The sequence below is a fragment of the Jaculus jaculus genome, chromosome 5 (assembly GCF_020740685.1).
Source record: "Jaculus jaculus isolate mJacJac1 chromosome 5, mJacJac1.mat.Y.cur, whole genome shotgun sequence".
NCBI classification, from domain to species: domain Eukaryota; kingdom Metazoa; phylum Chordata; class Mammalia; order Rodentia; family Dipodidae; genus Jaculus; species Jaculus jaculus.
This window is the reverse complement of record NC_059106.1, coordinates 124,191,351-124,263,439: the sequence shown is the minus strand read 5'-3', so window position 1 is coordinate 124,263,439 and position 72,089 is coordinate 124,191,351.

Sequence of the window (72,089 nt, the reverse complement as noted above, 5' to 3'; positions counted from 1 at the left end):
GTCCGCTCTTGGTAGTGCGTAATTAGAGATGGATTTCCCCATGTGGTAGTTACCTGGTTAGTGGCAGGACGGAAGCACTGTCAGGGGACACTTCCCAAGATGATAAAGCCATGATTATAAAATTAGTAGGTCTGTTTATTTCAAGTATTTTTCTATTTAGTTCTTTGTATAGTCCTTATACAACCTTTCAGGCTGTTTTCTGTGCATCTTGGGCTGGATCAATGCCCTTATCTGATTTATCTCCCTGCTACACTGTTTGCCTTGAAAATAAGGAGCTGGATGGGGGTCTTGGGGCTATCTGTCAGCCTGGGCCATATAAGCCCATACTCCTGTTGGAGGGGTCATTTCTTGTTCCTAGAGAACTTGTGGATCCTGAGCCTCTCAGGGGCATCCACAGGAGCAGGTGGTTCAGGCCAGTCAGTCTCCCCTCTTTTTACTGCCTGGACCTCTCTCAAGCTTCTAGGGCACCTAGATTTCATCAAGGATGTTGGGTCACCAAAGACAACTGATATAGACATGGGAAAGATGGAAAGCTCTGTGTGACATACAAATTTTTTACCTTTAGTGCTCTGTGTGTGTGTGTGTGTGTGTGTGTGTGTGTGTAGAGAGAGAGAGAGAGAGAGAGTGAGCGAGCGAGGGAGGGAGGGAGGGAGAGATATATTTGGGAAAGGCCAAGGGACTTAATTTGTTCAAGACTAACACATTCTAATTATTCTCAGAAAATCCTTAAGAGGAAAATGGTACTGCCAGTGTTTCAGGGAAGGGATGAGCTCAGAGTGGACAGTGATTCCTTTAGAGGCTCAGCTCTGGTAAACAAATTGCTGAGCTGGTTTCTCAAACAGGATCTGTGTGACTCTTCACTGTACAAGACCTCAGCAGGGCCAAACAGCCCTGTTCCTTCAGGCTTTGGTTTCCTGCCACAGAGGGAGCCTGCTTTGATCTTGAATATCCTTCCCAGGATTGCTGTGCTGGGAGAGTGATTTCAGCAGGTGGTGATGGGCTTTCTCAGGTTGCCTACATGCTCAGCATTTAGAGTGGTTTTGTGAGCTTTAACAAGAGCCCATCGTAAAAATTTCAGCAACACCTTCTCTCATAACATATGCTATTGGGATGTCAGAATAATCACACATCTCACACTTGTTACATTTTAAAGAGTCTTTTAAAAAATAAATATTAATCCATTTTTCATAAATAAAGCTAACATCCCTGGCTCTCTGTCATCCTGTATCTTCTATTTTGGCTCAGCATGGTCATTTCTCATCTGTGTTTGTGGCCACTGTCTCCTCCATGGTCTCTCTATCTTTATTGCTGCCCTCTCTGCTGCCCCCTTAGCCGCTAAAATTATCTTTCTTAAATATAGGTCCTGCCACGCTGGCTGTTGTTGCAGTTACCTTCATGTTGCTGGGATAAAACACCTGACCAAAAGCATCTTGTGGGAGAAAAGTTGTTTATTTTGGCTTACAGTTTTGAGTGGAAGCTCCCTGATGGCAGAGAAGATGGCATGAGCAGAAACTGGACATCATCTCCTTGCCATAGCAGGTGAAACATTGTGGCAACAGACTGAACCCATCTGTAGCAAAGGGAAATTGGGTATAACACCTCTAACCCTGACCCCAACAACAAACCTCCTCCAGCAAGGCTCCACAACCAAAATTGTCACCAGGTTGGAACCAAGTATACAAAACATGAGTTTATGGGGGATGCTCAATATAAACCACTACAGCTATAGGGATTAATATTGTCAACAAGATCTCATGAAGGAAATAAACCTCTGGGCTAGTCTGTTGGAGGCAGCATTCTGTGGGGTTGGGGTCTTGGACTGAATAAAAAGGAGAAAATGAGCCGAGCATAAAGCATTCATTACCTTGTTTTCTGACTGGATTGAAAGTGACCACTTGTTTTATGCTTCTGCAAATATAGCTTCCCCACCATGACAAAGTGTATGTGTCCCCTGGAAATGTAAGCCAATACAAACCCTTCCTTCCTTAAGCTGCTTCTTGTTGGTTATTTGGTCATAGCAACTAGAAAAGTGATTAATACATTGCCTTTCTATTCAAAACTCAACATAGCTCCCTGATGTTCTGAAGTACAGAGCTAACCTCCCCAGCATGTGCATAGGCCTTTGTGCTTGCCTTCTTGGTCCACGCTGCGTGCTCAGCCTCCACAGGGTATGTGCCACCCACAAGACCTCATGATTCCCTGGTTCTTCTCTTGGCCTGCCTCCTCCCATCACTTGTTCAAATTTTTCTTTTCTATGTGAATTGGCTCAATGCTACTTATATTGCAAGTTTTATATATACATATATAGATGTTTCTTTTTTCTCTCTTTTTTTGAGATAGGTTCTCCCTATATAGCTCAGCAAGGCCTGGTACTGTTTGACAGCTGGCCTTGAATTTATAATCCTTCTGACAGTGTCTCCTGAATGTTGGGAATATAGGTGTATGCCACCACATTTGGTCTCTTGAAGTAATTATTTTCTCTTTAAAAATATTTTAATATATTTATTTCCAAGGAGAGAGAGGGAGGGAGGGAGGGAGGGAGAGAGAGAGAGAGAGAGAGAGAGAGAGAGAGAGAGAGAGAGAGAGAGAGAGAAAGAGAGTGTTTGAGAGTATGGTCTGGGCACACCAGGGCTGCTAGCCACTGCAAATGAACTCCAGATGCATGTGCCACTTTGGGCACCTGGTTTATGTGGGTATTGAGAATCAAACCTGGCTCCTTAGGCTTTGCAGTCAAGTACCTTAACTGCTAAGCCATCTCTCTCCAGCCCCCCCCCCCCATTTTTTGAGGTAGGGTTTCACTCTAGCTCAGGCTGACCTGGACTTCACTATGTAGTCACAGGGTGGCCTTGAACTCATGGCAATCATCTCATCTCTGCCTCCCAAGTGCTGGGATTAAAGGTGTGCACCACCACACCTGGCTCCAGCCCCCACTTTTTTAAAAAATATTTTTATTGGGCTGGAGAGATGGCTTAGCAGTTAAGCACTTGCCTGTGAAGCCTAAGGACCCCAGTTCGAGGCTCGATTCCCCAGGACCCACGTTATCCAGATGCACAAGGGGGCGCACACATCTGGAGTTCGTTTGCAGTGGCTGGAAGCCCTGGCGCGCTCATTCTCTCTCTATCTGTGTCTCTCTCTCCCTCTCTCTTTCTGTCACTCTCAAATAAATAAATAAAAGTGAACAAAAAATATTAAAAAATATTTTTATTTATTTATTTTCAAGCATGGAGAGAGATAGAGGGGGAGTATTTCTTACCATGAGGGAAATTTTATTCATACTTTGCATTAGTTACTTTTCTTGTCGCTGTGGCCAAATACCTGACAAAAAGCAAGTGATGTGACAAAGGATTTGTTGTGGCTCGCAGTTTGAGAGGGTAGTGTCCCCCATGGCAGGAAAGGCATGTGGAGTTCATGGTGGTGGGTGTGTGGCTGGGAAACCTCACACCCAGTGAGCTGTGAAGCAAAGGAGAGGGAATAATGGCATTCATCCACTGTTTCCTTCCCCCTTTTTATTCAGCCCAAGACTCAAGTTCAAGGGGTGATGCCACCACTTTCATGGCAGGTATTCCTTCCTCAGTTCAACCTCTCTGGAAATTTCCTCAAAGAAATACCCATAGATATGTGTCCTGGTGATTGCAAATGCAGTCATGTGGACAATGAAAATTAATTCTAACCTGTAGTAAGAAAGATCCTCTCTCTTAACCATTCCTCTCTCTCTCTCTTTCTTTAAAAACAGGAATGATCTTCATCTTTATCTATGTATCAATGTCTGAGCTTATGTTTCACGAAATTACACAATGATTACTGTCAATTTCACTCATAGCTACGGAATTTTGGCCATCTGAAGTGGAAGACAACACTACACTACACATAGTAGCTTTTTGATGCAATAACAGAAATATTCTACATCAACATTGTCTAATGTGTTTGATAGTACCTACAGTTAAAGGTGGAATTTATTTTACTTTTGACAATTTCATTCATATATAGAATGTATTTTGGTCATGTTCATCTCCCATTACCTCTTATCTCCTTCCTACCCCTGTTTAGTTCAGTATCCTTCTCTACTAGCCCCCTCCTACTTTCATGTCTCTTTTTCTTTGTGTGTGTGTCACAAGGGGATGCATGCATCTGGAGTTCACTTGTGTGGCTGAAGGCCCTGGCATACCCTCTCTCTCTCAAAATAAAAAATAAAAATCGTGATTGCTTGTAAAGCCTGATGGTACTGGTTTGATTCCCCAATACTCAAACAAAGCCAGATGAACAAAGTGGCACATGTATCTGTAGTTCACTTATAGTGGCAAGAGGTCCTGGTATGCCTCTCTCTCTCTCTCAAATAAAATAAATAAATATATTATTTTAATAAAAGAAACAAACCATTAACTGTCAAAGGGAGAGTGGCACATCAGGAGCCCTCCCTCATCCTAGATGGAGAAGTGATGTCAAGCTTGTGCAGTAATAGCTTCCTTGATTTCATAACTGCAACAGCCACGTGTATCCAAAAGACAGAATTTCACAGCACTCCTCCCCATCCCCTGGCTCTTACCTTCCTTTTGTTCCTTCTTCCATGATGTTCCTTGAGTACTGGAGGTGGTAATCTAGATGTCCCAATCAGGTGAACACACAACATACACATTCCTCACACTTTTCATTTATGAGACTCTGAAGTAATCGTTGCTGCCCGCTGCAAAAAGAAGCTTGTCTAACCAAGGCTGGGAGTGGTGTTATATATGGGGATGAACACAAATATCTGGAGGCAGCGTAACAGGTTTGTGTCAATTTAGCAGAACAACAGTAGGAGCTTTCCCCTTAGGACCTACGACCTCCCTGGCCATGGGCTTTTCATCAGGTTTACAGTACCAAAATCTAATTTTAATTAATTGAAATGCAATGGAATGCAAAGTTTAGCTACTTAGTTGTGTTAGCCATTTTTAAAGTGGTCAGGGGACATATGCCGTGGGCAGCTGTCAGAGTGCAGAGACTCAAAACAAGAATGTTTTCAAAGTCTCATGATCTTCCTGTGATAGCATTACCCCTATTCATCTGATTGCCAAATGTTTTATCTCCAGACACTGTATGTTGCAGTCAGCTTTGTGTTGCTGGACAAACACGCAGCTAAAATGCAGCTTATAGGAGGCATATAGATTTCAGGGGAACGCCATCAATGGTGGAAGAAGCTGGCTCATTTCCATAGACCAAAGCAACCACACCAGCAGACACCCAGCAAATACCAACACCAACACGAACAAACGGGAACCAACAGAGCTCTAACTGCTCTCCACATACTGTAGGGCTAGACTCAAGATCTTCCCCCAAACATACCTTAGGCTGAACTCCAAAATCCCCTCCCCTGTAACATACTTTCTCTCTAGTAGGGGTCTGCTCACTGGAGACTCAAGAGTCAGGCCTGAGTCTATGGGGTGAGACACGTTTAAACTACTGTACTGTATAAATGGGAAAGGCTTTCATGGTTCTTTTAGAAGGAAAGTCCTTATCAGTAGTGTGCAAGAATGATTGTGAGGACACAGCCCCCTGGCTGAGGAGGGTCAGCAGAACACCACGAAAGACTTCCTGTCTCACTGAGTTTGGCTTAGCTATGTGAAGAAAGGCTAAAATCTCGACTTCTCTCCTAACAAGATCCCAATTCCCTGTCTCAAACAGTATCATTTAATTTTAGTATTATTCATGGTAACTATGGCTAGGAACAGAGAGCCCTGTGGGTCGTCCCTCTGACCTCTTCTCCCCCCCATCTCTGACCCATATTCACCTCTCTTCTTCCTTTCTCCAAACAGACAGGTGCAGTCGTGTATCTTTCCCAAGTTTAACCTGCATAAAACCATTCTGTCAGATTCTCTTTGTGAATGCACCACTCCCTCCAACTCTGCCCTTTGTAATTTCTTTTATCATTCTTATTATAGATTAAGGTCATAAAGCAGGGTACTTATACATCCTTCATTCTCAAGTGTGGTTGGGTTGATGTGCTATTTCAGGAAGCCCCGGGTACTTCAGCGATGAGCAGAGCAGAGGACACTTAAGAGCAACTGTGGAGTAGTTAAAATGACGGATGGTGAAATATGGGGTAGTGCTCAGCCTCTGGTCAGGTCGCTGAGGATAAAAGAAGGAGTAATTACGAGGCTGGATAATGCATCTCCCAGAGAGGAAGCCTCTGCAGCCTGTAAGCAGGAATGGGGTCAGGAAAAGGAATGGGGTGATCTGGGAGATGGCTCATTAACATGGAAATGAAGGAAAGGGTGAGACACTGAACATGAACAGAAGAAGGAGCGGGTCAGATGTTGCCAGTGAGTAGGTTACAGCGTTGAGGAAGTAATTTGCACTTCTTGTGCTCAAATTTCAAGGTAGAAAGAGAACCCTATTTCCTCTATTTCGACTCTTCACGTTGAGTAATGACAGTTTCTTTACCACAAGTCTGCTCCTTGAGAATGGAAAACAAATGTCAGCTAAATACTAACTCCATGTCAGATTAACCTTTGACTATTGTTTTCCATTAGAATTAAGTTGTCATTCTCCAAAGTCCTAAACTAAGCCACCATTTCCCCAAGGAGCGACAAAACCTTTTTCTTCTGTCTCTGTCCCCATAGACTTCTTCCAAAGAGAGAGATGGGAATGCCACCACTGTCAGAGGTCCCCACTGCTCATGGCCTGCCTGGGTCTCTGGCTTCTCTGCATGCCTCCAGTGGGCTATGGACTGCAGCATGGAAAAGATGGAGGGATAATACCTCTTTCCCACAGGTTCAAGAACTCGTTATTGGCCTTGTCAACAAAGTGGCCTCCTTTTGTGGGTCACATGATGTTCCTATCAGGACCACTCCAGGTGTGCTGTGCAAGGTTGGCTTCTGGGCCTGGTACTATGCTTTCTGATTCAGTATTCTTGCTGAGGCCTTGGAATCTGTATTCTTAGAAAACTCCAGAAGGGATGATTTTATATACTTCATGCTTGAAATTATTTCTCTATCTCTTATTTTTCTCTCTCAATCTGGTTCCTTCCCCTTACTACACCCATCACAGGTTCCCTGAGTAGCTTTTCAGTTCCATAGGGACAACAACATCAGCTCTTCCCCTGGCCCATGTGTCCTGTCCAGTGACTCTTCTACTGGGATGGAGTCCATGTCTCTCATCCTGTCCTTGCTTTTGGGGATCCTCGCTACATAGGAAGGAGGTAGGGAGTAGGCTGCAAGCATTTTAGCACTGTGGGTCAAACCTTAGACCTACCTGGGATGTATACAAGAGCTGCGAGTCCTAGAAATAGACCCTCTTTCAGGACTATCTATTCTTCTCTGTGCTTTAGAACCTTCATTTGTTGGCAAATCCTTTGTACCTACAGAGTTAAGGAGAAAGATGGCATTTATGATGAATTAGGTTTCTATAGGTAGGTAGAACTGATAAAATCTATCTTCTGACCATCATTACCAGTTATCTATTATCTACCATCTACCTACCTGTGTATCAACCTAACTATGAGAATGTTTGGATTTAGCTTGCCAGCTTGTGGGAGCAGTTAAGTGAAGAATCTATACAGTGACAGCAGACTGGAGATTGAGACAAACAAAGGCTGATGTTGTAATCTTGGAATCCAGGTAGAATTTTCCTGTTGCTGCCTGGAGGCAGAAATTTTTCTGTGAACACCCTATCTTTCTTTACAATGACTTCAATTGAGGGGTTGAGTTCCGTTATCCATTACAGGAGGGGATCTGCTTTACTTAACTCTATTGATTAAATGTTACTGTTACCTAAAAAAAAAATACCTCTATAGCATCATCTGGGGTGTTGATTGCCCAAACACTTGACCACCACAGTATAGTCAAATTGACATGGAAAATTAACTGTTACTGCTGGGTTTTTAATTTTTTATTTTAATTAAGTTATTTATTTGTGTGTGTGTGTGTGTGTGTGAGAGAGAGAGAGAGAGAGAGAGAGAGAGAGAGAGAGAGAGAGAGAGAGAGAGAATGGGTGTGCCTTGGCCTTCAGCCACTGCAAACAAGTTCTAGATGCGTGTGCCCCCTTGTGTGCACACTTGTGTCACTGTGCATCTGGCTTATGTGGGACCTAGAGATTCAAACATGCATTCTTAGGCTTTGCAGGCAAGTGCCTTAACCACTAAGTGATCTCTCCAGCCCTGCTTTGGTTTTAATTATTTTAAAATATGGGGATGGAGATTAGTTGGTAGAGTGCTTGCCTGGCATGTATGACATCTTTGGTTGGATCCCCAGCACTGCATAAACTGGGCAAGGTGCTGCATGCCTCTAATTTCAGCACTTTGGAGGTAGAGGCAGAGGCAGGAGAATCATGATTTTTAGGTCATCCTTGGCTACATATTGAGTTCCAGGCCACCCTGAGCTGTGTGAGACCCTGTCTCAAATGTTAAAAAATTACTTGGGGAGGTTGGAATCTGAAAGTATAGTTCAAATGGTAGTGACCAACATGCACAAAGGCCTGGCTTTGAGCCCCAGCCATGCATAAACTGGGCATGGTGGAACACAACTGTAATCCTAGCACTGAAGAGGTAGGTAGAAGCAGTTAGGATCAGAAGTTCGAGGTTATCCTCTACAGTGAAACCCTATCTCAAACCAACCAACCACTCAACCAACAAAAAAGCCTTCAGCCAAATAAACAAGTGAAAACTCAGGGAATTCTGATTCTTGGATAGTAAAATAATAATGTAGTATACAAAGATTTAAAAAGCAGCTTAAGGGCTGGACAGATGGCTTAGCAGTTAAGGCACTTGCCTGCAAAGCCAAAGGACACACATTCAAATCCCTAGATAAAATAAAAAATAAAGCCAGATGCATAAGGTGACACACGTGTCTGGAGTTCATCTGCAGTGGCTAGAGGCCATGGCGTGCCCCCTCTCTCTCCTTATCTCTCTGTCTCTTTGGCTTTCTTAAATAAATAAATATTTAAAAAGCAATTTAAATATAAGCTTAATCTGCTAGTTGATGTCGGCACAGTTACCCAGAGGGAACAGCCAAGGTAGGTGTCTTGGCTCCAGGAGGGCTCTTTAGGGCAACCTGTGGTATCCACAAACCAATGAGTGTCGGGCTTCCTTCGGCTCCAGAGCCAGGAGCTCCTGGGCTTTCTCTTCTTTGGCGCCAGAAGTGCTGTGAGCAGAGCCATCCCAGGTGAGAAGCTGGCTGCCTGACAAGCTGTAGCTTTTGTTCCTGATACCTATTTGTACTTTGTGCTTTGGGAAATTAGCACTCATGTTTTCTGAAAGTGGAGCATCAACTAAGATCCAATCAAGGTATGTGTTTTGTGTGTGTGCTGCAGCAGTCACACTTCGCCATTTGCCATCTCTTCCAATTAGACTCTTTATCTCTTGGTGGGAAGGTGTGAACTGGAAGCAGCTCTCCTAATTACAGGTAGAAACACTCCTCTCTGAAATCATGGCCTGTTGTCTGAACTCCAGGTCTGATTGTGGAATAAATCTGACTTTCTAAAATGCCTTACTTGTTTCTGGCTACATGATAGATAGGTACTGAAGGCAAAGCGGTTTGGGATCTTTACAGAGATATAAATGTGTGGCTTCCTGCCATAGCAGATAGAAAACATATGTGTTAGTGTTCTTTGGAAGGCTTGAGAGCTGTGGTGAGACCATGGGCGTCTGCACTATTAAGTGCTCTCCTGGAGTTGGACATTTCTTCGGGCTGTTCCTTTTTCTCCTAAGGCAGTGGCTAGGCTACAGGGAACACATAAGAACCAAAATTTACTAAATGCTATCTTCCACTCTTTTGTTTTCATTCAGCATCTGTCAACTCTCACAACTGTGAAATTATTACCCGTATCTATTCATGTTCCAGTTCTGTAGGTGAGAAAACTGAGGGTTGGAGAGAATAAGTAACTTGCTTAAGGTCCTATTTATATGAAATTATATTTATTAAAGGCTAATGCTGCTTTACCAGTTTCATTATGTAAATAAGTTCAGAACTGGGGAGCTGGCTCAGCGTTTCTACGGCACAAACATGAGAAGCTGGGTTCAGTCTCCAGCACCTACATAAGACACCATGAGCGGTTGTGCCTGCCTGGAGCCCCAGTATGGAGAAGGGCACACACAGAAGGGTCACTGTGGCTCACCGCCAGAGAGTCTAGCTGGAAAATGGCAGCTCCAGGCTCAGTGAAAGGAAATAGGGCGGGAAAGCAGCAGAGGGGGTTACCCAGTGTCCCAGTTACCTTTTCAATGCTGGGATAAGACACCCGAGCAGAGGCAGCTTATGGGAATATGGGGTTTATGTCAGGCTTACAGTTTTGAGGGACAGCCTCATCCTGCTGGAGAAGCATGGCAGTCAGGTCACATCTTCATAGATCAGTGGCAGGGAGGCGCAGCAAGAGTGAGCCAGCTCTTAGCACCCAGTAGGGCTGGATTGGTAATCCTCAAGGTCTACCTCTGGTGACACATTTCCTCCAGCAGGGCTTCACCTTCCAAAGGCTCCACTAGGTGGGGCCAAATAGAAAGCTTAATAACAAACATTGAGGCAAACAAATATGGAGGACATTTTACATTCAAACCACCATAGCCAGCGTCGTCCTCTTCTGGCCTCCACATGACCATAGGATAATGCATCAACACACACATGTGCATACATTACTCTCCCACCGCACTAACTACACATACACATAAAAAACCCAAAGGAAATAACTTTGTCCCTGTTGTGCAGGTCTACCTCTTGGTTATGGTTCTAGTTGGCTATAGGATAATTTCATGGTGTCTGCTGGCTTCCTGCTTAGACAGGGTCATCCTGGCTTGAATCATTCCAAGGTTGCTGATTGGCTACATCAGATGATGAATGAACAGAAATAAAATTCCTCATTCAATAGACATACCATAAGTTATTTGTTTTACATCATTAAGCATCTATCATTCTCCCTATTATTAAGAATTTTGTGAGCATGGGATTACAGAAATAGATGTATCCAGAGACTCTAGATGAAACCATTTTACAGATCATGAAACGGTTCACTGGGTCCTCAGGGATGTGCCTCATGCTGCACACAAACAGAAAGCTTGGTATTGAGTTTCAGTCATTGCTACTTATGTCTTCTCTTCTCCATGAGCTCATGGGTTCTTTTATACCAGTGGCTGGCATTTCCTTCATATTCTTAGTATTGGGTGCAGTGTTTAGACTATGGAACATGCTAAATAAAAGTTAATCTAGCAATGTCTCATTTATGTCTAAAAGAGGAATACAATGTTCAGTCCTGCATACATTTTTTCCTACTCCCTAGCAGACAGTGAGAAAATCAATAAAGTTAGTAAAAAGTGACCTATTTTAAGGTAGTGAAAACATCTATCTTGTTACCATGTTAGTTGGTAAAGTAGAAGTCTTATAAGTGAAAAGTACAAAAACATTTTAAACTACTGCCCTCTTACATGCTTTTAGGAGGCACCACCCACCTCATTGGTCCAGAGTTCACCAAGCAGGCTAGACAGCCTGTCTAGCAAACCCCAGGGATCTTCCTGTCTCTGCTCCCCAGTGCTGGGATTACAAGTGCCTGTCATAATGCCCAGCACTTTCACATGGGTCCTTGGGGGTCAAACTCAGGTCCCCATGCTTACAATGTAAGCACTTTACACACTCCCCAGCCTGGAAACATTTCTTGTGTGCTACTTTATATCATAGCGTTATTAAAGTCTGTAAACAATTTTCAGTCATTTCCTCACAGTGGCAAGGATCTGCCTGCCTCCACCTCCCCATGTGTCCTCACATGATAAGGAACAAGGGTCTCTAAGGCCTCTTTTAAGAGGGCAATAATCCCATGCCCAAGGTCCCCAATCCCATTACTTAACCACCTCCCAAAGGCCAACTTCTAATACCATCCCCTAGAGAGGGGAAAACACACACCTTTAAGCAAAATTGTTCACTTATATACTTAAAATATCTAAAAATAGGATGCCTTCACTAGGTGTGCATTATTTCATGAAGTATGTGTACAATAAATTATTTAAGCAGCATCTTGTTGTTGGACAAAGAGCCTGGATGGAATTTCAGTCTATTTGAAGGAGAGAAATTAAGCAAGTAGCCGCATAAATAAATAAATGCACCATCCCACCCAAGAGCCTCCCTAGTAAGGATTGTTGCACAGGGCACTTGTGAGCGTGTAAGGGAGATTTTTGCTTGGTTAGAGAGAATAATTACAAAGGAACTATGAGGTGATGACAATTATTATGACTTTCTGGGAACAGGATGTGGCAAAGGGACGAGGACCACTGGTAGCCCTCTGGGAGCTTGACAGTTAGAGCTGTTATCGACGAGGAAACTATAAGAGAGTCTAAGAAGCACAGGGAGAGACAGGAAGTGGTCTCAAAGAGACAGAGATACCTCAGATGTCAAAGCAAAGGGATATTTTCAAAAGAAGAGAGGGGGGCAAGGTCTGATGCTTCAGGAGTAGCAAGTGAGATACGTGCAATGAGAGCCATGCACCAGGGAGCCGGCTCCTGAGCACCCTCAAAGCAGCAGTACTAGAGAGTCTGACTCAGAAGCCACATGAAATGGAAGTGAGACAGTGGAACTGTTCCCATTTTCTGCAACATGACTGCGAGTCAAGAGGTAGGAGATGCTGGCTCAGCCAGAACATGGGTCTTGTTTCATTCCTCTGACTTATATCTCCTAAAGTCAAAGAAGTGTGTTTTGACTGAGGGATACACCATATCCACGCTATGTTGAAGGGTGTCTCTGATGGTAGTCCCTAAGTCTGGCCTGGGTGAGAGAGGAGGGCCCTAGAACTGATAAGCACTCAGGACAGAGGTGGGCTACCCTACAAGGGTGAAAGTAAGCTACAGCAGATCTGTTTCTTCTGCAAATTCCTGTGGGCCAAGGGCCAGGGTGGAGAAATAAAAGTGCTCACTTTGTGCTTGTGTCATTCCTTGGCTGGTCCCTGTCAAATGAATGCTGGCCAAGTGGTGAATCCACTCAAGATCTTAATGGTGGGTGACAAACCCCTATGAGGGCTTCTCTGGTCCCTTCTGCATGTTCCTGTTGTGCCTCTAACCATGGGGCTTCCATCCAGGCAACTTTTCAAAGCTTTCAGGGAGCCTGAGAAGAATTGCACAGAAGATGATGAGCCCTCTGTTGAAGCCAGAGGGACCAAGCACATTGTTTGGAGGGTCTGGGAGCCATGTCCCGCAGCTTGTGAACATTCAGAGAGGCCAGTGACGTCAGAGCAGAGGGCGTGAGTGGGAGAGGTGGGGCGGTGCCCTGTCAGCAGCTCTTGGCCTGATGCTTCCAGGTTGCTGACAGCGCAGAAGTGGCCACTGGCTGGATGCTGCCCTCGCAAGGCGTTATGCACATGCTCCTCACATGACCTCTTCATTTGGCTCAGCTTTCTGAGATACGTGGACAGTGTCTGCAGTCCTGTTAGGAGAGGAGGTGTGAGGAAGCACTCGTTGGTCACCAGTCACAGAAAGAAAAGGAGATGAATTCATAGTGGATGAAAATTCTGTTTTGTAAGGATCTTCTCTGGAGATTTTTACAAGAAATGGGACAATTTTTTTTAAAACAGGCTCATTTTCTATGATGGATTTTTTAAAAATTTTTTATTAGCAGTTTCCATGATTATAAAAAAAATCCCATGGTAATTACCTCCCTCCCCACCCCCACACTTTCCCCTTTGAAATTCCATTCTTATGATGGATTTTTGAATAGTTTCCAGAAGATATAATTCATACCTAGATGTTTTAAAGATATACTTTTATTTATTTGAGAGAGAAAGAGAGAGAGAGGGAGAGAATGGGTGCTCAGGGCCTCCAGTCACTGTAAACGAACTACAGACGCATGCACCATTCTGTGCATGTGGATCCTGGGGAATTGAACCTGTGTCTTTTGGTTTTGCAGGCAAGTGCCTTAACTGTTAAGCCATCTTTTCAGCTCTCATATCTAATTTTTGATGTGGGGAGAATGGAGCCATGACAGAAACCCTACATCTTGGCAAGTCTCAGAAAAATGGGATGCCAGGAATCCATTTGTTCCTGAACTTCTGGAAGCTTCTAAGTGCTCTCCTTATGTGCTATGCCATAACTTGGTGATCTTTATTATATGTCTACCCCACTTAGTATTCAACCCCCTTTTCAGAGTTAATAAGACTTAGTGTTGAATTCTCACTCAGTGCTCTGGTATGGCTCTGATTCTTTTATAAGCCCCAACTGGCTACAGCAGACTGAATTTCCAGTCTCCTGACTGAGTAAACCCTCTTCTCATGAGGAAATAACTCTCTTTTTTTCTTTTCACCCAGGGATTCAGGTTGTTTTGAAGCCAATATCACTTTTTTTTTTTTTTTTTTTTTTTTTTTTACAGTAGCACAGGTCTTTCTTCTTTTAGATAGTGTTTCATGCAACATTAAAAAAGTCATTTAACTTATGGCCTTTCTGTATCTTGAATTTTAAGATTGAAAAAAGAGTATGGAGTTGTATTTTTGATGACCTTTATTCCAAAGATGTTGGCTTTCTATGTTTCTAACATAAAGCCTGGGCAGTAGCAGATCTTTCTCTGCGGGGCTATCACAGTTTGTGCTGTGATCTCAGTGACTCATTGTGGGCCCTATGGTCAGTGACTACAAGGTGCCCAGCGTTGGTTTCTCAGGAATTTTCTCTTTAAGCTTTCAGCCTGAGTCCTGGCTCTGTGATTGCCATCCCATACTTGAAAATAGATTTAAAAGGTTTTGTACCTCTTCTAGCTGCCTTGGAGGAAGGTCTGTTCTTAAATAAGTGAATGTATGCTGCCAGAAATGGAATTCTGGAAAAATTCATCCAGGAAAACAAAACTGTTTCTTTAAGAAAGCCTGATTCCCTCTGCTTAATTCCTCAGTACCCACATAAAGCCAGATGCACAAAATGATGCAAGCCTCTGGAGCCCATTTGCAGTGGCTATACGCCCTGGCACACTTATCCACTCCTTCCTCTCTGTTTGTCAATAAATAAATAAAAATATTAAAAAGAAACACATAGATCTAAACATCTGCAGGAAATAAGGTGGAGCAGGAAACATCAGCAAATGCACATGAGCACCTCAGCTGGGAGTGCGTCATTGGAAACAGGGCGGCAGTGCCGCCTCAAAGCTGGAAACAAACGAAATAGACTCACTATGAGAAACGTATGGTAGCAGGACGTCTTTGCCACTGGGGAATAACTGTGTGTGGGAGGTCCTTGCTAATAGAAAAATATGGATTAAATATGGTCAACACTTAATTTTTTTAAATTAATTAATTAATTAATTTTTAAATTTTTGTACTTAGTGAATACAGTCAAGTTGGTACCATTGTTAGCCTCCTCCTTGTCCTACCCCTTCCACAGGGACCCTCCTTGTTGGGGTAAATGCGTCATGCATTATAGGGTTAGCCATCAGTTATGGTAGGAGGAAATGTCTCTGTCTATCAATACCCAACGTGTGGCTCTGACATTCTTTCCGTCCCCTCTTCTGCAAATTTCCCTGAACCATGTTGGGTTCATTTTAGGTCTGCTTCAGTGTTGAGATCTTGAGCGCCTCTGTGTCTCTGGATATCTGGTTTGGGAGGGGTTGATTGTTCTCTGTGTCGATCTCCTTCACCGTTATGCTGGTTCCCAGTTCACCAAGAAAATAGCACTCTTGCATGTTTCCCCAATTATTCTTAGTTTCAGCTGGGATCCTTTTGAGGTATGATGGGGTGGTTCTCTCCTTAGGATCTGTATCTATCTGAAAAAGAGAAGCAGATTCTCTGATGGAGAGTAAGGTAAGCACCAAATAAATGTCAACACTTACATTTTTATAACTAGATAGGCACTTGAATCCTGGTGGTTGCATTTTTTTCTTTCTTTTTTTTTTTCCATTTGTCTGTGGGGTGCACACATGTGTGTAAGCATGTTTATGAATGGGGTGGTTTAATGTAAATGTTCTCCATAGTCTCAAGTATTTGTGTTTAAGCTTCCTACTTATTTCCCAGATGGTGGAGGCCTGCTGGAGAAGGGGTGTCACTGAGGGTGGACCTTGATGTTGATTTGTCCAGCACACTCCCTGCGCGTTCAGAGCCAGCCTGCTGTTGCTGTCGACTCTCTGTGCTGTGGATGTGAGATGAAGTGAGCCAGCTCCCTCTGCCACAATGAAGCTTCCCCTTGCAACTGTAATCCTGAAATAAATCCTTTCCTCCTGTAAGCTGCCTTTGGTCAGGTGATTTGTCCTAGAAATCTATCCACCTCTTCTTGAGACAGGATTTCTCACTGGTCTGGATCTCACCAGTTAGGTAGACTGGATGGCAAGTAAGCCCCAGAGAGCCTGCTGCCTCCACCTCGCCAGTACTAGGATTGCAGACACATGCCACCACACCCAGAATTTTTATATGGGGACTGGGAATCAATCTCAGGTCCTCATTGCTTACAAGGCAAGCACTTTACACATTGAGCCACCTCTTCTGCCCAATTACATTCATTTTTTAAAATTTGTTTATTTTTATTTATTTGAGAGTGACAGACAGACAGAGAGAGAAGGAGGCAGATAAATAGAGACAATGGGCATGTCAGGGCCTCCAGCCACTGCAAATGAGCTCCAGATGCATTTGCTGTCTTGTGCATCTGGCTTTTGTGGTTCCTGGAAAATCTAGCCTCCAACCGGGGTCCTTAGGCTTCACAGGCAAGCAGTTAAGTGCTAAGCCATCTCTCCACCCCCAGTTAAATTTCTTTTAAAAATATTTATTTATTTGCAAGGAGATAGTGGGGGGAGAGAGAGTGAATAAATAGGCATGCAGGGGCCTCCAGCCACTGCAAATGAATTCCAGATGCATGCGCCACTTTCTGCATCTGGCCTTACTTGGGTACTGGGGAACTGAACCCAGGTTGTTAGGCTTTGCAGGAGTCATAGCCACTGAGACGTCTCTGCAGCCCATAGCTGCATTTCTTTAATGCTACTTTGCTTCACATGATTAAAATTTATAAAGTCATGTCTTTAATTCCATCACTTTGGAGGCAGAGGAAGGAGGATTGCTGTGAGTTCAAGGCCACCCTGAGAATACATAATGAATTTTAGGTCAGCTAAAATTCTGGGCTAGAGTGAGGTCCTACCTCAAAAGACCAAAAATCAATTGTAAGCAATTTTTAGTTATTTCCTCATAATATCTGGTGCAGAGGAAACCCTAGCATCCACTTGTGAAGGAACTATTTCTACAGCTCAGCAGTCAAAGCCTGCGGACACTCAGAAGGCTTGAGTGCCCCTCCCCCTAATAAGTGGAAATCCTAAGTGGGCCTGGTCTTGTCAGATGGCAAGCTAGGTGATGGTGGAGCTCAGGGGTGATGGAGAGAGGCTGGCTTTGGGGTCAGACGACCTGGGCTAGAATCACACTTCACCAAAGAGTGGTCCAATCCTCCAGCTTCAGTTTCTCACTTGCTATACGCCCATTGTGAGGAACGAATGAGACAACATGCACAGGCTTTCTTGCCCTGTGATTACTCCATGTACAAAGTGACCTTCAAAGAGAAAGTTCTTAACAGACCCTGCTTCTGTCCCTTTGAACAACCTTGGGGACACAGTCCTTCACTTGGTCCAGGTGTGAGTTCAGGAGCACACTGTTACCAATAGTTCCAAGGTTGACTGCTTCACATTGCTAATCTCAAAGTTAGTTCCCTACACATCGCCCTCCTCCCTTACCACCTGGCCAAACCTCCACAGGGGATGCAGACAACTAGGCTCCTTCCTTGAGCCCTAGCCCTCACTCCACAAGCACCTCCCCTCCACTGGGCATGTCACCATGGTCCCCTTTCCTGAATCAAGGTGCGTATTTCTCCATATGGTATCACTCTGTGTCTCGACCTTCCCATCTACTTCTCTTTTTATAGCTGTGCCTTTCTCATTTTCTCCTTCTCCCTACCCACCCTGCTTCCAGACTCATATCAAGCTTCCCTTCCACTGATAACCCACTGCCCACTGCTACTTCTGGGTTGGCAGCGCTGCATTCCACCGCCAAATTCTGCTGACTCATTGTCCCTTGTTCTTTTCCTAAACCTCCCCGCTTGGAGCGATCTGCACCATGTGCAACCACCCCATGATAGATCACAGCACACCAGTTGCAACAAGCTTCCTCTCCTGCTTTCCTGGCCTTCGCCCCTTCTCTTAAACTGCACTGCTCTGAGCTAATAGCAATAATAATAATAAACAAGAAATAAAAATACAGAGCCTCTGTATTCCGACCATCTAAAGGCCAAGGCTATTTAGGACCCTGAAAGAAGTCAAATCCAAATTAAAGTATGGGACAAATACCCAGCTGAGAATATCAGAGAATAGGAATGAGGCCCGAGGGTGTGGTCCATATAGGGTCTGAAGGGGAGTGGGCCAGGCCCTTGGAACCAGTGGGAGGACCTTTGCAGTGCCTGTTGCATAGCTCCTCTTGGCATCTGTGTTATTCTTTTTTTTTAAATATATTTTTTATTATTTATTTATTTATTTGAATGAGAGAGAGAGAGAGTAAGAGGCAGATAGAGATAGATATAGAGAGAGAAAGAGAGAGAATGGATACGCCAGGGCTTTCAACTGCTGCAAACGAACTCCAGAAGCATGTGCCACCCTGTGCATCTGGCTTACATGGGTCCTGGGGAATTCAACCATGGTCCTTTGGCTTTCCAGGCAAGTGTCTTAACCACGAAGCCATTTCTCCTGCCCCATCTGTATGGTTCTTAAGAAGTCTCACAACAGCATCTGAATGATGTAGCACAGTGGGGGGAGGATATGTGTGGGAGGTGGTGGCCATCTGCAGGTAGGATCTGCTCATGACAATTTCTCTTGGTGATCGTGAACACATTTCTACTTCCTTCTAACTGACAGGCACTGCATCATGTATTTTACTTGCTGACCTTCGACTACAGAGCCACCAAGTGTCAGAAGTGAGACTCATTATCACAGGGCAGTCTGACTTCTGAGCCTGCTACCCATCTCCCAAGCCTCTTTGGATGCAAATATGGGGAGTCCATGCAACCTTCAACGAACAGGCTTGAAGGAGACTACCCTCCATTTCATCTGTCATCTGCTCCCTCACCCTGCCTCAGCTGCACTTTGGATTGTGAGCCTTACTCTTCTATCAACATGATTATCCAAGCTGGAAGCCTGACAGACATCCCTGTCCGCCTCTGCTTATGAATCACACTTAAACAACTGCCAGGTTCTACCAGTGTGATGTCTTAAATTGGAATGGAGGCTTAAGCTCTCTGCCCTCTGTCCATGGGCCCAGTGCACATTCCTTACCTTCTTTGCCCTCTGTCTGTTGTATGAGCCAACCAACTCCCCAGGGGAATACCTGTAGATAAAATACTGATCTTTCCATGTCAGCGTCCTGTTTAAAAAGCCTCCGGTGGACTCTCTGACCCACACAACACATTGAAACCTGGAAAGCCCTGGTCCTGGAGTTGGGCAGCCAGAGGTTGGGAAGCTTAACTTCCCCAAAAGGGAGAATGTCTCAGAAATGGAGTATTGCACTTCTCCATGCAAAGGTACCACATAACCAGGAAACTGATCTGAAGTGCATGCCATGAGGTAATGTATGCAAGACGCTTGGCATCGTTCGCAGCAGGAAGAGCCCTGCAGTTGTTGCTTCCTTCTCTTATTGCCCTTACTTTGCTTCATAAGTTTCATAAAATACTTTTCAGTGTAATATCGTGAACGTTTCCCGTATCTTTTCCATGCTTCAGCCATTCTAAATTTCATTGTTGTAGGTTTCATCGGGATGTGGACTCAACATCAGTTTGATTTTAGATTGCCATTTGCCCCTCTCCATGCTGAAGTGAAGCACATTGAAGGAAGGAAGTGTGACAGAAAAAGAGGCCAGGAGTTAAGAAGTATTCTAGTGACCATGGCTCTCCATAGTTATGTTAACACTTTTATTCTAAGGTAGTCTAAGGTTGGCGTAAAAATATATGGTCTTTCTTTCATTCCTGCATCTTTCCTTCTCCACAGAGTCTGAGCCATATGGGGATCGGTGTGTGGGGACCAAAGGTCAGGCTGCCTTTCCCATAAGTAGTGCTATTCACAGCTAAGCTGGTATCTGCAATGTCTCCCAAAGGCTTGGTCGCCAGCGTGGCACTATTTAGGGAGGCTGACAACACTTTAAGAAGTGAGGCCGGTGGCTGGCTCAGTGGGTAAAGTGCTTGCTGCAGTGTGAGTACCTTAGCTCAGATCCCCAGCACCCACTTAAGTCTAGATGCCTTAGTGCGAGCATCCGTAACCCCAGCATGCCTACAGCTAGACAGAAAGTGAAGACAGAAGAATTCCTGGAAGCTCCCTGGCCAGCCTCGTGAGTGCAGTGGTGAACAACAAGTGACCCTGGCCCAGACAAGGTAGAAAGCAGGAGCTGACATTCAGCTTGTCTTCTTTTTAAAAAATTATTTTATTTATCTATTAGAGAGAAAGAGAAAGAATGAGAATGGGTATGCCAGGGCCCCTACCCACTGCAAATAAACTCCAGACTCAAGCCCTACCTTGTGCATCTGGCTTTATATGGGCACTGGAAATTGAATCTTGTTTCTTTTGCTTAACTGCACGCACCTTAACCTTTAAGCCATCTCTGTAGCTTTAAAAAATATTTTTATTTATTTATTTGAGAGAGAAAAAGAGAAAGAGGCAGATAGATAGATAGATAGAGAGAGAGAGAGTGAGAGAGAGAATGGGCACGCCGGGCCCTTCTGCCACTCCACACTTCTGACCTCCACACTTATGCCATGGCAAACGTGTACCTGCACTCATAGACTCACAAATGCACACATGCTCGTATACACACAATCATACCCCCAGAAGGTGAGGCCTAGTAGTACGTCTTTGGGTCACTGTGGAAATTGTGGGACCTTGGCCTCTCGCTGTGTCTTTTACTTCTTTGGCATTGAGGTGAGTGGTTTTGTTCCAGCATGTGCTCCCTCGAAGTTGTACACACCCAAAGCAACATGAAAAATAGGACGTGGACTGACCTTTCCGAGACTGTGAGACAAAATATTTTTCTCTTTATTAGTTTATTATCTCAGGCTTCTGGTCTAGTGACAGAAAGCTGACTAATAGTCACTGAATTCTGTTTCTAGTCTTTGGCCAATTTGGAGAGTGGCTGAAGGTTGCTCCAAAGATTAAAACTTGTGCTGTTTGTGCTGGGGAGATGGCTCTGTGGGAAAGGTGGTGGCTGGGGAAGTGTGAGGACCTGCGTTGGAATCCCCAGTGCCTACCTAAAAGCTGAGTGTGGTGGTGTGCCAGTGCTGGGGAGGCAGAGACAGGACGATCCTTAAGCCCTGTTGGCTAGCTTGTCTAGAGAATCAGTGAGCTTTCAGCTCAGTGAGAGATTGTACCTATAAAATAAAGTGGAGAGTGACTGAGAAAATTACCTGACATTGACCTCTGGCCTCCCCATGCATGCATACATGTGTACCTACATGAAATCGAATATGCATATAAAATGCCCCCCACACACCCTTAAGTGCCGAAAAGGATGAAAACAGTAAGGCAGATACTAACATGACCTGAAAGACATGGATACACCTTGAGGCAGGTAAATTTTAATCAGGGACAAAGAAGCTCTGAGACAGCTGGGGAAAATGATAGCCATCATTTACTGCTTTCTATATGTAAGGCTCTGTGTGAATCATTTATGTTGTTTCTATAAATCCTCAAAACTTGTCATTTTTTACTATTATTATCTCCTTTTCTCAAATGGGACAATGAGATTGGAGGTGATTGAGCTACTTGCCAAGATATTAAGCCAGTTCTTTTTTTTTTTTTTCCACCAAGGAAGAACTGTTTTTAGTTTTTTTCTTGTATGAACTTTTTCCTTGTACACACAATTAAAACAGAACATTCTTTTTCCTTTTCACTTTTTTATTATATTTTGTCAATAATAATAATATATAAAAATTAAGCCCATCATTTTGTGTTCAAATTTTTCTTTGTTATTATGATTTTCAAAGTCTGTCAACTCATTCCTTCAGAACTCTGGATAAACAATCAATTGTACATGTAGTTCTCAAAGTTTTTGACCTTGACTCAGAGTAAGAAGTACATTTTATATCATGAGCATGACCCATGACTCAGGACATGCATGCACAACAACCCCCTCCAACCTACACATACTCCTATGAGATCTCAATCCTATTTGCCTATTGCATTTACATAGCTAAGTATAAAAATGTAAAACTGAAAGTTAGGCCTGGTGGCACATTAATGCCACCCAGGAGGCAGTGACAGCACTATCACCACGAGTTTGAGGCCAGCCTGGTCTACTTAGGGAGTTCTAGGCTAGCCAGGACTACATGGTGAGATCCTGTCTCAAAAAATTAAGTGTAAAACTGAAAAAAAAAAAAAAAACAAACCACAGACCAATAGTTACTTTCCTTATATGTTTTCTATTAAACTTGTATATTATTGTGAAGTGAAGCAGCACAGCAGGCTGATTGTACTCCCAAGTATCAGTGTAGACCTGCGCTCTGGTCAGAGGCCCTCCATGGAGGTGGGGACCTACACTCTCAAAAACAGGAATCGGAAGGTTTGCATGCCCTCTGTAAATCCCTGGATCTTATGTCTTTTTATTTCTTAGAAATCCCTTTGGGATTGTCCTGCTCATTAAGTATTCCAGGAAATACCTTCTCATCACACAGTGTAAGCATTTACTGGCATGTGATTCTAGCATCTCTGACTATTGTGTTATAGAAATTGTTAAAAAGATATTTCATAAAGTGTTTTTTTGAGTGTGTTTTGTAATGGGAGAATTTGCTTTTATCTTATTTACCAAAAGAAATTGTGTTACACTGATCACTTCCATATGTACTTTTAAAGCTACTTAGCTGGTTTAAACTTTTATTCTTTAAGTTGCAAGGGCATTGTATTCAAATAAAAGGAACAACCATAATAGTAATAATTAGGAGAGCAACCAGGCTTTGGTTTCTATGCAAATGAGCATAATTACAAAAAGGACTGAAATTTTGCAAATGGACTTTGTAACTTTGGTGGAAAAACCTAGAAAATAAATATTCTGAAAGCTAAAGCAAATGCAATCTGTATATGTAAATGAGATCAATTAATTTCAGCAGGCAAATGAGAAAATCAATGATTTTCAAAATTTAGTAATTTGGTTAACCATTAGTTTCATTAGCCCTTCTGTTCTAAACTTAATTATTCAAATATAGATCCAGATTGAAGTATAATTTATGGAGAACTCATCCTTAAGTTAATTATACACAAGCCTTCCCTGAAAAATGGAAGGACTAAGGGTGAAGTTATAAATGCCTGGTACAGAGCGTGGAATCCTTTGGTCATGGCTGGATTGGGTCAATCTGGGTGACTGTGTGGGGCAAGACTTGGGCTTTGACTGAATAGAGTTTGAGCCTCAACTTTGACGCTTTTTAACCGGAGTTCTTAGGCAACTTTCTTCTTTAACTTTCTTATCTATTAAATTAGAGGCTGGGGAAGGAGTTCAGTCAGTAAAGTGCTTGCTTGCCTTGCAATCATGCGGACTTGAATTTGATCCTTAGTACTCATGTAAAAACACCTGTAATTCCTGCACTGGGCAGATGGAGACAAGAGGATCACTGAGACCCACTAGCCAGCCAGCCAGTCTAGCCAATCAGTCAGCTCTGGCCCAGTGCAAGAACCTGTCTAACAATGGTGGATTGTGTCCCTGAAAATAACACCAAAGTTGTCGTCTGACCTCCACAAGCATGTACATGTACATGGACAAGCTCCTGCGCACTCATGTGTACCCCTACCACATGAACACACACACACACCTGCTTACTAGATGAGGAAGTGGTACACAGACTCAGTGAGGCGATGGGTATATGATCCTGTAGCACAGCTCCTGGCACAAGGAGAAACTAGCCTTGCTACAAAGGCCAGCACCTTCTTCCCCCTCTCTTACCTTTCTGGATAGATGGAACAGGGCTTTGGCTGAGGAGATGCCCTGTTTCTGAAATTGCTTGAGGTGGTGGCATTTTCTGGCTTGTATTTCCCTTTAGCTGTCAGGGATTCTATCTGGTGGTGCCCTGTGGCTCTCTTGCAATATGAGTTCCATCAAAAAACCCAAACCAAACAAAACAAAAATTAGAAGATGGGCTATAAAGTCTAAATCACCAGGAGTGCAGAAAAGGCCAGAACTGCTGATGGCATAGGGAAGAACTCACACAGCCCACTGTGCTTTTATTTCCTTACAGCAGTGATTGGTTTTTCTGATACTGGGCACTTCCTTCTCGAATTGAGTTATCTCACTGTGACCATCATGACAACTAACATCTGTGGGATCTCTTCTCACTGACATTGTGAGATAATCACAAAAGCATTAAGGTTGACATGGTTTTGATTATGAGATAAGGTTTCTGAAGATGGTTTTGTTTGCATTTTGATTATTGAGATAGGCTCTCACTCTGTAGCCCAAGAAGGCCTGGAACTATGTATTTCAGGCTGGCCTCAAATTGGTAGCAGTCTGCCTGCCTCAACCTCTTAGTTGCTGGGATTATAGTGTGAGCCACTTGAGTTTTTATGGACTGCCCCAGGCCACCTGGCTAGAAAGGGAAGGATTGGATGTGAGGCCTGCTCAGTGAGAGATTTGAGAGAACTCAAATCTGGTACTGGAAACCAAGTCAGAATCCCATAGTCAGAAACTCAGACATCAGAGAGAAACCCCTCTGCTCTCTGGAGTGGGGTTTGCACACCAAAAACTCTCAAACAAATTTGCATAGGTCTGTTAATCTGCTCTCACTCTTGGTTGGAGAATCGGTTTTACTTATTTTATAGATGATTGAGAGGATGGATTTACTTATTTATTTATTTTGCAACAGAATCTCACTTTGTTGCCCAGATTATCTTGGCCCTCACTCTGTGGCCCTGGCTGGCCTCGGCCTACAGTGATACTTCAGTTGCAGCTCACAGAGTGCTGGAATTATGCACATTTGCCACCATGCCTGACTTCATGTACTTCATGTGTCATTCTTGAATGAGCAGAATTAACCCCGTGTGTGTGTTTGTGTGTGTGTGTGTAGGTACACGTGTACATATGTGACTGCATGAATGTGGAGGTTGGAGGACAGCCTGGGGTGCTAACCTCAGGAATGGTGTTCACTTCTTTTTGAGACAGGGTCTCTTATTGTCTTGACTCTCACCAGTTGGACTACACTGGCTAGCCAGCAAGCTTCAGGCATCCTTCTATTTCGGCTTCCTCAGGGTTGTGATTATAGGTGTGTGTTGTCCTGTCTGGTATTTTTATGTGGGTTCTGGGGTTGAACTCAGGTCCTCATGCTTGTAAGTCAAGCCATTTATCCATTGTGTTATTTCCTCAGCCTGCTCCCTCCAACATTAATCATTTCTGATAGCCTGAGGTGGGGTGCAATGATTGGCTGAAATCTGATTAAAGGAAACTTCTGGTGTTATAGAGCAGATGTTGCATTGACTGCGCTGTTGCCTACCTGCGTAGGTATTTGCCAAAACTCTTTTGAATGACATGTTAAAAACATGAAATTTATTATATATACATTATAATCATAAATAAAATGGAAGGGGGGTGGCAGCTGAGAAGATGGCTCAGTGGGTAAAGTATGTGCCACACAAAGAGGAAGACCAGAGTTTGAATCCCTAGAACCTGTATTCATGGGAATGGTGACTGTCTGTAATTCTAGGGTGCAGCAGGTAGAGACAAGAAATCCTCAGGCCAGCTGGTTCACTCAACTAGCTGAACGGACAAACTCTGGGCTCAAGTGAGAGACCCTGGCTCAGTAATAATGACGAGGAGAGCGACTGAGGAAAATGACCAATGTCAGTCTCTCTTCCACAATCATACGTATGTACTCCCATACATGTGCACCCACATGCATATGAATATGTATACACATACATGCAAAAAGGAAAAATTGAAGCGATTCAAAGTCCCACTGTTAGCATAAAGACATGCTACACATTTGTATTTTCCAGGTATATTATCAACTGTTGTTGATAAACACCTAAGTCAGATTAAACAGATAAAGAATCTAGTAGGGGGAAAGTTGGTGAAAGAGAGAGCAAGTATTTCAGAGGGAATGAAATGTACAATGGCCATAGGCACTTGCAAGATGTTTCAGCTTGGTGGAAATCACTGTGTTGGAAACTGAAATTATAAGCAGGTATCAGTCCATCCGTACTAGATTGGCAAAACTTATGTACGGAGGAAAAAGAGAACCTCACACTTCCTTAGTAGAAATATAAAATGTATAAAAGCATGTAAAAAATTGGATTATTTTTTCAGGTGGAGTTGTGTTGCTTCTTGCTGCACAGAAGGTAGAGTCTTGCTTATGAACAGCAGAACGGCAGAAATTAGGTCTTTTTGGTCTTGTAATTTCTTTTGACAAGTCCACCCATGTACATATTGTATTTTTAATTTTTTTGTTGTTATTTTATTTATTTTAGAGTGACAGACAGAGAGAGAAAGAGGCAGAGATAGAGAGAGAGAGAGAGAGAGAATGGGCGCGCCAGGGCCTCCAGCCACTGCAAACGAACTCCAGACGCGTGCGCCCCCTTGTGCATCTGGCTAACGTGGGTCCTGGAGAATCGAGCCTCCAACCTGGGTCCTTAGGCTTCACAGGCAAGAGCTTAACCGCTAAGCCATCTCTCCAGCCCCGTGTATATATTGTATATTGATCATACATACCGCATTACCCTCTCTTATTCCCCTCCCATTCCTGCCAAACCCCTTCTTCCCATCACTTTGCGGTGGTTACACCACTGAAGGGAGCGACTGCTCCTCTTCCAGAACCCACCCGCTGTCATTAGCGCCTAGGAGAGGGCGGGGCCTCAGAGCCCGTCCTCCATCCGTGGAGGAATGCTGACGGCTTCTGTCGTTGCAAGCCTTGCGCAGATAACCACAGCTGCTAGGAGTTCATGAGTGTAAGGGCAATGCCATGTCTAGAAGACAGCATGCCACAGAACTCCCCATCCTCCAGCTCCAAATTCTTTCTTCCTCCTCTTCTGCAATGCTCCCTGAGCCTCAAGGATGCTAAAGATATTTTACTTCATTGAGCACTAAGAAAAAAAAAATCACTTATTTTCAGCATGTTGATGAGTTTTGTGTCTCCTTAGTTGTTACCAACTGTAAAAAGAAGCTTCTCTGACCAAAGGTGACAGCAGTACTAATTTACTGCACCTAATGTAGGGGTCATTTATGGTAGTATTTATCCATAATATTATGTGGGGGAATACTTACAGGACTTCCCCACTTCCCTGCAGGGGGTACATGCCAAGGCATCCAGCCAATGCTTGGACTCCCAGATAGTCTGGAGCCCTTTATGTGCTGTTTTCCCTGTGCATGTGCATGCATGATAGAATTAACTTATAGAGTAGGCACAGTTAGAGACGAATACGTCCCTAATAAGAAAATAGCTAAAGGATATCAATATTCATAATAAGAGTGAGGTGGTGTGGTTTCTTTGTCTGTCAAGGCACTGCATCGCACTGCACTCACTCTTCTTGTGGTGACTCCTGCGTGACAAGGTAAAGTGAGGTGAACAGCACTAGCCTGCTGTTTAAGGATCACTTGCACACAGTCACTGCTACAGTGTCACAGCGGGCTTAGTAGCCAAGATGCCTAGTAAGTGACTAATGGGCAGGCAACGTATAATGTGTGGATACATGAGACAGAGCCCATTTGAGCCTTGGGCATTTTAAAATTTGATATTTTAGTTTGTTTTTTAAAATCACAATTGACCAAATTTAACTGAAACAAAGAGAACAAAACTGCAGATAAAGTGACATTATTATATGTGTAAAATCTATAAGTCCATGTATTTGTATGTACTTGTATGAATTTATTTATTCTTATATATCAATACTATACATAATTACAAATATTTTTATATAAACCATCATGTATTTAGTAAACAAATACAAATATAACATATGCTCTTATACAATTAATATAAAATAATAAGATATAATTATATCCTATGAAATAGACCTGCTTATGAATATATAAATATAAATATATTTACAAGTATATAATGTAAGTATAACTCACCTTTTGTAAAAATATATTTTATTTATTTATTTGAGAGAGAAAAAAGGGCAGAAAGAGAGAGAGATAAAGAGAAAGAGGGAGAGACAGAGAGAGAGAAAGACAGAGGGGGGGAGAAAATGAGCATGCCAGGGCTTCTAGCCACTGCAAACAAACTCTAGATGTTTGCGCACCCTTGTACATCTGGCTTACGTGGGTTCTGGAGAGTTGAACTGGGATCTTTTGGCTTTGCAGGCAAACACCTTCACCACTAAGCCGTCTCTCCAGCCTAAGAGCACTTTTTTTTTTTTTTTTGAGGTATGGGTTCTCTCTAGCCCATGCTTATCTGGAATTAGTCTCAGGGTAGCCTCACACTCTTCGTGATCCTCCTACCTCTGCCTCCCAAGTGCTGGGATTAAAGGTGTGCACCACTACACCTGGATAAGCTCACTTTTTGATATTACTCATGTTATTGTGAATATTTTATACCTGCCAAAGTATTCACCATTGTTTTATGGATTAAAAAAATAATGTATGGAACCAGGCCTGGTGGCATATGCCTTTAAACCTATCACTAGAGAGGCAGAAGTAGGAGGACCACTGGGGAGTTTGAGGCCAGCCTGGACCTACAAAGTGATTCCCAGGACAGGGTAAGCTAGAGTGAGACCGTGCCTCAATACATTAAAAAAAATTTATTATGCTCAAACTTTCCAACAGGGTCTATAAAACAGTTTGTTACCATTAAAAACTAAACTATCTTGTGACTGAGTTTTTTTTTAAAAAAGTGAAGAGTGCATGATTAGATTGATATAGTGCTTGTGTCTCTGTGCTTTTGGTCTTTTGAGATAGGGTCTTATGTACCCCAGGTTGGCCTTGAGCTTGATATATATATAGCCAAAGATAACTTTGAATATCTGATTCTCTTGCCTCCATCTTCCAAGTGGAAGCCACCAGTTCCTTCCAGAGGTTCTACTCTTTTTTAAAACTTCTTTATTGACAACTTCCACAATTATAGATAATAAACCTTTATAATTCTGTCCCCCCATTTTCACCTTGGCAACTCCACTCTCCATTACATCCCCTCCCCCTCTCAGTTAGTCTCTCTTTTATTTTGATGTCGTCATCGTTTCCTCCTATTATGAGTGCCTTGTATAGGTAGTGCCAGACGCTGTGAGGTCATGGATATCCTTGCCATTTTATGTCTGGAAGAGTGAATTGTAAGCAGTGCTGTCCTTCTGTGGTAGTTTGAATAGATGGCTCCCAATATATTCAGTGTTTTATTAGTTTGTAGGTTGGATCTGCAGCCACTTGGCTGGAGGAGTTGTGGTGATGGGTTTGAAATTACAATCTAAAGATATGCAAAGTGCCTAGTTCCATCAGGAGTGCCTAAAGTGTGCTATGTAGCTTTTGGCTTGTGTTTTTTTTCTCTGCTTGGACCTGTGAAAACAGGCCAGTTTCTTCTGACATTATGGAACTTCCTCTGGATCTGTAAACTTCAATGAATATCCGTTCCTCCATAACTATGCCTGGTTTGGAAGTTCATTTCAGCGAAGCTGAAGCTGCCTGTTACACCTTCCTTTGGCTCTTACATTCTTTCCACCACTTCTTCCACAATGGACCCTGAGCCTTGGAAGATATGATAGAGATATCTTAGTGATGAACAATCCCCTGTCACTTCTTCTCAGTACTATGGTGCCTTTTGAGTCATCCTAGTGGTCACCACCATCTGAAAAGAGAAGCTTCTCTAACCAAAAGTAAGAGTAACAATATATAGGTATGGATGTTAATAAAAGCTCTTACAGGATAGTTTGGTGAGCATAATATATACATTTAGTTAGCCACCAGCAAGTGTTACACCCCTAGGGCTCATGACCTCTTCTGTCATAGGTTTTTGACTAGGTTTTCACTAACAGGCATATATTCCCTCCCATGAAGCAGGCCTCCAGTCCAATTAGAGTGGTTGATTTCCCCACATAACAGACATGCACCTGTTGGCTCATTTGGCCTGGCTGGCCAAACTTAAGGCTTCCAGTGTCCCCTGTTGTTTATTTCCACTGATGACTTCCCCTTTCCTTTAGAGCTGCATGCACATAGCTGTTTCCAGCTTTTTGTCAGCTGGTCTATATGGAGGAGGTTTTCAGCTCAGCTACAGCAAGATTTCTCAGTGACCTTGCATCCCAAGCACATGGAGTCTTTAGCAATAGGGTCTTGCTATCTATTCCTGGTGGGAAACCATTAGTCTTGGCAATGGCCTGTAATGTTCTGGGGGCACCAGGGACCACCCTGGCCAACAACTCACTGGAAGGTATCCCATTACTGGCGCTTGAAATTTTCAAATAATAGTCTATGGCTATTGGGTGTGCCATTGTCCAAAAAAATAGGTTTCCATATAGCTTATTCATAGCCTCTTACATTTTGATTAACCCTCTCCCAACCTTTCTTTACTTAATCTCTTCCCCTGACCTCACTTAGGCCTTTCCACCCCAGTAATCTGTTCTTCTACTTACATATATACAATATTATCTCCTTAAGTCCTCCTGTCTCCTCTCTCCTTTATAAACCTTTTCTAGCTTACTGGCCTCTGCTACTGAATTTTATTACAACTCACACACAAGTCTAAACATCTGTAGCTAGAATCCACATATGAGAGAGAACATGTGACACTTGACTTTCTGGGCCTGGGTTACCTCACTAATTATAATCCTTCCCAGATCCATCCATTTCCCTGCAAATTTCATTATATCATTTTTCTTTACCTCTGAATAGAACTCCATTGTATAAATGTACATCTTCATTATCCATTAATCCATCGAGGGACATCTAAGCTGGTTTCATTTCCTGGCTATTGTGAATAGGACAGCAATAAAAATGGATGTGCAAGAATCTCTAAGGTAGTGAGAAGAATCTTTAGGATATATGCCTAGGAGTGGTATAGCTGGGTCATATGGCATAACTATTTTTAGCTGTCTCATGAACCTCCATACTGATTTCTACAATGGCTGTACCAGTTAACATTACCACCCAAAGTGTAGAAGGGTTCCTCTTTTTCTGAATCCTCAAAAGCATTCATTGTCATTTATTTGCTTGATGATAGCCATTCTGACAGGAGTGAGATGGAATCTCAAAGTAGTTTTAATTTGCATTGCCCTGATGGCTAAGGATATAGAACATTTTTTAGATGTTTATAGGCCATCCATATTTCTTCTTTTGAGAACAATCTGTTTAGTTTGATAGCCAATTTTTCAATTGAGTTGTATGATTTCTTAATATTTAGTTATATATATATCTTCTATACTTACAGACAATAAACTGTGATATTTCCCTCCTCTCCCCCTCTTTCACCTTCATAACTCTGCTCTCCATCATATCCCTTCCCTCCCTGCATTAGTTTCTTTTTTATTTTGATGTCATCATCACTTTCACCTATTATCAGGGTCTTGTGTAGGTATTGCTTGGCACTGTGAGGTCATGAATATCGAAGGCAATTTCTGTCTGGACAGTTGTAAGTGAGGAGTGGTACCCTTCCTTTGCCTCTTACATTCTTTCCACCACCTCTTCTGCAATGGACCCTGAGCCTTGGAGGGTATGAGATGTTTCAGTGCTGGACACTCCTTCATCCCTTCTTCTCAGCACTATGTTGCCTCTTGGGTGATCCTAGTGGCCATTGCTATCTGAAAAGAAAAGCTTCTCTAACCTGAAATGAGAATAGCATTATTATATGAATATGAACATTAAGTGTAGTGCTTTCAGGGCAATTTGGTGAGAATAATATATGCACTTATCCAGACAGGAGCAGGCTTTATACCTCTAAGGCTCATGACTTCCCCTGCCATAGGCTTTTAATTAGGTTCTCATTATCAGACACATATTCCCTCCCATTGAGTGGGCCCTTAGTCCAATTAAAGAACAGTTGGTTTCCCCCAGTGCAGACATACTACTATTGCACTCATTTGGAAATTTGGCCTGTCTGGCCAAACTTGAGGCTTCCAGTGTCCACTGTTTTCACTGCTGATTACTTCTGTCTCCCATAGAGCTGCATACAGTGCAGCTTTTTCTAGCTTTCAGTTGGCTGGGTTACAGGGAGAAGGTTCCCTGTTCAGCACCAGCTTGATTTCTCAGTGACTTTGCCCCTCAGGCATGTGAAGTCTTCAGCAATAGGGTCTTACCATCTGTTTATCAAGGGAAACCAAGAGCCTTGGCAATATCCTGTAATGTTTTGGAGGCAACAGGGACCTCCCTGGCCAACAACTCACTGGATGGTATACCATTCCTGGCACTGAAAATTTTCTAGTAACAATCTATGGCTTCTGGATGTACCATTATTCAAACAAGTAGGTTTTCATATGTCTTATTCAGAATGTCTTTAATTTTGATTGACCCTCCCACCCCCACCCTTCTTTTACCCAATCTCTTCCCCTGACCTTAGCTTAGGCCTTTCCCCTGCCTGTAATCTGTTCTACTTACACATATACAATACCATCCCCTTAAGTCCTTCCCTCTCCTCCCTCCCTTATAGTCTTTTTCTTGCTTACTGGAATCTGCTACTGATTTTTGGTTCCAGCTCACACACAAGTCTATACATTTGTAGCTAGGATCCACATATGAGAGAGAACATACAATTTTTGACTTTCTGGGACTGGGTTGCCTCACTTAATATAATCCCTTCCAGATCCATCCATTTTCCTGCAAATTTCATTATTTCAATTTTCTTTACTGCTTAATAAAACTCCATTGTGTAAATGTACCACATCTTTATTATCCATTCATCAGTTGAGGGGCATCTAGGCTGGTTCCATTTCCTAGCTATTGTGAATAGAGCAGCAATAAACGTGGATGTGCTGTATCTCTAAGGTAGTGAGAAGAGTCATTAGGATGATGCCTAAGAATGCTATAGCTGGATCATATGGTAAATCTATTTTTGGCTGTCTCAAGAACTTCCACACTAATTTTCACAGTGGATCTATGAGATTACATTCCCACCAACAGTGTAGAAGGGTCCTCCTTTTTCCACATCCTCGCCAACATTTATTGTCATTTGTTTTCTTGATGGTAGCCATTCTGACAGGAGTGCGATAGAATCTCAAAGTGGTTTTGTTTTGCATTTCCCTGATGGCTAACAATGTAGAAAATTTTTTAGATGTTTATATGTTTAGATGTGTATTTCTTCTGGTGAGTACTTTCTATTTAGTTCCATAGCCCAATTTTTAATTGAGTTGTATGATTTCTTATTCTGGTTTTTTTTTTTTGAGTTTTTTGTGTATTCTGGATATTAATTTTCTCCCTTTCCATAGTTGTTTCTTTGCTCTATCCACAGCAACCTTGGCTGTATAAAAGCTTTATAATTTCATGAGATCCCAGTGGCTGATTTGTGGTTTTATTTCCTGAACAATTGAGGTTATATTCAGAAAGTCATTACCTATGCCAATATGTTGAAGGGTTCCACGTACATTTTCCTCTAGCAATTTCAGAGTTTCAGGTCTGATATTAAGGTCACTGATCCACTTGGATTTGATTCTTGTGCAAGGAGAAAGACAAGGCTTTATTTTCATCTTTCTACATATAGATATCTAGTTTTCCCAGCACCACTTGTTGAAGAGGCTGTCTTTTCTCCAATGAATATTTTTGGCATTCTGTCAAAAATCAGATGGCTGTAGCTGCCTGGATTAACATCTGGGTCCTCTATTATGTTCCAATGGTCTACATGTCTGTCTTTGTGCCAATAACATGCTGTTTTTAATATAGCTTAAAATTGGGTATGGTGATACCACCAGTCTTATTTTTGTTGCTCAAAATTATTTTGGCTATTTGAGGATTTTGTGCTTCCAAATGAATTCTAGGATTGTTTTTTCTGTTTCTGTGAAGAATGTCATTGGAATTTTAATGGGATTGCATTAAATGTGTAGATGGCTTTTGGTAAGATTGACACTTTCACAATATTGATTCTTCCAATCCAAGAATATGGGATATCTTTCCAATTTTTTGTGTCTTCTGCAATTTCTTGCTTGAGTGTTTGAAAGTTCTCATTGTAGAGCTCCTTCACATTCTTGTTTATTTATTCCAAGGTACTTTATTTATTTATTTATTTTGAGGCAATTTTGAATGGGTGAGATTCCCTCATTTCATCTTCCACATATTTGTTGGTAGTGTATAGGAAAGCTACTGATTCCTGTGTGCTTATTTTGTATCCTCCTAGGTTGCTAAAAGCGTTTATCAGTGCTAACAGTTTGCTGGTAGAGTCTTTAGGGTCCTTTATATATAGAATCATATCATCTGCAAGTAATGAAAACATGATCTCTTCCTTTCTAATTGGTATCTCTTTTATAAATGTTTCTTGCCTTATTGCTACAGCTAAGACTTCCCATACCATATTAAATAAAAGTGGGGACAGTGGACACCCTTGTCTTATTCCTGAATTTAGTGGAAAAGCTCCAGATTTTTCCCCAGTTATTATTTTGTTGGCTGTAGGTTTGTCATAAATAGCTTTTATTATGTTGAAATATGTTCCTTCTAGTCCCAGCTTCTGTAATATTTTTACCATGAAAGGATGTTGTATTTTGTCAAATGCCTTTTCTGCATCTATTGAGTTAGGTTTATTCCAAGGTACTTTATTTATTTTTATGTAATTGTGAATGGGAGCAATTCCCTGATTTTATCCTCAACATCTTTGTTGTTGGCATATAGGTAGGCTACTCATTTCTGTGTATTTATTTTGTATCCTTCTACATTGCTAAAAGTGTTTATTAGCTCTAACAGTTTGCTGCTAAGTGTCTGTTACAGTCAGGTTGGCATTGCTGGTAGAAATCACCCAATCAAGAGCAGGTTGTGGGAAAAAGAGGTTTATTTTGGCTTATAGGCTCAAGGAGAAGCTCCATGATGGCAGGGGAAAACGATGGCATGAGCAGAGGGTGGACATCACCCTCTGCCCCACATAAGGTGGACAATAGGAACAGGAGAGTGTGCCAAACACTAGCATAGGGAAACTGGCTATAACATCTATAAGTTCGCCCCCAACAATACACTGTCTCTAGGAAGTACTAATTCCCAAATCTCCATTAGCTGGGAACCTACCATTCAGAACACCTAAGTTTATGGGGCCACCTGAATCAAACCACCCAAGTCTTTAAGGTCCTTTATGTATAGAGTCATCTTATCTATAAATAATGATAATTTGATCTGTTCCTTTATAATTTGTATCCCTTTTATATGTGTCTTGTGCCTTATTGCTATGGCTAAGAGTTCCAGTAGTATATATAAATAAAAGTGGGGACAGGGTACAGCATTGTCTTGTTCCTAAATTTAGTGGAAAAGCTTCAAGTTTTCCCCATTTAGTATTATGTTGCCTGTAAGTTTGTTATAAATAGCCTTTGTTACATTGAAATATGTTCTTTCTATTCCCAGTTTCTGCAGGACTTTTATCATGAAGGGATGTTGGATTTTGAGATGATCATGTGATTTTTGTCCTTCATCGTCATTCCATTTATATAGCATGTTACATTTATTGATTTGCCTATTGTGAACCATCCCTGCATCTCTGGGGTAAACCCTCCTTGGTCAGGGTGAATGATGTTTTCTTGATAAATTGTATAATGTTTCCCAGTATTTTGTTGAGAATTTTTGATTCTATGTTCATGAGGGAGATTGGGCTGTAGTTTTTTTGTTTTGTTTTGTTCTGTCTCAGTCTGGTTTTGGTATCAAGTTGATACTGGCTTTCTACAGGGAGTTTGGTAGAATTCCTTCCTTTTCTATTTTATGGAAAAGTTTGAGAAGCAATGTTGTTAGCTCCTCAATGAATGTCTGGTAAATTTTACCAGTGAATCCATACGGAACTTGACATTTTTTAGTTGGGAGATTTTTTTTTATACCTGCTTTGATGTCCATACTTGTTATAGGTCTATTTAAATGGATTATCTCATCTTGATTTAATTTGGTATGTCATATAAATGTTGGAAACCATCTATTTCTTTCAGATTTTCAAATTTAGTGGAGTATATGTTCTTAAACTATGTCCTGTATGATTTTCTGAATTTCTTTGGTATCTGTTGTAATGGTGACTTTATCATCTCTAATTTAGTAATTTGTGTCTCTTCTCTCTTTCTTTTGGTCATGTTTGCTAAGGTTTTATTAATCTTGTTTATCCTTTCAAAGAACCAACTTTTTGTTTCATTGATTCTTTTTTTGTTTATATTTCACTAATTTCTGCCCTAATCTTTATTATTTCTTCCCATATACCCATTTTTGGTTTGCCTTGTTCTTCTTTTTCCAAGACCTTAAGGTGAAGCATTAAGTTGTTTACTTGCAACCTTTCTAATTTCTTAATATAGACACTTAAAGCTATAACTTTCCCTCTTAGCACTGCCTTCATTGTGTCCCAAATGATTTTGGTATGTTGCGTTCTCATTACCATTTGATTCTATGAATTTTTTAAAAACTATTTTTGTTTATTTTTATTTGTTTATTTGACAGCGGCAGTCAGAGAGAGGAAGAGACAGAGAAAGAGAGAGAGAGAATGCGTGCGCCAGGGCCTCCAGCCACTGCAAACAAACTCCAGATGCATGCACCCCCTTGTGCATCTGGCTAACGTGGGTCCTGGAGAGTCGAGCCTCAAACCGGGGTTCTTTGGCTTCACAGGCAAGTGCTTAACTGCTAAGCAATCCAGCCAGATTCTATGATTGTTTTTTTATTTCTTTCTTGATTTCTTCATTGACCCATTCATTATTTAGTATGTATTATTTAGTTTCCATAATTTTGTGTATGCTCTATAGCTTTTCTTGCTGTTCATTTGTATTTTTATCCCATTGTGATCAAATAGATTATAAGAAATTATTTTAATTTTCCTGTATTTGTTAAGATTTGCTTTGTGTCCTAATGTATGGTCTATTTTAGAGGATGTTCCATGTGCCTCTAAAAAGAATGTTCATTCTGCAGTTTTTGGATGAAATATTCTGAAGATATCTATTAGGTCCCTTTTTTCTATGGCCTCAATTAATCTATTTGCTTCTCTGTTTATTTTTTTTGTCAGGATGACCTGTCAATTGATGAGAGTTGGGTATTGAAGTCACACACTACAATTATGTTTGGTGTTATCTATGGCCTTAAGTCTAATAGTATTTGTTTGATGAAATTGAGAGCTCCCATGTTAGGTGTAATATGTTTAGAATTATAATGTCCTCCTGTTGGATTGTTCCTTTTTTAAAAGTTTTTTTTATTAATTAGTCTTGTATTCAGCAAATACAGTCAGTTTGGTACCATTATAGGGCTCATCCGTAACCTACCCCTTCCCCTTGGCCCCTCCTTGTTGAGGTATTTGGGTCATGCATTGTGGAGTTAGCCCACAGTTATGGGTAAGATAAATATCTCTGCATATCATGACCCATCATATGCCTCTAACATTCTTTCCACCCCCTCTTCCACAAAATTTCCCTGAGCCATGTTGGGTTCATATTTGGTCTGCTTCAGAGATGAGGTGTTGGGGGCTTTTGGGGCTCTAGCTCTCTGATTTGGTAGGAGTTGATTTTTCTCTGTGTTGGTCTCCTTCCCCCTTGTGCTGGTGTCCGTTTCATCAGGAAAACAGCACCCTTGCTTGTTTTGCCAATTTGTTTTAGTTTCAGCTGGGGCCCTTTTGAAGTCTGATGGGGTGGATCTCTCCTTAGGGTCTACATCTATCTGAAACAGAGAGGCAGATTCTCCCGTGGAGAGTAAGTTAGCATCAGGACAGATGAGATAACCCTTAATTTTTTTTTTAATAGCGAATTTAATATGTGTAGGCCCTCGTGTAGCCCATGATTGATGGTAGCTTGATATTGGAGAGTGGGCTTATGTTTGGATATGTTTCTGACTTGTTTCCCAGCTCCAGCTATGGGTCCCATACCACTGAGGGGATCAGTTAGCCAAATCAAGAGCAGTTGGTTCTCCACCATGGCTGGGTGCCACTATTGCATGTGTGTGGGCATCACACCAGGTTATTTGCTGTGAAGTAGGTTAGACCATGAGTTGCTTGGACAGATATTAGTCATTTTCCCCCAGCTGCCCATGTAGCATCCTCCTGCACTAGACGTGCTGACTGCCTGGGGACTGATTCTCTTTCAGCTTCCAGCCATGCCCTTCCATTTTATGTGTCAATCACATAAGTGTCTTCAGCAGTAGGGTCTTACCACTAACCTTTGGTGGGTCATCAACTACTTTGACAGAAATCTGTCTTTCTTTTAGGAAACCTTGTAGGTTTCTCTGATCAAAAGCTCATTGTGGGTGATAGCCATATGCTGGTACTGTGAGTTATAGGTCAGTGCCTACTAAGAAAATGAGACTAAAGATAACTAATATACAAGAGTTAAGGAGGAGAGCGGGGGGGGGGGGGGGCGGGGGGTAGAGGGAGGGAGGGAGAGAAGCTGTAGAAGATTAAGTTTAGTCTTTATTATACCCTCCCCAGTGTCTTGTGGTTCTGGTGTTCCCTCTAAGTGCTTGGTGAAGGTTCAGCCACTTGGACTGCCTTTTAGGAAGTAGAATTTTATGGTACCATTGCTGTTAGCCTCTATATTTGTGTTTCCCACTCCTCCACTGCCCATTATCCAGTTTGTCCAGCACCATTTGTTGAAGATTCTGTCTTTTTTCCACCCAATATTGTTAGGGCCTTTGTCGAATATCAAGTGGCTATAGTTGCTTAATCCAAAGTCTGGGTCCTCAAGTCTATTCCATTGTTCTATACTCCTGTTTTTATGCCAGTACCATGCTGTATTTATTACTATGGCTTTGTAATATAGCTTTAGATCAGGTATGGTGATGCCTCCATAAGTATTTCTTTTGCTGAGTATATGTTTGAATATGTGAGGCCTTCTGCCTTTCCATATGAAATTTGAGATCATTTTTTTCTATCTTTGTGAAGAAAGCTATAGGGATTTTAATTGGAATTGCATTAAATCTGTATAATGCCTTTGGTAGGATTCCCATCTTCACAATGTTATTCTGCCTATCCAGGATCATGGGAGGTCTTTGCATTTTCTCAAGTCCTCCTCAGATTCTTTTTTGAGTGGTTTTATGTTTTCATTGTATAGATCTTTCACTTCCTTGGTTAATGTTATTCTGAAGTACTTTATTTTATTTTTTGTTGCTATTGAAAATGGGACTATGCCCCTTATTTCTTTCTCTGTATCTTTGTCATTTGCATATACAAAGGCTACTGCTTTTTGTGCATTGATTTTTTATCCTGCTACTTTGCTATAGGAGTTAATCACCTTCAGGAGTTTGGAGATTGAGTCTCTCCAGTCTCTTACACATACAATCATGTCATCAGTGAATAGAGCTAACTTAACTTCTTCCTTTCCAAATTGTATCCCTTTTATTTCCTTTTCCTCTCTTATTGCTTGAGCTAGGACTTCCAGTACTATATTGAAAAGCAGAGGTGAGAGTGGACAACCCTGTCTTGTTCCTGATCTTAATGGGAATTCCTCCAGTCTCTCTCCATTAAGTATTATTTGGGCCTTCAGAGCTTTGTATATTGCCTTTATTATGTTAAGATATGAACCAACCATGCCAATTCTCTTCAATGTTTTGAACATGAAGTGATGTTGTATCTTGTCAAAGGCCTTTTCTGCATCTATCAAAATGATCATGTGGTTTTTATATTTAACCTCGTTTATGTGGTGTATTACATTGACAGATTTCCGTATGTTGAACCACCCCTGTGTTCCTGGGATGAATCCCACTTGGTCAAGGTGGATAATGCTTTTGATGTGTTGTTGGATTCGGTTTGTGAGGATTTTGTTCAGGATCTTTGCATCTAAGTTCATTAGGGAAATAGGCTGGTAGTTTTCTTTTCTTGTGGCATCTCTGCCTGGTTTTGGAACTAGGATGATACTAGATTCATAAAAGGAGCTGGGTAACTTTCCATGTTCTCCAATTGTGTGGCACAGTTTGAGGAAGATAGGTTTGAGTTCTTCCTGAAGGTTTGATAGAATTCAGCTGAGAAGCCATCTGCTCCTAAACTCTTCCTTTTGGGGAGTTTTTTTTTTTTTATTACTTTTTCAATCTCCATAGTGTGATGGGTTCATTGAGGAGATTAATCTGCTCTGAGTTTAGCTTTGATAGATGGTGTACATCCAGGAATTTATCCATCTCCTCCACGTTATCCAGTTTTGTGGAGTAGAGGTTTTTGAAATAAGTCCTGATGATTCTCCCAATTTCACTATGTCTATTGTGATCTCTCCTTTTTCATTTTGAATTTTGTTAATTTGAAGCTTCTCTCTCTGTCTTTTTTTTTTTTTGCTTGATCAATTTGGCCAGGGGTTTGTCAATGTTGTTTATTTTTTTCAAAGAACAATTCATTAATATCTGCTCTGATTTTATTTATTTATTTTCTTCTGGAGGTCTTTGGGTTGGATTTTTATTGATTTTCCAGTGCCTTTAGGTGGATAGTTAGGTTATCGATTTGGGATCTCTCTGTTGTTTTTATGAAGGGATTGAATGTTATGAATTTTCCCCTGAGGACTGCCTTCATTGTGTCCCCTAGGTTTTGGTATGATGTATTCTCATTGTCATTCAATTCTAGAAATTTTTTTTTAATTTTTTATTTATTTGAGAGCGACAGACACAGAGAGAAAGACAGATAGAGGGAGAGAGAGAGAATGGGCGCTGCCAGGGCTTCCAGCCTCTGCAAACGAACTCCAGACGCATGCGCCCCCTTGTGCATCTGGCTAACGTGGGACCTGGGGAACCGAGCCTCAAACTGGGGTCCTTAGGCTTCACAGGCAAGCGCTTAACCGCTAAGCCATCTCTCCAGCCCTCAATTCTAGAAATTTTGCAATTCATTTCTTGTTTCATTCACTATCCATTTATTGTTTAAAAGTGTGCTGTTCAGTTTCCAGGTGCCGTTGGGATTCTTGGTGGGTCTTTTGTTGTTGATTTCTAGCAATATAGCATTGTGATCTGATATCATGCAGGGAATTATGTTAGTCTTCCTAAATATGTGGAGGCAGTCTTTGTGACCCAGTACATGGTCTATTTTAGAGAATGTTCCTTGGGCTGCTGAGAAGAATGTGTAGTCTGTGGATTTGGTATGAAAAGTTCTGTAGATGTCCGTTAGGTCTAAGTGGTTTATGGTTTTGTTGAGCTCTCTTGCTTCCCTGTTGAGTTTCTGTTTGGATGATCTGTTTATCACTGATAATGGTATATTGAAGTCCCCAGCTATGATGGTGTTGGTGGTTATTTCTGTTTCATTGTCAAGTAGGTTTTGTTTTATGAGCTGTGGTGCCCCTGGGTTTGACACATACAGATTTCTTATTGTAATATCCTCTTGATGGATCATTACCTTGATAAGTGGGAAGTGGCCTTCTTTGTCTTTTTTGATTTGAAGTCTATTTTATCTGATAATATTATAGCTACACCTGCTTGTTTCTTATTCCCATTTACTTGGAATATTGTTTTCCACCCTTTTACTTTTCTTTAGTGGTGAGCTGGGTTTCTTGAAGGCAACTGATTGAGGGGTCTAATTTTTTTCTCAATTTTTATTAACATTTTCCATGATTATAAAAAAAATCCCATGGTAATACCCTCCCCCCCTTTCCATTTTGAAATTATAATTTTTTTAAATTATTTATTTATTTATTTATTTGAGAGCGACAGACACAGAGAGAAAGACAGATGAGAAAGACAGATAGAGGGAGAGAGAGAATGGGTGCGCCAGGGCTTCCAGCCTCTGCAAACAAACTCCGGACGCGTGCACCCCCTTGTGCATCTGGCTAACGTGGGACCTGGGGAACCGAGCTTAGAACTGGGGTCCTTAGGCTTCACAGGCAAGCGCTTAACCGCTACACCATCTCTCCAGCCCGAAATTCTAATTTTTTTTTTTATTTTTTAAAGATTTTTATTTATTTGATTATTTGAGAGTGACAGAGAGAGAAAGAGGCAGATAGAGAGTGAGAGAGAGAATGGGTGCACCAGGGCTTCCAGCCACTGCAAACGAACTCCAGATGCAAGCGCCCCCTTGTGCATCTGGCTAACGTGGGACTTGGGGAACCGAGCCTCGAACCAGGGTCCATAGACTTCACAGGCAAGCGCTTAACCACTATGCCATCTCTCCAGCCCCCGAAATTCTAATTTTTTGATCCATCCTGTTAGCTTGTGTCTCTTGATGGGTGAATTAAGTCCATTAAAATTTGGGTAATGACTGTAAGATTTGATTTGATCCCTGCCGTATTGTGATGGGATATGTGGGTTGCTGTTTTTGTGGACTTTGAAGTTTTTTGTGCGTATTCTGAGTTTGGTTATTGTGATCTGCATCTTGTAGGCATTGGAGTATGATTATTTGTTTCTTCTCTGTGGTGAATTTCCTGGAATACTCTCTGTAGGTTTGGTTTTGTTTTCATATAATTGTAAAGCTGAGTTTTGTCATGGAAAGTTTTTCTTTCACCATGTATTATGAGGGATACTTCTTTTGCTGGGTAGAGTAGTTTGGGTTGGAAGCCATTGGGTTCTTAGACTTTGCTGTGTTTCATTCCAGGCCCTTCTAGCCTTCATGGTTTCCATTGAGAAGTCTGGAGTAATTCTGATGGAGTTACCTTTGAAAGTGGTCTGCTATTTTTCTCTAGCTGCTTTTAGGATTATCTCTTTGGTGTCAATGTTTAGAGTCTTAATGACAATATGTCTTGAAGAGTTTCTCCTTTGGTCCAGTCTGTTTGGAGTTCTGTTGGTTTCTTGTATCTTGATGGGCCTTTCTTTTAAGAGATTGGGGAAGTTTGCTTCAATTATTTTGTTAAATAAGTTCTCCATGCCTTTGGTCTGAAATTCTTCTCTTTTTGTATTCCAATGATCCTGATATTAGGATGTTTAAGTGTATCCCACAATTCATTCATGTTCTGTTCACAGAAACTTTTGAACTTACTGAAACTTTTGAATTCTTGAACTGTTTCTTCCATCTTGTATTCCAGATCAGAGTTTCTATCCTTCACATGGCAGACTCTATTTTTTTTTAAAATTTTTATTAACATTTTTCATGATTATAAACTATATCCCATGGTAATTCCCTCCCTCCCCACCCCCACACTTTCCAATTTGAAATTCCATTCTCCATCATATTACCTCCCCATTACAATCATTGTAATTACATATATACAATATCAACCTATTAAGTATCCTCCTCCCTTCCTTTCTCCACCCTTTATGTCTCCTTTTCAACTTACTGGCCTCTGCTACTAAGTATTTTCATTCTCACCCAGAAGCCCAGTCATCTGTAGCTAGGATCCACATATGAGAGAGAACATGTGGCGCTTGGCTTTCTGGGCCTGGGTTACCTGACTTAGTATAATACTTTCCAGGTCCATCCATTTTTCTGCAAATTTCATAACTTCATTTTTCTTTACCGCTGAGTAGAACTCCATTGTATAAATGTGCCACATCTTCATTATCCACTCATCTGTTGAGGGACATCTAGGCTGGTTCCATTTCCCAGCTATTATAAGTTGAGCAGCAATAAACATGGTTGAGCATGTACTTCTAAGGAAATGAGATGAGTCCTTTGGATATATGCCTAGGAGCGCTATAGCTGGGTCATATGGTAGATCAATCTCTAGCTGTTTTAGGAACCTCCACACTGTTTTCCACAATGGCTGGACCAGATTGCATTCCCACCAGCAGTGAAGAAGGGTTCCTTTTTTTCCACATCCCCGCCAACATTTATGATCATTTGTTTTCATGATGGTGGCCAATCTGACAGGAGTGAGATGGAATCTCAATGTAGTTTTAATCTGCATTTCCCTGATGACTAGTGACGTAGAACATTTTTTTAGATGCTTATATGCCATTCGTTTTTCTTCCTTTGAGAACTCTCTATTTAGCTCCATAGCCCATTTTTTGATTGGCTTGTTTGATTCCTTATTATTTAACTTTTTGAGTTCTTTGTATATTCTAGATATTAATCCTCTATCAGATATATAGCTGGCGAAGATTTTTTCCCATTCTGTAGGTTGCCTCTTTGCTTTTTTCACTGTGTCCTTTGCAGTGCAAAATCTTTGTAATTTCATTAGGTCCCAGTGGTTAATCTGTGGTTTTATTACCTGAGCAATTGGGGTTGTATTCAGAAAGTCTTTGCCAAGACCAATATGTTGAAGGGTTTCCCCTACTTTTTCCTCTAGCAGTATCAAAGTTTCCGGTCTGATGTTAAGGTCTTTAATCCATTTGGACTTAATTCTTGTGCATGGCGAGAGAGAAGAATCTATTTTCATCCTTCTGCAGATATTTATCCAGTTTTCAAAACACCATTTGCTGAAGAGGCTGTCTCTTCTCCAATGAGTATTTTTGGCATTTTTATCGAATATCAGGTGGCTATAGCTACTTGGGCTTACATCTGGGTCCTCTGTTCTGTTCCACTGATCTACATGTCTGTTTTTGTGCCAGTACCATGCTGTTTTTGTTACTATGGCTCTGTAGTATAGGTTAAAATCAGGTATGGTGATACCACCAGCCTCTTTTTTGTTGCTCAGTATTATTTTAGATATTCGAGGTTTTTTGTGATTCCAAATGAATTTTTGGATTGTTTTTTCTATTTCCATGAAGAAAGCCTTTGGAATTTTGATAGGGATTGCATTAAATGTGTAGATTGCTTTAGGTAAGATTGCCATTTTCACAATATTGATTCTTCCAATCCAGGAACAAGGGATGTTTCTCCACTTTCTAGTGTCTTCTGCAATTTCTCGCTTGAGTGTTTTAAAGTTCTCATTGTATAGATTTTTTACTTCCTTGGTTAGGTTTATTCCAAGGTATTTTATTTTTTTTGATGCAATTTTGAATGGGAGTGATTCTCTGATTTCATCCTCTGTGTGTTTGTTGTTAGCATATATGAAGGCTACTGATTTCTGTGTATTTATTTTGTATCCTGCTACATTGCTGTAGGTTTTGATCAGCTCTAACAGCTTGCTAGTAGAGTCTCTAGGGTCCTTTATGTATAGAATCATGTCATCTGCAAATAATGATAACTTGATTTCTTCCTATCCAATTTGTATCCCTTTTATGTGTGTCTCTTGCCTTATTGCTATGGCTAAGACTTCCAAAACTATATTAAATAAAAGTGGGGACAGTGGACACCCTTGTCTTGTTCCTGATTTTAGTGGAAAAGCTTCCAGTTTTTCCCGATTTAGTAATATGTTGGCTGTAGGCTTGTCATAAATAGCCTTTATTATATTGAGATATGTTCCTTCTATTCCCAGTCTCTGTAGGACTTTTATCATGAAGGGATGTTGGATTTTGTCAAATGCTTTCTCTGCATCTAATGAGATGATCATGTGATTTTTGTCCTTCAACCCGTTTATGTAATGTATTACATTTATAGATTTGCGTATGTTGAACCATCCCTGCATCTCTGGGATAAAGCCTACTTGGTCAGGGTGAATGATCTTTTTGATATACTCTTGTATTCTGTTTGCCAATATTTTGTTGAGAAGTTTTGCATCTATGTTCATGAGGGAGATTGGTCTGTAATTTTCTTTTTTTGTTCTATCTTTGCCTGGTTTTGGTATCAGGGTGATGCTGGCCTCATAGAAGGAGTTTGGTAGAATTCCTTCTTTTTCTATTTCCTGGAAAAGCTTAAGAAGCAATGGTGTTAGCTCTTCCTTAAAAGTCTGGTAAAATTCAGCCGTGAATACATCCGGGCCTGGGCTTTTTTTAGTTGGGAGATTATTGATAACTGTTCGGATCTCCATGTTTGTTATAGGTCTATTTAAGTGATTAATCTCATTTTGATTTAATTTAGGTAGGTCATATAGATCAAGGAAATCATCCATTTCTTTCAGATTTTCATACTTTGTGGAGTATATACTTTTGTAGTATGTCCCTATAATTTTTTGAATTTCTGTGGAATCTGTTGTGATGTTTTTCCTTCTCATCAGCATTAAGGATCCTTTCAAATATTTTATGTAGAGCCAGTTAGTGGTCAGATATTCCTTTAGTGTGTTTTCTTGTGGAATGTCCTTATTTTCCCATCAATTTGGATGGATAGATTCACTGGCTACAGTAATCTTGGTTCAAAGTTGTCTTTCAGAACTTGGTATACATCATTTCAAGCCCTTCTGGCTTTTAAAGTTTGTATTGAGTAATCTGCTGTTATTCTGATGGGCTTGCCTTTATAGGTGACTTGATTTTTCTCTCTAACTGCCTTCAATATATTTTTTTGGTTTGTGTGTTTTGTGGCTTAATCATAATATGGTGATTGGAGGTTCATTCTGTTTTTTGTCTGTTTGGTATTCTAAAGGTTTTATGTACGTGTTTTGCCATCACTTTCACAATCTAGGGGAAAGTTTCTTCTATGATTTTGTTGAAAATACCTACTATGCCTTTGGAGTGAAATTATTCTCCTTCTACTATGCCCTGAATTCTTATGTTTAATCTCTTCATAGTGTCCCCAATGTCTTGAAATTCCTATTCATGCCTTCATTACTTGGTCTTCTAGTTTAGATATTCTGTCCTGTTCTTGATTCATTATACTGGTGAAACTTTCTAAAATGTTTTCTATTTGACTTACTCTATTTTTCATTTCTAGCATTTCTGATTGGTATGTTTTCATTATTTCTATTTTTACTTATGTCTTGTATTGACCTCTTTATTTCATTAAGTTGTTTTCCTGTGTTCTCTTGGGATTCTTTCAGGAATTTGTTTTCTTTTTTGGTTCCTTTGATTTATTCTTTGGTTTCTTTGAGCACAGATATAATCATTTTTTAAATCTTTGTCAGTACATCTAAAACAATCTCACTGGAGGTCATTTTTGATGAATTTATATTTTTTTGTGTAATTGTATTATGTTTATTATTTTTGTGTTTCTTGAGCTAATTTTTTGCTTGGGTTTTCTAATTATCTGCAGTATTCTTAAAGGTGTAAATCCAATTTTATATATCTTGAGGGTAGGATTTTAAGGTGCCAGGTGTGGCTTTTATACTTTCTGAGTAACTGCAGAAGTGACCCTAGGTGTTGAGTTTGCCTGATATTCAAGTATTTTAGTAGGCTGTGTGGATCAAATTACTGGCAAATTCTAAAATTCAGCTGAAGATTATGCATATTAAATCAATACCAGCATAGAGTATGCAAGAGTGGCTATTAAAAACAAACAGATAATCTAATAAAGTCAAAGTCCCTTAGGTTGTCCCACACCCTTAAACCTTTTAATTAAGAGGCTAAGATTTATGGTCTGAAATGGGTTCCATGTCAGCCTGGGGCTGAGTGAGACTTTGCCCCCAATAAAGAGAAGAAAAAGACAAAATCCCTATAAATCAGGAAACATCAAAGGCAACAATAGTCAACATCAAAAGACAGCTTATTTGAGAATGGTAAAGCCCAGTGAGAATACATCAATCAAATATAATATGTAACCTCCCCTGACATGGAAGGTGAGATTATCCCTTCCAGTAAGTAGACCCTGTTTCCTTTTGGAATGGCTTCCAATCTCACTAATGCTGGGTGCCCACCCCAGTTCCTCTCTGTTTGCACTTTGGGAGTTAGTTACACTGCTTGGGTCACTGAATCTAGTATTTTGATCAGCAGTGCTGGATGCTGTCTGGCTGGGTGGTGGATAAGTTCTCTGGTGGTTAGGGAAAGGGATGCTGTGCAGGTGCCTGGAGTTGTACTGGATCTGCTCAGCTGGCTCAGTTTGTGATGTCCTTCAGCAGCTGCTCTGATGGCCCCTGATGTCTTCCCCTTCAAGTTTCTTGACTTTTCAGTGAGGCTGATGTGAGTGGAAAATCTCTCGGCCTGGCTTCTCCTCTTGGCTGTGCTCTATACCAGGCTGGGTGGGGCTGCTGGTGCTGCAGCAGGTGCTTCTTTTGTGTTTCCTCCTTGTTCAAATTCTGGGTCTCTCCTATTTCTCTGCTATTGTTTATAATTCCTTATTCAACATTACTTTTTGGTAGAAGAGTATATCTTGCTGTTTTTCTGCTTATTCCCCCCTGCCTTCCAGAGCTGCTTTGGCATGGCTACTAAACTGCCATGTTAGTGAGAAGTTCATAGGGGTTCTACTCTTATCAAACAACTTTTGTGTGCTCCTGTTGCAGTGCCTGAGTTCCAGGTTTATCAGAGACTTGTAAATGAGCACACATAATTATTAGGGACTTTTAAAAAAATCAAGCCCAACAGACTCACCTTTATTTATGAGAGAGAGAGATTGAGAATTGATGTGCCAGGCCCGCAAGCCACTGTAATCAAACTCTAGATGCATGCACCACCTTGTGTGCATGTGCCACCTTGCTTATGTTGGACCTGGGGAGTCGAGCATGGGACCTCAGGCTTTGCAGACAAGCCCCTTCACCACTAAGCTATCACTCTAGCTCAGTTCCTGGTATTTTAACAGAAGCAACATTGCTCAAAGACTAGGTAAGGCCTATTTCAGAGAAATGGCATTCTAGCTTCATTTAAAGGATCAGAGAATGATGTGGACAGCAATGAGAGCAAGAGTTTAGAGTCAGCTTTGGTGAAGATTTGTATGTTGTTGGGGGCAGTGTACCTAGGCACAGTGCTAGGGCCTTTGACTTCAGGCTGTTGGACATTCTTTCCTTTAGATCTGGTGACCTGGGATTACTTTTAAATGTTAAAAATGAAAGACTTCTTCTTCAGTAATCATCTTCCTACATTTTACAACATTAGATTTTTAGTGCCAAATTGGTGTGTCTCACTCCATAAAAAGTAGTATGGTTGTCAGCAGAGTGCCACAGAAAGAAATAGACCAAGTAGGAAGGGAAGGAGAGATCTGTGGATGAGGTTTACAGAAGAAGACTGTAGTTGAAGACTGATTGAGGAGAAAGTGTCTAGGTGGAAGAAGAAGAATGGAACAGACCACCAATTCTCCACAGTGAGAGAAAAAAGTAAAAGTACCTGTCTAGTGGGTGCCTCTGGGCCAGCGCTTGCCATGATGCTCTTAAGTTTGGTTTGACTTAATCTTTACCCCTACCTTATTTTGAGATAGGCACAAGAGTTATCCTTAACAGTAGATTCAGGAACTTTCTCCAAGCAACATATTCCTGGTATCAGAATTCAGGCTATCTGAATTTCTCACCGGTGATGAAGTCTCTGGAGTTCCATTTGCACCACTTCAGCCACGCACCTCAAATGTATGCATTTATGGGTGATATCTAACTCAAATCACCACAGTGTCTATAGGTAAAGCATATTATTTCTTCTAAAGCCAGAAACAAACCAGAAAATATTAGACAGATGCAGTCACTAGAGTCACTAGCAAATGTCTCTACCCATTGTGTATTTCTCTCTGTTTCTAGATGGAAAACATTTAAAAAAGGCTAACTGAAAAAAATCAAGCAACCTGGGTCATTGCCTATGTACATTCTTTCCAGACCTCTGAGGAACTTGATTATTTCTGCAAGGAACAGTGAGGGCTACTGCTTATATCCAGAGAAGGAGGGGGTCATAATGAGAAAATGAGAGGGGGAAACCAGCTTGGGAATTCAGTCATGCTAGACATTGCTGGGGCCTTCCCCCAGTCAGGAAAGCAAAAGAGATGCCAGAGGCTCAGTGGTCATTCTTCCAGTTTCCTGCCTAGTTTATCTTGGTTCATATTGACCTTGAGTCTGAGTCAGTATTCACAAATACCAGACTGAGCCCCGAAGATGTTATTATGTTGGGGAGGGCATACTTCCTGAAAATATGTCCCAGGGTATTGCCCAGGCACAAACCCAGCCCAGCAATCTCAGGCAGAATCTGCATTTTCCCACAACAACCATGGATCATTAGCATTTAAAACTCACAGCAATGTTAAACAGGGCAAACACAAAACACCTCCTGACAAATCCAGTGTTTTACACATGGCAATACAGTTTGCTATTGGCTTTACAAGCAGGCAGAAAGAGAAAAAAAGAAAACTTTAATACATGTCTCCCACAGAAATGTTCCAAATCTACTATCTACCAAGTTTTAAATGTGCCCAGCTCCCAAGTGGAAAGTTGCAGAGAAGAAATTAAAAAGGAACAGAATCCATTTGCCTCCTGCTATGAGGAAGGCAGGAAGCAAGGGAACACTTACTCTGAGGTCCTGGCCTGTGCACCAATACGAAACCAGAATTTGGGGTTCCTAAACAATGCACCAACATATAACAATATCAGCCAACACACTGATATGATAGGAGAATTTTGAGGTGTCTCCAGATTCTTGTCTTGTGAATTCAAAGGATTCAAATCCACAGTCTAGAGGGTGAAGTTTAGCAAGACTTTATTAGATGAAGAGAAGGAAAAGGGAGAGATTATAAAGAGCTCCTTCCCATGACAAGAGGGGCAAAGTCCTGAGAATCTGCTCTGTACAGATGAATACTGGGGTGACCTAAGATCCATCAGTCCAACAATGAAAGAAAGCCTAGCATGAGACTATCATCTCTGTCACATCTGCCAGGGCCCAGGAATCATTACAGAAGAAGTAGCTACCCTCTGGGGAAATGGCAGATGGTGAGGAGATTCAAAACCCATCAAAGCAGAAAACCAGACACTGCTGAGTGCTCAACATTAAGGGAGACACAGAACATACCCTCTAAGGCTCATGGGACATTGCAGAAGAGGAGGTGGGACCAATGCACCTTTTTCTTTTGTTGTTCAGCGTGACCTACATGTACTCTCAGCCCCCCAAAGGAAATTCTACTATTGCAGTTTTCTAATGAACTTAAGGTAATGCATCAGTAAAAAGCCACAAAATTAAAAGATAGGAAAGCTGTCTTGAAAATAGAATAAAGCAATAACAAAGTTAATACAGGTAGAGACGTTTGAGTTTATAGGGCTAAGAATGACATGGATTTGCTAATCAAAAGCTAAGTAGATAAATAAACTATACAGACTTCTAGCATGGGATTAAAACCCAATTTATTTCCAGGTAATTATTGTCTAGGTAAAATTGGAAGTAGATTTCTTGCCTACCGGACATGTTCCTAGGCCAGTAAGAGAGGAGAACTTAGCAATGTGATAGCTTGAATGTAACACAACCCTCAAAGACTCTTGCATGTGAATACTCAATCCCAAACTGGTGGTGCTGTTCTGGAAGGTTGTGGAACCTTTAGGAGGTGGAGGCTGGAGCCTTGCTGAATAAATTGTATCACTGGAGGAGGGGGGATTTTGAGATGTTATCGCCTGGCCACATGTGCTGTTCTCTCTATGTCCTCCCTGCTGATGTGATGATCTGATGCAGACTTCCTGTTACCACATACTTTCCTCAACTGTAAGCTAAAATAGACCCTTTCCTTCCCTAAGGTGCTTCTGGTTAGGTATTTTTACCCAACAATGAGAAAGTAACTGATACATTAAGATAAATTAATTCCATACCTTAGTATGCTCATCTGTAAATGATTAATGCCATCTTTACTACATAGAAGTGCAATGACTGTAAAGGTGAAAACATGAACACCTATACACAGGTGGCATGGCATGGTGACAGGTGTCAGGTAACTTGTGGGGATGGGGTGGGAAGGAGTGCACTCACAGCTAACTTAGAAAACTAATCTCCTCAAATTTGATACCCCACACTGAGACTTGATATTTTGATAACATTGGTCAACTTCTGTCAATATCTGAATAATCTAATTTTAGGATAGCTGTCTTTTGACAGGTAAAGAATTCTTGGGTTGGAATTCTGATCCAATCTGCCCATTCAAGTTCTAGCAGAGAAGGAGGCCATCTGTTTGTATAAGAATATTGAAAATTCTGTAAATAGCCTCAGCATAGAAGCTAGACAATATTAATGCTTAATTCTGTGATATTGAATTAGTTACTTGAACGTTCTGAATTTCAGTTTCAGTTTCTCAATCTTTTAGACACTCAGTAAGCCAATTAAGCACCTATCATGTGTCAGCCCTGGAGATAAGGCAAATGCCAAGACAGGTAAGGTCCCCATCTTCATGAGACATCATCTAATGGGGAAGAGGGTCCAGTGACTAATGTGATGCTGTAATGGTGAGTGGAGGGTAGTGTGTTATGAGTATAGACAGTGGGGCACAGACCCTAGTGTCTAAAGTGAGAACTGAGGGAGCATAGCATGTAGCTACAGACTTGAATAACATGTATAAATGTGTGAGTAGTCTATGTGTAAACACCTGATTCCCAAGCCACATGTGTTGCTGTGATCAAAAAACAATGTGACAAGCTTTGAACTGGAAAGTCTACTTCTTTACTATCTAGAACTTCATCGCTTTCCAGATCTGATGCCTGAGGAGCTAGCAAACTCATTCAAAATACAGATTGTTAGATTTCTTCCTCCAAAGATTGCACTCAGTGGATCTTGGTTGGGTACCAAGGATTCCATATTTTTAAAGAACGTTCCAGGTGGTTTTCATCTATCTACCTTACCTCTTCTTTCTACTATCCCCCAAATTAGAAGTAGAAAGATTGAGATTCAAGAAGAATAAATTTAGGCCACTTGGGGAGTAACCTGGTTGGCAGGTAATAGCATTAATAGAATAAGGATGAGGAAGAGGGCAGTCCAAGAGTTCCTAGGAACACAGCTTTGGGCTCTGTTTGAGATCAGTATTCCTTTGTTTTCAGTTCTACATGTCCTCTGGGCATCATGGATGCTATAAGCCAATTCACCAAGGAGGCAACACCATCACATTTCTATCATCATTTGTGGCAGGAGCAGCTTGGAGTGCAGGGAGGGGGAGCTGGGCTGCCAGGGTGACTTTGGGGCTTGCTTACCCTTGGCTGCCAGAGAAATTGGAAAGCCAGATTGGGAAATTGCCATGCAATCTCTTGCTCTAATTCAATTCTGCACTGATATCCAGTATGTCAAATCACTGCACAGATGAGATGACAACATGGCAATTGTGTTCATGTCACAGTCTGTTATTTTCAGATGTGTGTGAAGATTGGTAATTGTGTTGACACCCATTAGGTTTCCCTCCCCAGGCAGCTCCATGAGCTGCTGGAACATGTTATAATTAAGTGTCTTTCTCCTTCTCTCCCATGTGTTATCTCAAAGATGCGCAATGTTAGGCATGGCTCTGACTTCCATTGCCATGATCACTTTTATGCAATAGTCAATCAATTGGATGTGCGTTTTTTTTTTTTTTTCTGGTTTTGCCCACATTTGGCCCTGTTAATAGGGAGTGGAGAATAGGCCTATTAATTTAAAATGTCTAAGTCTTTTGGGTAAATGCCACACTCTGATTGGCTGAGAAGTCAACTAAAAATATTACAGTTGTGTAAGGGATGTAAGAATGTTTTCTGCAGGCATGGATAAAACATATTTATTCTAAATGCTCTGCTAACAAAGTATGAGGATGTCATGGCATTTCAAAACTGTGTTACTTGCTACTATACCTTGATAGCCTCAATGGAATATTCCACTCTCTCTGTAACTTCTGGCATATTGTGAACTAATTAATAGCACCCATTCTACCCATGATTGATAACTTAAATGGCTTGCTCTGTCTCATTCACTGAATTAATCAAAGTGAAATGGAAGCTAAGAATGAGCCTCATCTGCTCCTTGTCCAGAAAAGTTGGGAATGCTGGACATAGCAGGAAAGTCTGCCTTCCCTTTCATTAAATGTGAAATGTAACCTCATTACATACTTTATTGTGACCCCAAGCAATGTTAAATACAGAGCCACCCCTATCATATTCATTTATAATGGTCTATCATTTGGATTGTAAAAGCAAACATTAAGTTACAATAATTTCCTGAAGTAGGAATGCTTAGACTAGGTGTGAACTTGTTTGCATAGGAAAGTGTGTGTATGTGTGTGTGTGTGTGTGTGTGTGTGTGTGTGTCTTTGCATGTACATGCCACATCACAAGTACAGTGGTTAGAAGATAACCCTGGGGTGTTGGTTCTTTCCTTCTACCATTTTAAAGACAGGGTTTCTCTTGTTGTTTTGACACCTGGAAAGGCCAAACAAGCTGACTTTCAAGCATCAGGATTCCCCTGGCTCTGCTTCCTCATTGCCTTATACATGCTGGGATTATAGACATGTTATTTTGTGTCTGGCTTGACTGGGTGCTGTGGATATGAACTACTGTTATCAGGCTTACAGAGAGCAAGCACTTTAACCACTGAGCAACCTACTCTGCCCCTAAAATGAATTTTCAAAATGCACTTTCATGTTGTAAACAACTGGTATGTTGTTGTTTCATTCAACTTCATTCTATTTCTACAATGCAATGAAGAAACTCAATTGAAGAAAAGAGCAATGCGATTTTTAGGTAATATCTTTATAGTGGGAAATAATATCATTAATGATCATATTAATCCCATTGTTATAAATTATTTGCCAAATATTTCTCTCTCTTCATAGATTTTCTTCTTTGAATAACCCTGTGAGGCAGGGAGGAGAGCATTACATTCATTTTCAAAGGAAGACAACCAAATTTAGCATAGTACATAGTTTTCCCAAGGTCAAAGTTAAAAAGGTTATAACTGGTACCAAACCCAGACCTGTCTTTAAATTCATTCTTTAAAAAATGATAATAGAACCTTTGTGTGAATATTTCAATTTTCAACATATCCTTGTTCCCTAGTAAGTAGAGAAAAGTTTTCTTCTTTTCCCCTTCATACTCCATTCCCACAATTCTAAAATGCATTATCAGTTTAATAATAACAATTTAACTATTTGATCCCATGTGCATGCTAAGTATAAGACAGTCTACTTCAAAACCGGAAAGAATGTCAGAGCCGCATGTTGGGTCATGATACACAGAGACATTTCCTCCTACCCATAACTGAGGGCTAACTCCACAATGCATGACCCATATACCTCAACAAGGAGGGGCCAGGGGAGGTGGGGGACATGGTTGAGCATAACAATGGTACCAACTTGATTGTATTCCCTGAGTACAAAACTAATTAATAAAAAATATTAAAAAACCATGAAAATGCTGTTGGTAATGTTACCATTGTTATAGTTATTTATAGTGTGTTTTCCAATCAAAGAGTGAAGACTCTTAAACTCTCATCTTCAGGATTTCTCCAGGGCTATGGCAAACAATGGAGAGTCACGTGAGAGTGACTAGATTCAATTCACATCTTTGAGGAGGTTCCTGGCAGAACTTGGGACAGGGAAGCTAAGTAGGGGGCAGCTGCAGCCCAGGTGGGACATGAGCTCTCACCTGGCTGGAAAGTTGCAGAGACCAATGCTTATGGTAAGGAAAGAGCATAGGCAGGAATGTGTGGTCAGTGTGTGGCTGGAAGCCCCTGGATCAGATTCCCCAGGGAGGATAGAATAGAACAGCAGGAGGCAAGGAGAAAGGGAAAGACAGGAGTGTTTCCAAGTGCAGGGTGACCTCTTGTCATATTCATCCACCCCCGGTTGTTTCTCCTTTTCACAAAGGATGGATGAGATCTGGGCCTGGAAGATTCATTTAGATTTGACAAGGTATGCAATGGGGAACAAACTTCTAGAAACAATTATGTACAGAAAAATCTTAATTAGATCAGGAACAGAGGATTATCAATTGCAGTTCCTCTGCTTTCCCTTGAACTCCCAAGCCCATTTTGGTTTTATGATTCCATAATTAACCAGAAAATTAAACAACTGTAAATAGCATCTCATATATGCAGCACCATGCTCTGCTGCTGCCACTACGTTCAGAGTTCTCATTAGCAGCCCGGGTTGATCCTCATTGACATGCAAGATCGTACAGGGACTTGGTGCCCACAGAGAACTGTGAAGCGTAGTTGAATGTCTATCATAAACCCAGGGAGCTCTGCCTGAAAAGTATGTATGTGTGTGTGTTGCTGCTCTCTCAAACATTATGCTGAAAATACCACCCGTGTCTATGATATCTATCTAAGGAGTTTTTATTGGAGCACATGGTCTGGTACTCTGTTAATATCATCATTTAAGATTTTTTTCCCATCATTTGTTTCTCTATGTGGGGGGCAGGCACAGAATGAGAAAACTAAGGTGAGAGCTACAGAAATTGTGAGAGTGACAGTCTCATCTCTTGCAGTCACCCCTTAGGACACACCTAGACAGTATAGGTGGAGTGTGCTGTAAGGCAAGGCTCAAGCAGAGGTCTGACAGAGTCGACCCCTGGAGGCAACATGGGCTTCTGCAAAGCACACAGCTTTAGAGTGGAAATAATGGTTTTGAGTCCCTGTTCTAACTCTCACTAGCTGGGTGTCCTTGGCCTGTTTCTTGCATTTCTATGGTCTCAAACAGGGTGAGCTACAGCTTCCTTATTTAGTGCCATGAGTGTAAATTACATTTTTCATGTTGAAATAAATATTTTATGAATGGAAAAGTGACCTAAAGTATTTCAATTCATTTTGCATTCATTACATTTTTACCAGATTTTTTTTTTTTTGACAATCATCTGTCTTAGACTGTGCATTTTTCTTCTCTGTGCTCCTATAGCACCCTAGGTCCTTCCTCCATCCCTTCTTTCCTCTCCCCTTTCCTTCCTTTTTTTCTTTCCTTCCCCTTTCCCCTCATCCTCTCTCATTTTCTCCATCTCTCCCTCTTCTTTTCTGTCACAGATACTTCTTGAGCATATGTTTTGTACCAGACAGACATACTAAGCATTGGATTAAACTGAAATTTCTTGAGTGGATTTTGGAATTTCTTGGGTGCTTATTTCTGGGAGGCACAGATATGATTTTCCTTTTCTTTAAGGAAAAGATTGTCTATGTATTTCTTGAAGTGCAGAGGCACATGCAGCTCTTAGCTCGTGCCTGACACTAGTTTGTGGAATAGAACAGAGGCTCTATCCATGTTCTAAGCCAGCATATAGCCTATACCTGTGCTGCTCAACAGTAAAGGGAGAGGCAGGGGAGCTAAGAAATAAGCTGATTCCTCTCTGTGTATACAAACAACAACAGTGATATCCAACAATGGCTTCCATGAGCTCATTTCTTGTTCTCTACATTATTTTCTCTTTTACACACTTGGTCTTCTTGGCTTGCTGACCTTCATCCATTCTCTAGTTCTGATGGTCATAGCTTCACACTCATACTGGGTGTCTCAGTCAGGTTCACATTGCTGGTAGAAATCACCCAACTAAGAACAGCTTCTGGGAAAAAAGAGGTTTATTTTGGCTTACAGGCTCGAGGGGAAGCTCTACTATGGCAGAGGAGAATGATGGCATGAGCAGAGGGTGGACATCTCCTGGCCAACATAAAGTGGACAATAGCAACAGGAGAGTGTGCCAAACAATGGTAAGGGGAAACTGGCTATAACACCCATAAGCTTGCCCCCAACAATACACTCCCTCCAGGAGGGGTTAATTTCCAAATCTCCATCATCTGGGTACCTAGCATTCAGAACACCTAAGTTAGAGGGGTCACCTGACACAAACAACCACATTCTTGCCCTGGCCCCCATAAACTGATTACCATCCATTATTTAAAATGCAATGCATTCATCCAACTTTAAAAGTCCCATAGTTTTTTTTATCAATTCCAATGATATTCATATATTCCCATAGTCCAAGATCTTTTAACTGATACATAATATCAAAAACTCCCCCCAAACCCATAATGGTACAGAATACATATTCACACTGCAAAAGATGGCATTGGGCATAGCAAAGAAATATTCAACCAATACAAGATTTAAAACAACCAGGGCAAACATCAAACTCTGTAGCTTCAAGTCCAACAACTCTAGCCAGTGACAAATCTCCAAGTCTGATAATTCTGACCAGCAACAAGTGTCTGGCATTCCAATTCCAGCCCTCCGGCTAGGCTATTCACAGTCTTGGAAAACTTCATTGGGGCCGGCAGCTTTCCTTAGCAGCCATCTTGTGGTCCGGGCATCTCCAATATGTCTCCACTGCAATCCACAGTTTAACCATATGGCCCCATGGGGTCTCCATGTAGGCAACCAGCTTCACACTGCCCATGGTCAATTTCAAAATACAGGACCATATTGCAAACTCAATGACCCTCTCTTTCCTGTGTTTCTTATACTCTACAATACCAGGTAGGGTGCCAATTTGTTAATCCAGGGGGGAATAAAGCAGACTTTGAAGAACATCCAGGCCCCTCCAAAAGAATCTACATTCTTTCTGTTGCCCCAGTGCAGGTCACCTGGCCCAATCTCAATGGTTGTAATCTCTCAAACAATTTTCAGATGAACAGGCAGCAGTTTGGGCCCAAAGATTTCATTTTTTTCTGTGTCATATCTCTCTGCTCACACCAGTTCATTTCAACACAATGCAACCCTGCACAGCTTCTCAGCAAGCTTCTCACACAAACTTCTAGGCCAGTCCAGGCAAAGCTCTTTCTCACCCTCATAAGCTAAACCTCACAGTCCATAGTTCTTACTGCATACAGGTCTTGCAGTTCTGTCAAAAGGCCAAAGCCACACAATCAGGTGTCTAGCAGCAACTCCATTCCTGGTGCCACTTTACTGTTGCAGTCAGGTTCACATTGCTTGTAGAAATCACCCAACTAAGAGCAGCTTGCAGGAAAAAGAGATTTATTTTGGTTTACAGGCTCAAGGGGAAGCTCCATGATGGCAGGGGAAAATGATGGCATGAGCAGAGGGTGGACATTACCGCATGGCCAACATAAGGTGGACAATATCAACAGGAGAGTATGCCAAACACTGGCATAGGGAAACTGACTATAAAACCCATAAGCCCACCCCAACAATACATTCCCTCTAGGAGGCATTAATTCCCCAATCTCTATCATCTGGGAAACTAGCATTCAGGACTCCTAAGTTATGGGGGACACCTGACTCAAACCAGCCCACTGGGTAAATGCTCTTCATTTTGAAGCTTCTTTGTCTATTTTGGGTTGACACCTACATGGATACTCCACTGAGTATAATCTTGTCTGATATGACTGAAGGACCACCCATCTTATGCACATTCTGGCAGGCAGCCCATATCTGGCATGATCTGCCCCATGGTTTGCTCAGGACACAGTGCTGTCATGGGGAAAGCATCCCTCCCCATGCACTAGGAAGGCATGGAATGTACAGGTGCACACTATCCCACGGCTTCTCCCTAAGAAGAAAAATTGCTTTGGATCTACATGTTTCATTGAAAATTTCCAAGGTGTTTTCTGCTGATATTTATTGAGTCTTAGTGTATGATCTGTCCTGTCTGCATGTGATGGGAGATAAGAGTATGTGATTTTTAAAAAAATATTTATTCACTTATTTATAGAAGAGAGAGAGAGAGATAGAGAGAGAGAGAGAGAGAGAAAGAATATAAATGGGTGCCCCAGGGTCTCCTGCCATCACAAATGAACTCTAGACACATGAACCACTTTGTATATCTGGCTTTATGTGGAAAATGGGGAACAACACCTGGGCTGTCAGGGTTTGAAAGCAAGTGCCTTTAACCACTGAACCATCTCTCCAGCTCTCAAGTATGTGATTTTTTTTTTTTTTTTTGAGGTAGGGTCTCACTCTAGCCCAGGCTGACCTGGAATTCACCATGTAGTCTCAGGGTGGCCTTGAACTCATGGCGAACCCCCTAACTCTGCCTCCTGAGTGTTGGGACTAAAGGTGTGCGCCACTATGCCCCACAAGTATGTGATTTTTGAAGTTGGTCTTCAGTCGTAAAGACTGGAGAGACAAGACACAAATCCAGGGAGAGATTTATCAGGTCTGTATAAGGATATCATATGAAGTGATCTGATGGGAAAAGCTTGGAGAGAGAGTCCAAAACCTGAGACCTGAGGTCTTGCTGGTCCTATCATTGACTCTGGTTTGGAAGTCAGAACATAGACTTTTATCTGTTTTTGAACTGTGATTTTTTTTTTTTTTTTGAGATAAGCCTCACTATGTACCTGGCTTTAAATGTGTGTTTCTTCTCTTTGTCTCCTGAGTGCTGAGACTATCCGTGTGTACCATTCCTGGCCCTAGCTGGAGATCTTGTGGCAATTTCATTTGAATAAAGATTTCTGTTGTGGCTGAAAAAAATCAAAATTATTCCATTGCAGAGGTCCTTTCAAATGGAAGGAACTATCTTTTCTATGAGAAAATTCATTCATTCTGTCTTAACCATAGGAAGGAGCTGTCATATATAAAGTTCTTAGCCTAAGAGCAAGCTTTTACCAAGTGTTCACTAAATAGATTCTTCCTTTCCTTCTTTAGTCTTCTTGCTTTCTGGTCTTTTTTTTTTTTTTTTTTTTTTAAGCAGTCTCATGTAGCCTAGGTTGGCCCTCAAATTTGCTATGTAGTAGAGAATGCAGCGGACGACCTTGAACTTCTGATCCTCTTGCCTCTTCCTTCGAGATGGAGTGCTAGGACTACAGGTGTGCATAACTACACCTGGTTTATATGATTGTGGGAACGGAGCCCAGGGCTTCATGGGTTTTACCTACTGAGCTGCATTGTGAGCTCTTCCGGCCTCCTTTTGCCTTCTCTTTCTTTTGTTTCTTCCTGCCTTTCTTTGCTAGTGTGGCAGGCCTCATTTAACACATTCCATCTTAGCTTAAAACTTAATAAATTCCACCCTGAACTGCAGTTATTGGTTCTAGACAAATGCAAAATAAGATTAACCACAGCACCCTGACTTTGGCCAAGTTGAATTGTTTGGCTCTCCCACTGTCCAGGAAGCTTCAGTCTCACTTGTCACCAAAGACCCCAGTAGGCCCTGGAGCAAAGCCCATCTTGGTAAGAGTAATATCTGGGACAGCTTGGCATTCTGACCGGGCCACTTTAGTCCCATGGTCTCGACTGGCCACGGCTATTTGGACTGCATTGACCTCTCCCATTTCTTCCCTCAAATGTGGCTTGCTGTCCTGAGCTGCTTATTCACTCAGCCCTTGCAGCATGACACAAATGTTTTCCATCATTATTGCAGTGAAATCCTGGCCTTTGGAATGGTAATAAAATCCGTGACCCCTGGAAAGAATGGCTCACACATACCTAGCAACCAGAGAGAGCTCGGAAAAGTTCCTCACAAGTCAGCACCATTCATTTCTGCGCATCTCCCCATACAAACCTCTCTCTAGAGTACATGTCCATATGGTTTTGAGGAATGAAACTCCCAGAACATTTCAGTTAGTGTACACTTGGGCTGAAAAGGCTCTTCTTCTAACTTCCATTGTCCTTATATTTTCCTACTTTCTCCTTTTAACATTTTATTTTTAAAAATTTACTTATTTGAGAGAGGGAGAGAGGCAGAGAAAGAGAGAGAGAGAGAGAGGGAGAGAGAGAAAGAGAATGGGCACTCCAGGGCCTCCAGCCACTGCAAACAAACTCTAGATGCATGCGCCACCTTGTGCCTCTGACTTATGTGGGTCCTGGGGAATTGAAATAAAGTCTTGGCTTTGCAAGCAAGTCTTCAGCCCTTCCTACTTCCTTCTTATCAGACCTATCCTTGTCCTCTCTTTTCTCCTAGTTGTTCTAAAGCAGATAGATGGAAGAATGTCTGAAAGGTGGCTAACTGGGGAGAGGCAGCTGGGGTAGGAGTGGCACGAGTCATGTGATAGCTGAGACACTATGAAATGAATACATAGGACGTTCTGATGGCTAGTCATGTTTTTCAACATGACAGGATTTAGAATCACCATGGAAACAAATCTCTGGGTATCTCTGTGAGAGATTTTCTAGATTCAGTTAATTAAGGTGGTAAGACCGACCTTAAAAGTGAGTGAGGTCCTTCCGTAGGCTAGGGTCCTGGACTGCCTAAGAAAGGAGAAAGCGAGATGAAGGCCAGCCTTCAGCACTCTTTGCTTCCTGACTGTGGACTGAATGGGGCTGGCTTCTTTATACTTCCACTGCCATGCCTTCCCTACTATGATGGACTCTAAGCCAACATAAACCTTTCCTCTTTGATATAATTCTACTAGCCCAGTTTGTAACTTTGGTCACCATGAGAAACAGTGAATTATTTCACATGTGTATAAAATCTGATACTTAGACTTGGGAGCAGAGTAGATTTTCCAAGGTAAATATTTCCCTGCTTTTCATTCTGTGCTTTGGACACTGCACTGCTCTGCTTTGGCCAGGACCAACACTTTTCCTTTGTAAATTTTGACCTCTTGAGGCACTATGGTCACTGTTATTTGGGTTACAAAACAAAGGCATATGGGAGCTAAATGGTGTCTTAAGAATCATACTACTGTGGAGAAATAGACACTGAGTCTAGGATGGCCTGGCTTCAAACCTAATACTATTTCTACTTCATTTTAATTCCTTCTTGTCTGGCCCAGTATTTCTCTTGCTATAGCTTAGTGTCAGTGTTCAGCAATGAGTGTACTGCCTCTGAACACTTGTTGAGTGGATCAAAGCTTCCATTATGCAAAGGAAAATTCAATTGCTGTTGTCATTTTTATGACTATAGGTGGTGCGTCTTTAATTCTGAATGTCCCCCATAGATTTATATATTCGAATGCTTGGTCCCCAGCTGTTGAAGATGTTTTGGGAGGCTATGAAACCTTTAATATTTGATATCTAGCTGGTAAAAGTAGGCCCTGCTTCTGGCTCCAGCTCTCTGCTTTCTGCCCAGTCCCAGAGATGTAAGAAGCTCCTGCTGTCACGGGTAGAGCCCTTGCCACTCTGCCTTCCCCTCCACAGTAGACTGTATCCTTTTCAACTGTGGGCCAAAACCAATCTTTGTTTTTCTTGAGTTTTTTTTTTTTTTTCCCCTCCTGTCAGGAATTTGACATAGCAGTGGGCACAGTACCTAATAATACAGAAAGCAAGAGTGTACCACCAATAGAAGTGGATCAGGGTAACATGAGTGAAGGTATTACCCTTTCAGGATGTCAAGCATATGCTAGAAGCAGAGTAGATACACAGCCGCTGGCACCTCTCATCCCCAGTGAGACAGAGGTACTTGTTTACAAAGTCTCAGGACCCAGGTTTGATTCCCTCAGTACCCATGTAAGCCAAATGCACAAGGTGGCACATATATCTGGAGTTTGTTTTCAGCAGCTGAGGCCCCATTATGCTCATTATCTCTCTATCTGTCTTTTCTGATCTATTTCTCAAGTAAATGCATAAATGAATATTTAAAAATAAGCCCTGGCATTTGTATGGCTTCTGGAGATCTGAACTCAGGTCCTCATGCTTGTGTAGCAAGCACTTTACCAACTGAGCCATTCCCTTACTCCCTATCAGCCTTCTCTTTGTGACTTGATGAATGTAAGTCATGTTGTGACATGTTTGGTAGAGGCCATTGGAGAAACTTAGCATTGACGCTGGTGACTAATGTAGAATTCTAGGTACAATAATTTAAAAAGTCAGTTTGACTTGGTGAAGATAGGGCTTCAGGTGGGCCTGCTCATAAAGGAAAAAGTTTATGCTGGTATAGAGTTCAAAGAGACTGAGATTCGGTGAACTTCTGGGCAGAAGAATGTGGTGATGGCCTCTGCAAACTCAAGGTAACATTTCACAGTGTCATTGGAAGAAAGAGCTTTGGGGACATGAAGGTCAACTCAGCTCTACTGGGTTTGCCTTTTTTCTGACATGTCCTGACAGTGAGTCATTTTTCACTGAATCACCTCATCACTCCTTACCTTGCCTTCACCTTCCTCAGACCTTATGCCATCCAAATAGCCATGTGCCAGTTGAAGTGGGACCTTTTCCTCCACCTTACAGAGAAGGACACTGAACATCGCCGGGTCCAGTGACCTGCTTGGGATAACACACAGATATGTGGGAACCAGATGCCTTGAGTTAATTCCTGGGCACACTCTCTCTTTCCATGGGATCTCCCTGCAGGGAAAATAGCAGCTCCTTTTAAGCCATTCTTTCTGAGTAAATCCAAGGGACTTTTCATGTATCTTTAGGCATTGCCTTGGGGGACCAAGAATAATCACTATGATTCGGATGAGACACTTCATGTAGTTTCTCTTCTAATTCTCACTAGCATTCTTCAAATTAGGCATAATTATTTATTTCTACTATTCATAGGTAAGAAAATTTGAGAGTCAGAAAGGTTACAGTGAAGCAATGTTTTTCCCATTTCATATATAAGCGAAATAGAGTGACTTGGAAGTTAATAAGCAACTCAAGACTGCACAGCTACTAGAAGACAGGATTCAAACTTAGATCCAAGTTCAGAGCCTGGGATGTCGGAATCACTCTGATTTGCCACTTCCTTTTACTAGGATGTGCTTGGGTATATGACACTGAGTGTCAACAACCCCATCCAAGCAGGCCTCCCCTGCCCTACACATGTGGCCCCCACATGTATCTGAAACCACCCTGCGCTGTTTCCTTGTCACCCTCAAGAGCCCTTGTGTCAGTTTCATGGCTCTTTCCGGACTATGGTATTGTACATTCGTATCTCTTCATCATGAGACCTTGTTGGTTGCATATGTCAATTTCTTTCCCTAACATCACCAAAGTCTAGGCCAGAACTTTGCTCAAGAAAAATTCTCCAATAAAATTCAAATAAAGCATAAAAATGAGAGAGTTGAGAACACTTTGCTTCCAAATGTGTGGCATTGTTTTGGAGACTGAAAATTCCAGGGGGAAACAGAGGGAGGGGAGACTTCAAACACACATTAAAAGTCGATGTCTGCATGAACTGTTCCAGGAAGGGGAGCACTCGGGCACTCTCCCAGCCCACTGGATGTTGTCCCACTGGACACTCTCTTGGAAACCTGAAGACGGGACAAGCTGACCCCAACCAGGTGACAAGGAGCACCATAAGAAATGCTTTTACATCATAACCTTGCTGCTTTCTGCTTTATTTCTCTGTGCATATAAAAATGAAATAAATATCTTATTAAAATGTTACTCTTTGGTTCTGCTCTATTTTACTTAAAAGTTTTTGAGCATTACTGTGAAATAGAGTTAGCAATGTTTGTTTTGAGAAATCCTCAATTAGGTGATGGCAATGATAAAGATTGTACCGTGGTAATAGTTAATAGTAGCTGCTAATGCTGAGAGATTTGAACAGACACTTCTTTTCTGAACAAGTCTTCTTTCATTTTGGGGACACCATCCATCATTCTCACTGACATTTCATTCTTTGCTTTGGCCACTAGAGAGCTCAGAGCAAACTTTACTGTAACTTGCTATAACTTCTGGCCCAGAGTCATCAGGAATTCAATTACGTGGCCTGACATGTCCTTTGCTCTATCTTATTTTGTCACCTTATTCATAGGTTCTTCAGATTGATGTTTATTTATTTTTCTTGGTGAACCATCTGTTTACTGATAAATGCACAATACTCTTTGTGGTATGGAAACAGCTAGAGATAAAACAGCAAAAAACAGGCTGTGCCTGTATTCTGCATGTAAGAAGTAAGGGGAGGCTGGCGAGGTGGCTTGGATATCAAGGCAATTGCCTGCAAAGCCAAAGGACCCAGGTTTGATTTTCCAGTATCCATGTAAAGCCAGATGCACAAGGTGGCACATGTGTCTGGAGTTCATTTGCAGTGGCAGGAGGCCCTGGCATGCCCATTTTTTCTATCTGCCTCTCTCTCTTTCTCAAATAACAAATAAATGAACAAAATACTTTTAAAAAGAGAAGTAAGGGGAAAGGTGATTTCCATGGCAGTACAATTTGCACCTGGGAGATGAGGATTTCTCTAACACCCACAGAGGACATCACACTTTCTCCCCTGATGGCACCTCCAGTCTTGAGAATCTGCTGTTCTCCGTTGCCCTTGAAAAGTGAGGGGTGTGCAGTGGATTCAAGGATGGCACTCAGGGCCTGTCAACAATAAGCCTCCCACCCAGAAGGCCTAGCCAGAATCCGTTATCTCTTTTCCTTCAACAAGGGGTGTGGGGTTCTCTTCTGTCCCCGTCAGCCATCAAGGTTATTCATTAGGGTAATGGTGTGTGCCTGAAGACGAGTTAGGGGGTCTTATGTCTTGCTATAATGTCACTTCCAGTAACCCGAAGAAAGGTGGAAACCCCGAGCATAGTGTGTGTTGCTCCAAGACAGACCCATATATGTCTCCATGTCCAGGACCCTTCACAGCAGTGGGTTACTGGTGTTTCCTGTGGATGCAATCCCAAGAAAGCACAAGTATCTTTGTGATGAGATAATGGTAGTGACAATGATGATGACGACAGTTGCAGCTACCGCAGCATTTAGCTTCCCTGTGGCCTTGCTGACGGCTGGGTACATTGCAAGCATTTCATGGTGTTCGGTCCTATAGCCTTCATATTAGCATGGTGATGTTGGTGCTATCCTGATATCAATTTCAGAGATGACAGTCCCAAGTCACAGAGGATTCAGCTAACCAACTCCTACACATCACTCTAAGAGGAAGCAGCAGAGACAGAACTTAAATGTTAGCACTCTGGTTCCAGAATCTCAATTTTTTTTTTTTAACTTTTGTGTATATGTGCATTTGTGTTACATGTAAATACCCATGTAGAGGTCAGAGGATGACCTTGGGTGCTGGTCCTCAGCTTCTATTTTGAGACAGTCTCTATTTGCTGCTGTGTGTGCCACGCCTGCTGGACTGGGAGCTTCTTGGGATTCTCCTGTGTACCATTCTCCACAGGAGAGCTGGAATTATATGCACACACCATGACATTTGGCTTTATATGGATTTTTGGAATCTGAACTCACATTCTCACTCTGGTTTGACAAGTGCTTTATCCACTGAACAATCTCCCCTATCTAGAATCTGGGAGTTTTTACGAAACATTATTTATTTACTGGAGATGGGGAGGGGGGAGAGAGAGAGAGAGAGGAGAGAATGGGTGCACCAGGGTCTCTAGCCACTGCAAACAAACTCCAGACACATGTGCCATGATGTGCATCTGGCTAATGTGGGGCCTGGAGAATCGAACCTGGGTCCTTAGGCTTTGCAGGCAAGTGCCTTAACCACTAAGCCATCCATCCAGCCCAAGAATCTGGAAGTTTAATCATCTAGCCCCTGCTGATTTCTGCCCTGTGTCTCTAGCTTATGCTTAGGGACCTTAGCTGTTAATTAAACAGGGTTCAAGCTGATCTCAGTACTTGTTGGGTGTTGCAGTCAGCTTCACATTTCTATCAGAAAACACCTGACCAAGAGCAGCTTGTGGGGAAAAGGGTTTATTTTGGCTTATAGACTCGAGGTGACACTCTATGATGGCAGGGGAAAACTAGGCATAGCATAGAGTGGACAACACCGCCTGGCCAATATCACATGGACAACATCAACAGGAGAATGTGTCAAACACTGCCAAGAGGAAGCTGGCTGTAATACCATAAGCCTGCCCCCAACAATACACTGTCTCCAGGAGGCTTCAATTCCTAAATTGCCATCAACTGGGGACATAGCATTCAGAACACCTAGGTTTATGGGGGACACCCAAATCAAACCACCACACTGGGTATTACATGGATTGAATTCCATTCCTAGAGCTTCTCACAGCTTGGAGACTGATGCTGGCTTGGTTTCAGGTCTTGAGGCAAGGAAGAAGCCATCTCAGATCTCTGCCCCAAACCATCTCCAGTGGGCTTCTTCCCTGCAGAGCTGAGCCTTCTTTAGTGCAAGGCCCATAGCCAGCAAGAACCTTTAGCTCCACCACAGCCAAACCTTGCCCCTGCCTTCAAAGGCCCACTTCAAGTACGTGCCAGATCCCAGCATTAGATCCTTGTCCAACTCATGCAAACCACAGAAGTCTGGGGCAAGTTCAGGCTGTAGAATCTTGAGCTGAGTTCCAGTGGTTTAATACCAAATAAAATATTCTCCAAATTTTGGTTGAAAGAAAGTAAACCAGTGATGATATTGAATTCTCCAGCGTGCACATTAATTTCCACTTGGAGAGCTCTTGATGGGACACAATGTCTGAGTGCTCCAACCCACAAGCTCATGGTCAAAGAGGTCAGTGTTGTGTGTAGAACAAGCAAGCATCAGAAGTCAGAAATGGATACACTGAGTATCATAAGAGGGATGTTTTCATGTTAAATACTAGGATAGTTGATTTTGATAGAATTCTGTGCATTTTGATGATGATGATAATACATTCCATCAATTTTAGCCTCAGTTTTTATAGATCTCATAATGAAGTATACAGGAGAAAGAGAATGAACATTTTATTGAGCCTAGAAAGTGGGAAGGCTGGGCTTGAATCCCACCTTCTGACTCCAAGTGCAGAGTTTGGGATCATGTTCTGTCAGGTTCAGATGCTCCATCATCTTCACTTTCCCACACTTACACTGTTGGCAGAGGGCTCCTGCTGGGCTGAAGGGCTGTGGAAAGAGAGACAGATGTTAGTCAGCACCATGCTTTCCTCTTTTCCCATGCTCCCTGCAAGACTGGGTACTCTTGGTTCTTTTTCAGGTTGATATGGCTGTTGGTTTCTGTTTGAGCCAATGCTGTGAGTAGAAGTGATGCATGTGTGACTGAACTTCCTGGGAAATAGCCTCTGAACTAGCAATCGCCCTGATGGACACTTATCCAACCTGACTGTAGGGACAAGAAAAGAGGAAGGAGGGCACAGGGAGAGGCTAGGCTGTTGTGTCTCAGTGATATGGGCTCACCTGAGGCTTTGGGTTATTCTCTGCTCGGGGGTGGGGGACTGAGCTCCAATGTTAGGTGGCTCTCAGCCTTGTTCTAAGTAAGAGCAAGGGGGCTGTGCCTTTATAACTGAAATGACCAATCTTCTGCCCTAGGAAGGAAATGAGATGCCTGATGGTGAACACTCTTAGTGCAAGGAAGACTCCAGAAGGGGGCTTCCCGCTGAAGACCACCTTCCAGCAGCACTCCTAACAGACAGATGGGGGATCTGAGTAGCAAAATATAGTATCCACCACATACAGAATTTTCAGCCTTTGCTTCTAAAGATCCAACATCCATCATCTTCCCTTCATACACCCTCTGAACAGAGAATTTTAGGCACCTGAAGGGAGTTGGAACCACAAATGGAAGGAGCCGGGGTCCCTGAGTGACAACCTGCATCCAAACTTCCCAGACTGAAAATGTTTAGCTGAGCAAGTAATCAATCCTCAATATGTTAAGCTATAGGGATTTGAAATGTAAGATAGGCAGATAGGCAGATGCTGAGGGGAACCAGAAGCAAACTGCAAAAGATTCTAGATGTCTAGCACAGCATGGGTAATAAAGCATTGTGTGTACATAGCCTGAACAAATTGGAATGTGGGTTCCTCTTCCTGCCTTGGTTTTTGTATAGACAACCCGTGGTTAAGGCCATCAAGGGCCCTGCATGGGCGAGCAGAGAAGGCACTTGCTATGCATTGCATAATTAGATTTGACTCTGACCTTGTCTACTATCAGTTGTGCAATCTTGGCCAGTTCCAAAATGGCTGTGGTTCAGGGGAGGGTGTGACTCAAGGTGGAGGGAGATAGGAAGCTGAAAGCTGCAGAAATGCTACTTGGTACAGGATAAAGGTCAGGCAATGGAGAGCTGGGAACAGACACTGATTTCAAACATTGGGAGGAAGTATAGAGAAGATGCATTAGGGACTCTGGCTAAGTTCATAGTTATTAGAGTGGACAATTCCATACCATCCTCTAGGCTTCCCTCAGGACAGACATTGTGCTTTTCTGCCCTGTGTTGGCAGTACTGGGTGGATGTGTAATTGTCATGTGGCATTCCTTACCCTTCTTCCACTGTCCCTTGGCTCTCATGGTGACAACTTCAGCATATCAATTCCAGTTCATGAACCTGCCTGGCTAAGCTTTCCAGGACATGACAGATACTCACAATGCAGTAGCCTGCTGGGTTCGATCCAAGTGCTACTCCAGGTGTCTGGCAGCGATGTGGCAGTTCAAGGGCAATTATAGGACTGCCTCCTGGAGAGCTAGGCTATATGTAGACTCACCAGATATGGCAAATAAGAATACATGGGTCCAAATATACCTAAAACTTGAATTTTAGAAAAGGGCACATACATTTTTGGTACACATATATACTGAATCTTTCACAGGACAATATTTATTTGTAGTTTATTGGAAATCCAGATTTGACTGCTTATCTGTATTTGACCAGGGTCCCCTAGCCAGGTGTTGACAAACAGAGGGGTCTTTGCTAAGGAGCTCCAGAAAAGAGAGCTGTAGACCTCCGCTAGACCCTGGTTCTCCCACCATCAGTTCCTTGACACTTTTCTTCATTCATAAAACCCACCAAGAGGTTATGGTGAAGGGAAGGGGCAGCCAGACCCCATCCATCATGCTGCCACTGAAAGATTTGCTCCCAATCCGTTGCGGTTCCAGCACATTAGTGATCATTATGGACCTAATGAAGATTTGTGACACTGCCAGAGGGTGGAGGCTTCCAGTCTATTGTTGTGTCAGGCAGATGGGATGGGTGCCCTTGGGAGCAGCTTCTGGGAAAGGAGGTCAGGGACTGGAAGGGCTGGGAGGGGTGAACAGAAAGGGAGCAGGGAAGGCAGCAGATGAGCTGAAGGTGGAGCTGGAGGAGTGGTTTCAGGAGGCTGCATAGCAGGTCTGAGGGCTTCAGTCAAAGTAATAGAGAAGGAAAGTGTGATAGCACCAGAATTTATCAGTTTCTTTGGTCTGTTGAAATAAATTTCCACCAATTTGTTGGCATAAAACAACAGAAGGCCCTGGGGAGAATCTTTTCTGCACATCTTCCAGTTCTTGGTGGCCACAACTCTTTCCTGATATATACCCCCATAAATTCAACCCCATCTCTGTTGTTTCGTTGCCACCTCTGTTTCTATTGTATAAGCTTACATGATTACATTTAAGCTCCACCAGGTAATTCCATTTTGTAGGCTTCTGAACTTCAATCACGTCTTTTGCCACATAAAGTAGTATTCACTCTGTTGCCACATATGGCATCATTATTCATGGGCCCAAGGACTAAGATGGGGACATTTCTCTTGGAGACATCATTCAGTCAAGACCACACAGGGCAAGGAAAGACCCTTACAGGAGTCACCTGGAACCCTGGGACCAGCTTTCATCCTCTTGGCCTCACACTCTTGCCTGGAACAAATGAAGACCAGTTTGCATCATTCCCATCATCCTTTGTACAGGGCAGAGTGTGCCCTGGAGGAGGAGTCCTTCCTCAGTTTTTATGTATCTATTTATCTACACACACATGCACATCATACACATGCTGTGTGTGTGTGTGTGTGTGTGTGTGTGTGTGTGTGTGTGTGTGTGTGAAGGCAGGCATAAACATGCCATAACATGTATGTTAGGATAGAGGACCACTCCAGCTGTCAGTTCTCATCTTCTACCTTGTTTGAAGGAAAGTCAGTCCTTCTGCAGCTGCATTGGCCAGTGTAGCAGGCCTGTGAGCTTTTGGGGAATTCTCCTATGTTTGCCTCCCTTCTGAAACTAGACATACTGGAATTGTTCATCCTATAGCATATGGCTTTTTATGTGGATTCTAGGGACCCAAACACAGGTACTCACATGGGCACAGTAAGTACTTTTTCCACAAAACAGTCTCCCAAGTCCCCAGCTCTGCTTTTGACTTGGGGGATAGTCATGTTCTCTCTTGAGACTGTCTCATCTGCTATACATGAGTGTTAGGGTGCATGAGCTTTCAGGGCTCTCATACCCAGAGACTAGCTGGTGAGGTCCAATCACATTTTGTGTGAGGAAAACTGAGGTTCCTGGAAATGCAACCCCAGGTCTTTCCAGTATCACAAGGCAGGAACCCCACGTGGACTGTGGTCCCAAGCAGCTCTTTCTCCCTCAGAACTGAGGGTGTTGTTAAATCCAGGACTGGCTGCATGGTGGGATGGTATTTATATAAGCTATTCCTGGCTTAGTGGCACAGTGAATACCAATGTCCAGACAGGCAACTGGAGGGGAATGAGATAGACTTAGCTATGAGTGATCTTGGGCAAGTTACACAACATTTCCAAATCTCTTTTCATTTGTAAATAAGGACACATGGACTCTGCTCAGGCTGCTCCTGTCTCAGGGTCGTGTTGTGAGCATCCTTCTCTGTACCATACCTGCTCCCTTCTCACTTCTACTTCATGTCCACAACTGGTCAGTGCCTAGAGAGGACTTTGCTGCTTCCTCTCTAAATTCTAAATCTCTATTCCTTGCCTGTTTTGTGAGGTTATAGCACCTCCAAGAGCTGGAAACAGACTCGAAGAAGTGGGTCACTGGGAACTGGCACTTGAGGCTTAACCTCCAACCTGAGTACTCTCTATTTCTTAATTTTCTGAGGTGTGAGGAATCCTTGCCACAGGCCTGAGCCACCAACAGCTCCACATGGTGGACTGTGCCCTCTCCGAACTATGAGCCCAAATCAATCGTTCTTCCCTTAACTTGCATCTGTCAGGTGTTTTGTCCAAGCAATGAAAATAGTAATTAATACAATCTTTCTATATAAATTTTACCTATTTTCTTATTTCATTGGCTACTCCTCCTGTTAAAAAATAAGTGTCA